This window comes from Spea bombifrons, chromosome 1, assembly GCF_027358695.1.
Source record: "Spea bombifrons isolate aSpeBom1 chromosome 1, aSpeBom1.2.pri, whole genome shotgun sequence".
Taxonomy (NCBI): Eukaryota; Metazoa; Chordata; class Amphibia; order Anura; family Pelobatidae; genus Spea; species Spea bombifrons.
Window position 1 is genome coordinate 159,359,020 of NC_071087.1, and position 72,089 is coordinate 159,431,108.

The 72,089-nt window shown below is 43.2% G+C and overlaps 1 protein-coding gene and 1 long non-coding RNA gene across 2 annotated transcripts; one reads left to right on the forward strand and one right to left on the reverse strand.

Annotated features, from left to right (window-relative positions):
• The first annotated feature begins 27,706 nt into the window (after positions 1–27,706).
• On the forward strand, positions 27,707–47,943 carry SMAD7 (SMAD family member 7). The gene is made up of 4 exons (XM_053448240.1): positions 27,707–28,733; positions 30,532–30,585; positions 34,203–34,277; positions 47,117–47,943. The coding sequence occupies exons 1-4, from the start codon at positions 28,262–28,264 to the stop codon at positions 47,653–47,655; spliced, it is 1,140 nt and encodes a 379-aa protein (XP_053304215.1). The 5' UTR covers positions 27,707–28,261; the 3' UTR covers positions 47,656–47,943.
• A 12,011-nt stretch (positions 47,944–59,954) lies between these two features.
• LOC128466388 (uncharacterized) lies at positions 59,955–60,843 on the reverse strand. Its single transcript, XR_008345421.1, has 2 exons — positions 60,715–60,843; positions 59,955–60,007 (listed from the first exon to the last, which is right to left on the reverse strand). It is a non-coding gene; the product is annotated as an uncharacterized LOC128466388 (long non-coding RNA).
• Between the last annotated feature and the right edge of the window lie 11,246 nt (positions 60,844–72,089).

Sequence of the window (72,089 nt, forward strand, 5' to 3'; positions counted from 1 at the left end):
GTCACCGTGGTAACGGATGGAAAGTTTATATCCATTGATCAACATTCATTCAGAAAACTCATACAGAACAGGAAGTTAGGATGACTGCTCCCATCTCTTACGCAATCATTAGGGTTGGAACCGCTACATGGGTTTACTCAGTGAACTGAACCGTAACATGTAGGAAAGCGTGTCTAGACTGCCAGCTATGTATCTCATACCACGGATGTATTTACATACCTGGAAACACCCACTACCCGGTCCTCCTGAGCTTGTGGGCGGTCCCACCGACCTTGTGGGTGGTCCCCCTGACCTTGTGGGCGGTACCACTGACTTCGGTGGGTGGTCCCCCTGACTTTGTGGGCGGTCCCACTGTCTTTGGTGGGTGGTCCCACTGACCTTGTGGGCGGTCCCAATGACTTCAGTAGGCGGTCACACAGACAGCTGCGGTTTTTGGAGGGGAAGTGGAAGTGGGGCGTGCCACAAACCCGCCTCCATGCAGTTTCTCCATGGTGACTTGGAGAATCGGGGATTCACCCAGAGTCTCTGGGCAAAATCCAAAGAGTTCCCCGGCATGTTCTTGACCCCGTCAGGGCAGTTGGCATCCCAAACACAATAAAAGGCCCTGCACGACATTAGGAAACGAGGCGCCGGGACATGACCTAGAACCAGGAGGGGTATAACTGCCCAATATACACCCCAAGATTAGTGAAAGAACGGGGGAGGATTGGGGTGCGGCTATACACACATCTGCTGTTTTTCTGTTTTTAGTATGTTTATCACCGCTCATATTACATAAATAAAAAAAAAAGAAATATATAATTATTAATGGAACCTATTCATAATATTTTTATTATGATTTATCGTGCTCATCTATTTTATATTTATTTATACATTTTTCCACCTTCTTGTTAAAGTAAAATAGAAGTATTTATTAGCTATTTCAATAAAAAGACGACATTTTGTGCCAGAATTAAATATATATTCTTTTTCTAGAAGGCCAAAGTACTTCTTCTGTGTTTTAAAACCACAGCGACCACTAGCTAGTATATAAATAAAAATGAATTTTGGATCTGGGAGAGATTTTGTCCAAGCAGAGGTATTTTCTGAGATATTAGTTGACATGAGTTCATTTATATATTATTTCAATGATTGCTACTTTTTGCTACTTGTAAAATGTAAATGTTTTAGTCTCGGGTGTTGGTACGCCTCTGCCTCACTTAAACTTCCCAGGAGCAGAAGTAAAAAAAAAAAAAAAGAATAAATAAGTAAAATAATAAATAAATAAAAATTAAAAATAATAAAATGACTAATAAAAATAAATAATAATAAATTATTATTATTAATATTTATTTTATGATTCATTTTATTATTTTTTATTTTTTTAAATTTATTTATTCTTTTTATTTAATTTATTTATTATTATTGTTATTATTTAAAAAAAATTATTTTTTTAGTTTAATTTTTAAAATTAAAATTACAAATTAGGAAAGTTCACCCCCTCACGTCTTTGATATCTGCTAAGAAGGCACACCAGACATTTTGCCAATCACCAATAGAAACTAAATAAACAGACCCAAACACTGTCACTCCATCAGTAATAAGGGATTCCACTTTAAATAGAAGTTTAAGTAAATATAGAAATATCATTTTACATGGACGTAGAATGTGTGCACGCATGAATACTTGTCATTGTCACTTATCCACCCTTTGAATGCCAAGGGGCTTTGCTATAATACCCACCCCCTACCTTGATCTATACCCTTGGTTACCTGAAATAGGTGAGTTGAGTTTTGGGGAGTGTTGGTTCTCTCCCTCTAAGTACTGAAAGGGTTAACGCGGCCACAGAAATTCTGATACATGAAGACGGCTATTTATAACGTTTTTTCCCCTTAGTTAATTTTGGTGCAGAGATATTCTTCCTATCTGGAATACGGATGGCAAGTGATACAGACGGCATTATGACCGGGTTGCAAGGGATTAATGGATGTCCGAGATCACAGATTTATATCTCAGTTCCCTGGTAAACGTTACAAAATGTTAAAATTACACAAAATAATCACTCAGTCAGACACTCCGACTAATGAAAGTCTATGGAGGAAGCATTGCCATAAAGCATCAGCTCAGTGTGGTGTTTGAGCCGGGAAAGTCACCTAAAATATCACATGACTGACAGCAACGGCGCCTCCAGGTCTGCAGATAAACGGAGTTTATTGGAACAAAATTAGATAAAACAAGGTTTTTGTCACCAACCGACATTACTGTATACAGCGCTGGGGGGCTATACAGTGCTGGGGGGTTATATTACTGTATACAGCGCTGGGGTTATATTACTGTATACAGCTCTGGGGGGTTATATTACTGTATACAGCGCTGGGGGTTATATTACTGTATACAGTGCTGGGAGGTTATATTACTGTATACAGCGCTGGGGTTATATTACTGTATACAGCTCTGGGGGGTTATATTACTGTATACAGCGCTGGGGGTTATATTACTGTATACAGTGCTGGGGGGTTATATTACTGTATACAGCGCTGGGGTTATATTACTGTATACAGTGCTGGGGGGTTATATTACTGTATACAGTGCTGGGGGGTTATATTACTGTATACAGCACTGGGGGGTTATATTACTGTATATAGTGCTGGGGGTTATATTACTGTATACAGCGCTGGGGGTTATATTACTGTATACAGTGCTGGGGGGTTATATTACTGTATACAGCGCTGGGGGGTTATATTACTGTATATAGTGCTGGGGGTTATATTACTGTATACAGCGCTGGGGGTTATATTACTGTATACAGCGCTGGGGGTTATATTACTGTATACAGCGCTGGGGGGTTATATTACTGTATACAGCGCTGGGGGGGTTATATTACTGTATACAGTGCTGGGGGGTTATATTACTGTATACAGCGCTGGGGGGGTTATATTACTGTATACAGCGCTGGGGGGTTATATTACTGTATACAGCGCTGTGGGTTATATTACTGTATACAGCGCTGGGGGGTTATATTACTGTATACAGCGCTGGGGGTTATATTACTGGATCCAGCGCTGGGGGTTATATTACTGTATACAGCACTGGGGGGTTATATTACTGTATACAGCGCTGGTCGGTTATATTACTGTATACAGCGCTGGTCGGTTATATTACTGTATACAGTGCTGGGGGTTATATTACTGAATACAGCGCTGGGGGTTATATTACTGTATACAGCGCTGGGGGTTATATTACCGTATACAGCGCTGGGGGTTATATTACTGTATACAGAGCTGGGGGTTATATTACTGTATACAGCGCTGGGGGTTATATTACTGTATACAGCGCTGGGGGGTATATTACTGTATACAGAGCTGGGGGTTATATTACTGTATACAGCGCTGGGGGTTATATTACTGTATACAGAGCTGGGGGTTATATTACTGTATACAGCGCTGGGGGTTATATTACTGTATACAGCGCTGGGGGGTATATTACTGTATACAGCGCTGGGGGGTATATTACTGTATACAGCGCTGGGGGGTTATATTACTGTATACAGCGCTGGGGGGTTATATTACCGTATACAGCGCTGGGGGTTATATTACTGTATACAGCGCTGGGGGTTATATTACTGTATACAGCGCTGGGGGTTATATTACTGTATACAGCGCTGGGGGTTTATATTACTGTATACAGCGCTGGGGGTTATATTACTGTATACAGCGCGGGGGTTATATTACTGTATACAGCGCTGGGGGTTATATTACTGTATACAGCGCTGGGGTTATATTACTGTATACAGCGCTGGGGGTTATATTACTGTATACAGTGCTGGGGGGTTATATTACTGTATACAGCGCTGGGGTTATATTACTGTATACAGCTCTGGGGGGTTATATTACTGTATACAGCGCTGGGGGTTATATTACTGTATACAGTGCTGGGGGGTTATATTACTGTATACAGCGCTGGGGTTATATTACTGTATACAGTGCTGGGGGGTTATATTACTGTATACAGTGCTGGGGGGTTATATTACTGTATATAGTGCTGGGGGTTATATTACTGTATACAGCGCTGGGGGTTATATTACTGTATACAGTGCTGGGGGGTTATATTACTGTATACAGCGCTGGGGGGTTATATTACTGTATATAGTGCTGGGGGTTATATTACTGTATACAGCGCTGGGGGTTATATTACTGTATACAGCGCTGGGGGTTATATTACTGTATACAGCGCTGGGGGGTTATATTACTGTATACAGCGCTGTGGGTTATATTACTGTATACAGCGCTGGGGGGTTATATTACTGTATACAGCGCTGGGGGTTATATTACTGGATCCAGCGCTGGGGGTTATATTACTGTATACAGCACTGGGGGGTTATATTACTGTATACAGCACTGGGGGGTTATATTACTGTATACAGCGCTGGGGGTTATATTACTGTATACAGCGCTGGTCGGTTATATTACTGTATACAGTGCTGGGGGGTTATATTACTGTATACAGCGCTGGGGGTTATATTACTGAATACAGCGCTGGGGGTTATATTACTGTATACAGCGCTGGGGGTTATATTACCGTATACAGCGCTGGGGGTTATATTACTGTATACAGAGCTGGGGGTTATATTACTGTATACAGCGCTGGGGGTTATATTACTGTATACAGCGCTGGGGGGTATATTACTGTATACAGCGCTGGGGGGTATATTACTGTATACAGAGCTGGGGGTTATATTACTGTATACAGCGCTGGGGGTTATATTACTGTATACAGAGCTGGGGGTTATATTACTGTATACAGCGCTGGGGGTTATATTACTGTATACAGCGCTGGGGGGTATATTACTGTATACAGCGCTGGGGGGTATATTACTGTATACAGCGCTGGGGGGTTATATTACTGTATACAGCGCTGGGGGGTTATATTACCGTATACAGCGCTGGGGGTTATATTACCGTATACAGCGCTGGGGGTTATATTACTGTATACAGCGCTGGGGGTTATATTACTGTATACAGCGCTGGGGGTTATATTACTGTATACAGCGCTGGGGGTTATATTACTGTATACAGCGCTGGGGGGTTATATTACTGTATACAGCGCTGGGGGGTTATATTACTGTATACAGCGCTGGGGATTATATTACTGTATACAGTGCTGGGGGTTATATTACTGTATACAGCGCTGGGGGGTTATATTACTGTATACAGCGCTGGGGGTTATATTACTGTATACAGTGCTGGGGGGTTATATTACTATATACAGCGCTGGGGGGTTATATTACTGTATACAGCGCTGGGGGTTATATTACTGTATACAGCGCTGGGGGTTATATTACTGTATACAGCGCTGGGGGATATATTACTGTATACAGCGCTGGGGATTATATTACTGTATACAGTGCTGGGGGTTATATTACTGTATACAGTGCTGGGGGTTATATTACTGTATACAGCGCTGGGGGTTATATTACTGTATACAGCGCTGGGGGTTATATTACTGTATACAGCGCTGGGGGTTATATTACTGTATACAGCGCTGGGGGGTATATTACTGTATACAGCGCTGGGGGGTTATATTACTGTATACAGTGCTGGGGGTTATATTACTGTATACAGCGCTGGGGGTTATATTAATGTATACAGCGCTGGGGTTATATTACTGTATACAGCGCTGGGGTTATATTACTGTATACAGCGCTGGAGGTTATATTACTGTATACAGCGCTGGGGGTTATATTACTGTATACAACGCTGGGGGTTATATTACTGTATACAGCGCTGGGGGGTTATATTACTGTATACAGCGCTGGGGGTTATATTACTGTATACAGTGCTGGGGATTATATTACTGTATACAACGCTGGGGGTTATATTACTGTATACAGCGCTGGGGGTTATATTATTGTATACAGCGCTGGGGGGTTATATTACTGTATACAGCGCTGGGGGTTATATTACTGTATACAACGCTGGGGGTTATATTACTGTATACAGCGCTGGGGGGTTATATTACTGTATACAGCGCTGGGGTTATATTACTTTATACAGCTTTATGCAGTAAGCTCCAGACTGTGGCTGTTTCTAGGGAGATATTAGGCTGGTTATTAGGCAGGTATAGAGAATACTCGTACCCAGTGAAGGGGGCCCTGAACATGGAAATAATGGTCTCCATATTCATTAAACAGCTCGGATACACTGACATTGCCGAGAAGTAACTCTCTGCGCATGCTGTAGCCAAGTTACCAGGCGTGATTTTTAAATTGTAGAATTGAGGATTGATAGACAAGTCTGCTTTAGCTGATTAATGTAGTCGGGGGGGGGGGGGACTGGTGCTTTTGAATTGATTCAGAAACACAGTTTTTATCTGGGAAAAACAAAACTTTTATTACAGATTCCAATGTGTTTGACGTCATCATACCTTATCATACGCATCACGCTGAGCATCATACGCATCGTACTGAGCATCGCACTGCGCATGGAACATTCTCAGATGGCCAGTGTTGGTCGTTATTGGGTAAAGCAGACAATATTCTGAAAAACGAAGGAAACGATGATCCCAGGAGACAGGCGGAGCGTCCTGCCAAACGGCCTTTACTTAACTTTGCGTTCCAATGACCTCAGATATCGGTGATGTCACTTCTGAGCTCCGTCTCACTATGAATGGTATTCTAAAGATAACGTCCTAAAGGAGGCCACGACGGCAACTTCCTGGGATAAAATCTCTAGTTTTTGGGAAGAAGTGGAATTGATTGTCCCCTGGGAAAGCATCGCTTCTTAATCTCTATTTTCGTTGTCCTGTTGAATTATTTGTCCCCCACTTCTTCTTGCTCTTCTTTTATTAAAGCTTTATTAAATGCCCAGGGGCCCTGGTCTGTGCCATGATTGCCCCAACACAACTGGTCTGTGCTTTCTTTACCCCTTGCCCCCCCGTTATACAACATATTTAAACACATTTACACAAATTACACACTAACACACACTCCACCTCACCCCACCTACACATCCATGCTCACACACACACAAGTACACATCCATACATATATATATATACAAACACAAACACATATATCCCACCTCCCGCCCCTGCTTACCTCTCGCCGCTCCTGCAGCGCTCCCCCTCTTATTACGGTTTGAGTCTTAATAATAGGAAAAGCAGGCTGACTGGATGGGCCGAATGGGGCCGATCTACCGGCAAATTCTATGTTTCTCAGTTTAGTAGCAAAAAAAAAATACATATAATGTCTCAACTGCGAGATTGCCACACTCTGCGTCCCGATCAGGAGTAACCCCCGACGTCCCAGCCGAGAATCCCCAAAAATCTCTTACACCCAGCGTCGGATCCCTGGCTAGAAAGGTTCTGGTCCGTTATACACCTGGTATCCGAAGTTCACAGGAGATGTCTCTAAAACGTCCTTCATCATCCACGTTGCTGGGTTCCCTGTCGGGTCCCGAGAGACCTGTTTTGCTCATAGAGTTTAAACGCCCAATGCGCTTGTTTTCCACATGCAGAGAACGTGTAATAATGTAAGAAATTGAATGTTTTAAGCGCCCAGCCCAATATTTGGTTCCCGTCCGGCTCTGGGCCCCACACTTTATCTCGCCGGGGTCGGGTAGCGTTGAGAACAGATTGGAGACATCGGAGTTGGGCAGAACGTTGCCTGTGATTGCACGGCAATCGTCATTTATGGACAGATTTCTGGAGCAAAATGTTTTTTTTTGTGCTGCACTCTCATCACACTCAGCCAGATATGAAATCCAAGATCCAGATCCCTACTGAATCAATTAACGATACCGGTAAAGTGCGTGGGTTGGACCGGAAACACACTTACTATTTATTAATTATTATTATCATTATTATTATTATTATTATATTGTTTTATATATCGCCATCATTTCCGCAGCGCTGTACAACGGCTCTGTTATCTTCCAAATCACGGAGAGAGGCACGCCGCAGTGCGTAGCTCATTGACATGCAAGGGGTTAAACACCCTTGGCCAATAGAGGCGCCTCTCGGAGCCAAAAGATAATAGCGCAAGCAGCAGTATTCTGGGCAAATTCCTCGCCGGATCCAAGCGAATATTTTCGAGAGTCGTTACTACAGAATGATTTGGCCGACAGCCAGCGTGAAATTAACGAAGGAAATTCGACTTCTCTGAGCGGCGCTCGGTTTAGAATGAACACATTTTTTCCGCAATTTGGAAGGTAATAAAAAATGTCTTTCTGTAACGCACAATTCCTGCCCCCTCCCACCAGAGGAATACTCATTTTTCTTTTTTCTTCCTATTTTTCCTATTTTTTTTTTCTCTCTCCATGGATCAGCTGCGTTGTTAACAAGACTTTCTCTGCTCCTTTGAGCTCCACTCAGGCAGCTGGAAGATAGCGATGAGTAAACGTTTCCCAATTCTTACAGAAAAGTTGAAGAAGAAAATGTCTGCTGTCGCCTGTTACGTGCACAGAAGTCTCTAATTCAACCTGTTTCTCTTTTTACCCATCTGCACGACCCTCTTCTGGGGCCTTTGATCAAAAGCGGAGGGGAAATTCTTTGTGACTCTAGAGAAGGCCCGGGCAAAAGCTCGGAATTCATCAACACCTCCCAGCCAAAAAACACGTACCGGTACTTACCAACTGTCCAGTGTCACCTGCGGTAGTCTGGAATACTTCTTACAGCTCTGCCCATAGGCAGTGTCTTGATGTAATCCCATCCCCTTTACCTTATTTAAGCACTGAACCGATTCAACCTGTCTTCCTTCCCAATAAAAGTCCCAATATTTGTCTTGTGGAAGATGGCGCCTATGATGGTGTAGCAGGGCGAAATGACCAGGATATGATGTCATATGGTGCCTGTCTGGGGTATTTGGGAGCAGGATGTGGCGATTTGTCTCGGTAGGGTAAGGATCTCCTCTACTGGCAGTAGCAGCAGGACACACTGCTAACCCTTTGTAGATGCCTCCTGTGATCTAATACTTCGAATATCTTATATCGCCAAACACCCTCACGAAACGTATCTACGGTTCCAACAAACCCCGAGCTCAGGTTAGTGGATTACTGACATTTACAGCCCTCACTGTAAGGAATGCTCTCCCCTGACACCAACCTTCATGAAAGCAGCCGTCCCATGGATATCTGCTGCCTTTGCGTGGTGGAGAGTTTGAGAAGACATTCTGGTGACCTGGAATGGATCTGATCCTATGTGGCCCCTTTTGGCCCCTCATTTCCACAGTAAATATAGTTTGCCTTTGATCCCATATGGCTTGATTCCAGTCCCTTCAGTCTAATTCCATAACCTCTTTCTTATTATGAATTGGTGTCCAGGACCGGGCGGGATATTCTTAGAGGCCCAAGTAATCCTTTGCATAGCAGTAAAATAACTCTAAGCGCGTGCATCAAGCGCCTTATTTATCCGCGATGAGCTTGTAACTGTAACGAAAACGATGTTATCTTCATGAGAACAAGCGGTTCTGGGGCAAAGTTTGAAAAAGTGGTCTTCTCCACAGAGCGACCAACGGATGTCACCTATACATCGCGCAACCGAGCAAGTGTATAGGCAAAACAAGCCGATCGTTATCTACAGAGCTCCATCCAGGGTTGGATCCCCAGCGTTTTAAGGATAAGGGATTGCTTGCCCTCTGCAATAGAAAAATTGCCCCAGCAGGACAACGGGAATTTCCCTGGTATATCCAATGGCTGGTCCATGCTTGGCCACATCCATGGCTTTGATGGTCCTCACATCTTCAAACAAGAAAAGGAAGTCGGTCTGTTTGCTTGCCTCTGGTTGAATGGCTCGAGGATTGTAGTAAGACCAGCCTGGGAACGTTCTATATGAGCGGACCCCGAGACCCTTTGACTATTAACCCTTTAATGTTCCATTACGAAGATTCTATTTAGTGACTCACCCAATGCGTTCACCAAGTGGCTCCAATACTCATTGGCCTCGTTGACACCTTGACTCGCCATTAGTTAAAAGATGCACTTCATTGAGTCATCTGAGAATCAGTCCTTTTACCCTGAGACTGTAAGATTGGGGCAAAAAACGTGAAGCGGGGGGTCAAACCCTGCGAGTTCTCGCACACGCGCAGGAAGAGACTCGCTGATATCTTGTGCTTCTCCTGCATGGATTCCCTCTGGAGGAACAAAGTCCCTATGGCTTCCCACATTATTTTTTTATAGTTTATTTCAAGCCGTTGGGCAGACTGGGCAAATGCCCGGTGGGCTGGCGCCTTATGGAGCCTCTCATGTACCTTATTGCCTTCCACGTGGCAGATCCCGTTATTTAGTGTGCGGCTGCCTATTGGCTACACGCAACCACACGATGCAAAACGCAAACACTAAGGGTCCGGAGGGAGTTCTGCTTTAACAATCTTTATAGTTTCTTTTTCTGAATGCCCTTGATATTTCTCTGAATTGCCACATTTATAAGAAATGATTATTTTCGTTCTTGACACCGGCAGTCGCGCCGCGCACCGGGGACCTCCAACCCGAATAATAAGGAAAAATAGTATATGGCGGGTTGGAGAGGAAATGAGCTGCCGGTCTGTAAGGAGCGCAGATAACATTTATAGCGGAGGGAGGAAAAACACAGAAACGCATTTTTTAGATATATTATCAGTTACCCAGTTGGGGGGAGGGCAGGAGATTCCAGCAGGTTAACCTTTTGGGTACCAGTGGGGAAATAACGCCTTGCTAAAGGTGGCTTAGTGGCATCACCCACCTGATATCCAGGGAAGGCGTATGCAATCCATTAGGAAAGCCAGGCACTGTAAGGGTTAATCGGGACACCGCCGGAGTGCAAAATTCACTTAATTCTGGGAAAACAGGACGAGCAAGAAAATTGTGGCGGAATAACACAGACATCGCGGAGACAGTCGTGCGATTTTAAGGGTGAATATTTGCAGTAGTTTCCTACTGGGCATGCTGGTTATCATCATTAGGTCATGAGAAACGAATGAGCTGCTCCCGGGGTATCTTTTCGAGGAGGGGGGAGGGTCTCCATGATACCCCCACCGCCATGACACCCCAGCCACCCTTGGCTACGGCTCACACGGGACAATGGCCTTAAATTATTTCAGAGAGAGCCTGCAGCAGGACTACCAAATGCGCATGGGTTTATGAAATAACTTTTCATAAAGACACCCCAGCCGCTGAGGACTACACCTCCCATGATGCCCCTCTATGACTTAGTTTAATTAAGAATTTAGACATGCATGGGGTTAGGCCGAGGACTGAAGAAGGTCTGTTCAAATCTGCTGTTCAATTCTATTTTTCTTTTAAACTCCAGCAGCTGTGGACTACAACTCCCATGATGCCCCTGTATAACACTCCAGCAGCTGTGGACTACAACTCCCATGATGTCCCTGTATAACACTCCAGCAGCTGTGGACTACAACTCCCATGATGCCCCTGTATAACACTCCAGCAGCTGTGGACTACAACTCCCATGGACCCACTAGCTGTTGTGGCCCACTACTCCTATAATGCTCCTGTATGGCACCCCAGGTGCTGTGGACTACAGCTCCCATAATGCTCCTCTAAGTACTTTAGTGGAAGTTGATACTTTTTATTGGGCCAACATAAAAAAAAAGTTGTAAAGTTACATAAACAGGACCTCAGGGGTCTCTTCTTCAGATAGAAGTGCCTGCAGATTCCAGACACGGCTTCGTACGCCCAGCTCTTGTGAATAAAATGTTGCTAGCTCGGAATTATGTCATCCCTACAATCCTCTTTATGGGTGCCTGAGGCTGATGGGGATTATAGTTTACCTTCCAGTAAGTAGAGTGCCCTGCGGCTCCAAAAATATATATTTCAACGCTACAAGTTACCCAATAGTTTATTTTATTTTTAAAAAAGCTCAATGTTACACGTATGATTTTGGTCATATGTCCGGCTCCATGTAATACGGACAGGAGCTAGAGAGGTGGTCGGCAGTGAAGGGGTTAATGCCCCGTGACCCTTGTATCTATGAGTATTGAGTGGCGTGTGGAGCGCAGCCGGTGACATCCAGCACAGCAGCGGCACGGAGACAGTCTCTGATAACGCAGACTGGATATCTCCTCCGTCCTGCCGAGCTGTCTCGCCTCAGGCCTCCCAGTCCTCTCAGACGCTCGAGCAGCGAGATTTACAAGTAGAGCGTGACAGCTCGGGGTGGCGCGGACTCGGAGCGGTCACAATCGCAAGCGCTCTCTGTGCAGTCTCTTAATCCTCGCCGACGCTCTTCACGTCGTTCAATAAAAGGGAAACTAATGGAATCTTCTGAAATATTATTTATTGTTTTTTATATATAGCGCCGTCATATTCCGCGGCGCGGTACAATAAACAGCATAACAAGTAGTGCATCACTGACTAAAATGTAATGCATTTCTGCTCAAAGAGCTTACAATCTAGAAGGCAGGGACGGACCAGGACGACGAGGTGGCCCTGGCATTTTAAGTCTGGAGGCATGCCTCCCAACTATCCCGCTTTGTGTGAGACAGTCTCGATTTTGCCACGTCTACCTCCCAGCTCTACCTATGTCCCCTACAAGCAGGATTTGGGCCGCAGAATGGTGCACATGCTCAGTCGCGCTGCCAGTTTGAGTGACACTTTGCCTCCCAATGACCTCTGCATCGATTCGTCGGGGGTAGATGTCTGGACGTATGCGGCAGCCAATCGCATGGATACGCATGTTTTGTTTTTAATGCTCATGCAGCCTGCGCCCAGCCATATCCAGCCGCCGGCGGCAGACCGCAGTCCCTGATCTGCTGCCGGATCGGGGGAGTTTTAGGTGATGTCGGCCAGCGGCCCAATGGGCATTTGCCCGGGGCACCAGATGGCCAATCCTGGGTCTGCTAGTTGGGGGTAAAATTATCGCCCTTTGTGATGGAACAGATTTTACATATAGGTTACATATCGAAGTCCAAAATTCACCTAAGCCACGCCTCTAACCACACCCACTAAAATAAAATTGACCCTTTTTGGCCATTTCTTATGTTAGTAACAAATAAGTTCTGGTGGAAATTGATGATGGTTGGCGGTGCTTATTTTGTGAGATCATCTTAATTAAGCATCAGGACAAGACTAATAAATCAGTGATGTCATATAGCAGAACGCTTGGCGTCTTCAGGATGACTCTCGATGAGGTCGAACATATCGAGCTTCCTGGCAACATGTTGAAATTCCTAATTAGAGGAGCATCTAGGAGCGGATGAGACGGGCCCCAACACTAGGGTGCAGCAGAGAGCCACGGTCCAAGACACATCACAGAGGCTCCAGAGCTGGGGGTGGGAGCACTGGATTGGGCAAATATACACTACTGTTCAAAAGTTTGGGGTCACTTACAAGTGTCTTTGTTTTTGAAAGAAAAGCGCATTTTGTCCATTAAAATAACATGAAATGGATCAGAAATCCAGCGCAGACAGGGTTAATGTTGTAAATGACTATCGTAGCTGGAAACGGCTGTTTTTTTTATGGAATCTCTTCATAGGCGCACAGAGGCCTTTATCACTCCCATCACTCCTGTGTTCCAACGGCCCTTTATCACTCCCATCACTCCTGTGTTCCAATGGCCCTTTATCACTCCCATCACTCCTGTGTTCCAACGGCCCTTTATCACTCCCATCACTCCTGTGTTCCAATGGCCCTTTACCACTCCCATCACTCCTATGCTCCAATGGCCCTTTATCACTCCCATCACTCCTGTCTTCCAATGGCCCTTTATCACTCCCATCACTCCTGTCTTCCAATGGCACGTTGTGTTCCCTGATCCACGTTTAATCTACAAATGTCCCTGCCTTCCATGAAAACAGCCAAGCGACCCCAAAGTCTGTATACGGGGGGGGGGTTCTGGAGAATCCCCTCTATGCATTTGTAAGGGGGACACAATGAACGCATAACGGCTTCTCTCTGCCATCGTATGCATTAAGGTGCTTGTGATGTCTGTCCCTGTAAGACAGGTTATTAATATAAATCAGTATTTTAATAACTCACTAAATGCCATTATTTCTACCTATTTCTCCAGTCGCTGAATACATCGAATTTTCCCCTCTTATGCCGGCTCGGCAGAAACGAACGTTTCCAGGGAAATAAGAAATAAAAACGAACTCTCCTTCAACCATAGGACAAACCTTTTTGTTGCATCATTAAGCGCTAAATGGGAAAAAAAGTAACAGTAGCTTCTTGAGTTTGTCAATATAGCTAATAAACAAAGTATATTAACCCTTCCACTACCAACATCCCACCGTCCGACCTATTCCCAAACATCCCACCGTCCGACCGATTCCCAAACCGCCGAGACCCCCCCCATCTGAGAGGTAGCTCACAATATAGAAACATAGATTCTGCCCACATAGTCGGCACAATTCGGCCCCCGTCTAGTCACCTGTTTCTATTGATGTAAAGACTCAAACCTTAATCAGTCGTTGGTCTCGTCTTTAGATTCAGGAGCCGTATGCCTATCCCATGCATGTTAAAGTTCTCTCGCTTTACCACTTCTGCTGGGAGGCGAAACAATATCAACTACTAATAAGACGCAATTCTTATGGAAATAGAGAAACAATGCAGCTACACAGTGGCATCTGACCCTATGGGGTATATGGTAGCTATTAATAAAATAGAAATAACCCCCTGACATCTCCTATGGATTTTTCATATCTTGTATGATCTTTTCTGACAGCTCTGCCAGTCCCCGACGTTATAAATCACCAGCAATAATAATGCAGAGGAATTTACCAACAATCATTTCTTTTGTTAAGGGGAAGTTACCTAACCCCGCAAAAATGTAACTTGATTTTTTTTTTTTTTTTTAATTTCTGGGTCCAAGCAGAAGGTTCCAAGGAAATTTAACCCCTTAAGTGCCAGCATTCAATGCCGCTATTTTTACTTTCTAAGAGATACATTTAATGACAAATTTATTGTTCAATGAATATAATTTGATGTAGAGGCGCCAGTCGTCATAATAAAGGAGCCCATTAACAGCGGGGGTGGCAGTGCGGGGGTGGCAGTGCGTTCAAATATAGTCCCCCAAAGCCAAATGTTCAATAAAATATATTTTTTCCTCCATTTGGTTGAGAAGCATTCAGTATTAATAATCAGTTTCTATAGCGCCTCCATATTCTGCAGCGTTGGACACTCTAATTAATAATATTTTGTTATTATAATGTATTTATTAATGACTTCTAGATTGTAAGCTCTTTGAGCGAGGCCCTCCTGACCTTCAGTTTCCAGTCCAAATTGTTTTATTATGCAGTAGCTGTTATGTCGTTTTTTTTACCATTGTACAGCGCTGCAGAATATGATGGTGCTATAAAAATCAATAAATAATGAGTTATGCATCGATTTATTCCGCAGAAACAAATGCAATCCTGATTCCTCCATTAATAGCTATTATTACCGTTATCAGACAGATGCCTTTACTCTGAAAAGAATACAATTGCTATTTTTACTGCATATTTTGGAGATGCAGAATAGGTGAACAGAATAGTTAAATATATCTTAACTTATTAATAGTCATTGACCCAGCGGCGTTTCCCAGAATAAAACGAATAACCTCGCTGTACTGCGTAGCTGCTTATTATACGTGTATTATATTAGTATATATATGTGTATATGATTAGCCATAATGTCACTTCCAACATAGACTGTCCATCTGACCAAAGGAAAAAGGTAACTTTGGGGGTCTCTCAGTGAATACCCCCTAATAGAGTTAATGTGCAATAGAGATTGCTGTCCTGATGCTAAATGGTGTTGCCTTAACTCCTTAATTGCCATAGTAATATATATATATATATATATATAGATATATATAATATATGTGTGCACAGAAAGGGTCTTGATTTAGAGCAATCACTGACCAGTTAATCCAGACTCAAACATATATATATATGTTTATTTATGCATATATGTGTGTATATATATATATGTATATATACACATATATACATAATAAACATATATAAAAAACACACACACACACACACACACATATATATATATATTGCCATAGTAATTGAGTATTTGCTCCTTTGGCAATGAACCACTCACTGAGGGTTACATGGCCAGTTAATGTATACTCAAACCATACATATATATATATATTTTATAATATATATATATATATATATATGTGTGTGTGTGTATTTAAATATATATGTTTGTATATATATATATATATAGATTTATTTATTTATAAACATATATAAACACACACATATATTATATATATATATATATATCGTACATGTTTATATATGTTTATATATATGTGTGTGTTAATAGTTAGTAGTTATGCGCTATACACTTGTTTTGTATCTGCTTGTTAATGTGATACTATGTATCAAGCCCCGTGTTCGTTAAAGAGCCCTCCCCCCGAACGGGTTCAGCGAGCTGCCCGTGTGAATGAGGAGGTGTGAGCGTGCCGGGGGTGCGGGGGTTAAGTGCATGGAGTCTGAGAGCTGCCCAGTGCGGCGCCAGCGGGGAATATGGGAACAATGGGAGTGAATGAGGCGCCTGCCTGCCCTCCCCCCCCTCCAGCCAGCCAGCCAGCCAGCCAGCCCAGCCAGCCAGGGGGAGGAGGGAGGGAGGGAGGCAGCCTCATTATCAGCTGGAGCATCTGCCCCAGCCCTGCAGCTACACACTGACACTGCTCACTGAGCAGCACCTGGCCCCAGAGCCTCACAGTCTGGCTGCCCCAGGCAGGGGGCAGAGGACACAGGGAGGAGGGGTATATTAATGCACAGGAGTCCCAGAGCCCCCTGTACATTCTAATGAGTATTAGATTATATGGCAACACCATATTCCGCGGCGCAGTACAAGCCAACGAATAACATATAGTGAAACAAAAGGTGACCCGGGCTCCGATCACATGAGCTTACAATCTAGGAGGTCATAGATCTATATACCCCGCACTAAGCCCTGGCGGCACCGAGCGCTGCTCATGACCCACTTTATGAAAAGTGTAATATTTAACCCTATTCACTAATTGTTTTCTGCACCATAAATCAAGGAAATACGGCATTGGGAATCGCTGTTTCATTTTTATTTTACATTTTTATTCTCTATTTTGGATTCTGGTTCCTTTTAGTAATATTTTGCTTAATGCTCATTATTAAAAAAAAAATAAAAAATTCTATTATTATATCAAATTATGAAATACTGTTATTTCCCATGATTTTACCTAATCCTTTTAAATATATAATTTCTCGGAGAGACGCTCCACTTCTCCTTTCATGTTTTAAATGCCTGCAAGTACCGTGCGCGGTGAGATCAGAACCTGAAGCTAGCTTATAGCGCCATCATATTCCGCAGCGCTGTACAATGGGCAAACAAGGCATAGATAAAGCAACACAAAACAATTTAGACCTAAACAACAAGGCGAGGAGGGCGAAAGAGCTTACAATCCAGGTGCCAAATTGAGTTAATCCGCTCATAGGGTACTGCCCGTGGGGGGGGGTAGGGGCACCATGGAACCACTGCTTGTAACTTAGAAGGAGAAGAAAGCCAGGATTTGCTTCCCTTGCAGTATGTAAGATATTTTGTGTATATATATATATATATAAATTATATTATTATTTTATATAGCGCCATCATTTACAGCAGCGCTGTACAATGGTAATTTTTAATACAAGAAATGGATCATTTCCTATTGTATCAACAACTGTGGGCAAAGCGACCATATTCACTTAAAGCCAGGTATAAATAAGTGTCCTGTATACTGTCCTAAGGACGATCCTTACAGTTAAATGGTCTTTTTGTAGCAGGGGTGGGGTGGGGGGCTCGGGATCAGGAACGTATAGCATCAGATAGCAGAGTCTCTATTAGAAGTCTGGCCTTTGAAAAAGAAAAGGGATGCCAGATTAGTACGGAGATAATCGGAAGGTCTCAAGATTTGCAACATTCCACCCAAAGATCCTTACTGTGTGACGTTAAGAGCTGATGTGTCCTTAAAAACAGGAATGGCCCACATTAACTATGCATCATGCAGGGCCGGTGTAGCCGTCACTGCACTAGAACCTCACTTGGTGAGGTTAAAAGGTGGATTAAAGAGGGTGGTAGATAAATGGAACAGCCTCCCAGCAGAAGCGGTACATATTGATACAGTGAGGGTATTTAAACATGCGTGGCATAGGCATATGGCCCCTGAATCTAAGACGAGACCAAGAAAAATGGGCAGCTAGATGGGGCCGAATGGGTCCCTTGCAGGTTAGTGAATAAACACGACTGTTTGTTAGGACTCCAGATTACAAGGAATTAGAACCCCGACGTACATAATATATAACTTTCCAGCCCCAGCAGGGTCTCGGTATTCACTAAGCGCCCCGTTGGCTGCACTGGACAAGTCCCAGCTTATCACGGAGGGCAGGAGGACAGCGTGGAAGACGTGGAAGACGTGGAAGACGTTCTCATGAACATTCCCAAGTCCTGCGAGCAGAGAATGTGATGGGAGATAACAGCAAATTGGCTCTTTCAGTTCCCCTTCCTTATCTAAAAAGCCCAGCCTTGATTCTTGGACAGGCTCATACCCGGCCAGGACATTTCACTCCTTACATGTCATGTTAGAAGATTAGCCCATGAGCCCAACACCCAGCGTACTATCTTCATTATACAACAGGGATGGATATAGTGTATAAAAGCAGTATTATTATTATTATTATTATTATTATTATTATTTATAATATATATACAGCGCTACGGAATTTTATGGCGCTATATAAATCAATAAATAATAATATATTAGTATATTTTATTATTATTAGTCATAATAATATATATTATTATTAATATATTATTACATTATTATTATTCATTATAATTCATATATATATATTATTTATATAGCACCATCATATTCAGCAGCGCTGTATAATGGGTAAGCAGGACATAACTAGTAGAGCATCACATAGTTGGGACTTTCAGAGGGCCCTGCTCAAAAAGCTTACAATTTATTATTATTATTAATAATTATTATTATTGATAATAATAATAATTATTATTTATCAGCCAAACCTCACTATGTGTCTCCAAAACCCTGCATGCAATTTGTGTGCGTAGAAGAAACCAATGTAACTCCATTCTAGTGGCCATTTTCCTTTTTGATGCCATCGGGGCAATTTTGTCTTATTGGGTGGCATTTAGGGGAGTGACTACGGCCACGGCTTCGATGGCAACTTTTGTATCTAGTAGTTAGAAGAGGAATAACGTATTTTATTCGCACAATTCCTTTTATAAACCCATTTAATGCTCATACTCAGTACTCCAAGCTCCTAGAAAAGATGATGGGACTTACGGGGAGGAAAAAGTACAGAAGCCGGCTGTGTCCAATATTGTTTGTAGACCAATATGAGCAAGTGACTTTTTATAATTCTTAGTGGAAGATATTGTCCCATTTCTTGTGCTGTGACATTGAAACATGTTAAGCGTCACTTTGCTATTTCATAACCACTGGCACCCGAAGAGTGTAAGCCCAACACTTTAAGAAAGACAAGTAAGATTGGGGGGGGGGGGGGACTGTAATCATCCCCTAAGGGGAATGAAAACAGCTATTAGTGCAGAACAAAGGAATTGTGTCTCTTTGTTCCTTGTGTGTTAAATGAACCGACTTGGTTAAAGATTTCCACTCTATTAGCACTAAAAACAGGCACTTTAATGGAATTATTTAAATTCATAAAATCATACAATTCTCCATGAAAAATATATTAAAATATTAATTATTTTCATTTTTTAAAAACCGCTACTGAAAACTAACACCATGTATTTGTGGATTTCTTTATGCATTTAAACATGCATGGGATCGGCATGTGGCCCCTGAATCTAAGACCAGGCCGACGGCTGATTAAAGGGTTAAAGTAGATAAGAATCGTTCAGCTCATCGAGTTTGCCTCCAAAAACCTGAAACCAAAAATTATATGGAATATAATATATACGGAAAAATATAATCTCAACCCAATATAGGGTGATTAGAAATATAATAGTAATGAACAAGAAAATAATAAATAAAAAAATGTGCTAACGTCTGATATGACGATAAATAAATAATAAAAATAAAAAAAATATATTAAAAAATTCTCGAAAAAGTACTTAAAAAATGTAAAAAATTTACAAAAAATGCGATAATTTTTTTGTATATTTTTTGAACATTTTTGGTATATTTTTGTAATTTTTTTTTTGTATATTTTTATTTATGTACCAGACATCGGGGCATAAAATCAGTCCTGTGGTCTGGAATCCCATCGAGCTCTATCTCCGTCCCGCTCATAACGGGGAACTGTCTGGCTCCGGCTACCCGGATTTGCCCCCATTTGCGGGATGCAGGTAAATTGATGGGTGGTCCCGCTGATGCCACGGGTGGTCCTGCTGACGTCCTGGGACACACGCCATTTTTAATGAGGAAGTGGGCAGCGAGTGGGGCTTCCTGCAATGCCATTCAGATGACCCGCAATTTCCCAGTAGTGACCCAGAGACCTGGAGAAGTGGCACTTCAGAGTTCCCAGGTATGTCCAGGAGGGACAGCGGGCCAGAGTGGTAAAAGCGGGACAGTTGGGAGGTATGGAACGGGGATGATGGCAGCCCTGGCACTTTTAGAATCCAAAGCTCTATTACAAAAGGGGAGAAGACCAGATGACTTATAACATGAACATTAATACCAACCCGAAGGAGAAGAGGGCCCTGTTCCCGTGAGCTTACATTCTACGCAACACTCAACCCTTCACCAACCCCCACGCAGGTAACCTTTAATATTTTATAGGTTTTTTTTGTGCTTGTATTAGAATTCTTTTACAACCCCTCGGCTTATGTGCTTAGCGCCATTACCCATCATCCACCTGCGAGATCCCTTTCTGTCAGCGACATTCTCAGCTTTACCTCGGAGATTCGGGCCAAGTCGCTTCTTTTTCATACACCCATTTACTATGAGTTGTGGAATCAGTGATTTCGGTTGCTTTGGGGCTTCTAAAGGGGTTCTGGGGCGGAAAAATTAGCGGAACGCTACTTATGGTTTCCACCTAAGAGGGACCAACCCCAATCTCTCCCCGAGGGCCGTTCTGTATGAGGGAATCAGCTGGTGGCAATAAGTGGCATATGCGGGTCCCTGATGGCTGACTAGCCCGTTGGCCGCTGTCCAGGGAAACGGAGAGGCTCTATTGGTTCTTCTTAATTTAGGTTGCGGAATAGTAAAAAACTATAACTGTGTTACAATGTAACTCCCATTACTGTCAGCCGTTCCTAGCAGGGCTCAGCGCTGGGTTCTGTTGGATGCTGATTGCTACAGCGTGGAAGGAACGCAGCTGAGGGTGATTTTTCTTTTCTATTAATTTATTCCGCCCCTTTGATGGAACACGATATAAGATGGAAGCCTGGATGTATAGATATAGATATAATTAGATTTTTTTGAATGTATTTTTGGTTAGTAAAGTGGGGGTTTTTAAAAATCCCAGCAGCCAGATAGCCACGGCTCCTAGCTTTTTTTTAAAAAAAAATGTAATTTCTTTAAGCCATTTTATATAGACTTGCCTTCCGCGGAAATTTTGTCTAAAGTGAGTGCAAGCTCTTGGGGCAAATCAGTGGAAGATGGCTTAAGGATGCTGGCGCAAGCCCGACCGCGGAATGAAAGACAGGTACTGATGAGTAAAGATGAAAACGTACGTTTCGGTTATTTTCCCACCAGATGAGACGGGGTTTAACTGTTTGAGTGCCAGACGGTGCGGTTATCACCTCTGACACTCCAGGTATTGGGTGTCCCGGGGGGGGGGGGGGGCGTTTATCAGCACAGAGGTGTCAAATTTGCTTAAGGGCATGAAGATTGTAAAAAGAGATTTCCTTGACTTTGATCCCAAGCTGTCCCTCTGCTGTCCCGAGACAGCTTTATGACTTATCGGCAGTTAACTCACTCCTTCCTCCCCCTTTGGTTTACAAGACTCTCAGAAATGAAGGTAACAGGAAGTTTTTTATTTTGTTGTTTTTTTTACCCACTTTTAGGTAAAAATAGCAATTTTCATAACCCCCACCCCCCACCCCGTGTCCTAATCTGACCTTATTGCTGAAGTGAATTTGATGGTAAAAGTGAGCGGATTAATAAAACCTTAAGAAATTCACACTTTCACTTATTTATCAGGACAGATCAAAAATATAACTATTATCGCCAAACATTCAGTTATGCCATTTTTTTCCCATTTACAATGTATTTTTCATCCTCCTGGTATATTAATCACTTTATATGAATATATTTTTAACACCTTCATTTAATTAAAAAAAACGAGTTTTTGCCCCATAATATAATGTTTTCAGGCAGCTGCATATCAGCCGTTTGTTTGGTTCTCGCTCTGTTATCTGAGCCCCAATCTACTAAACCCCCCGACTCCTTATCATACTGCCTGTGGGGAACTATAGAATGGCTCAGTCTTAATCACCCAGCTGGACTCTCTGACTAATGAAAGTCTATGGAGGAACGGACTTCATTAGCATTGCCATAAAGCATCAGCTCAGTGTGGGGTTTGAGCCAGGAAAGTCACCCAAAATATCAGATGACCGACAGCGACGCCGCCTCCAGGTCTGCAGATAAAGGGGGTTTATTGGGACAAAAGGAGATAAAACCAGGTTGGGAATACCGGGCTTCAGGTTGGTATAAAATCCCCAGGGAGGCAGCGCATGTATAACTCATTCTGTCGCATCCTCTGGGGTAATTTATTCTGCGCTGTGCTTTTTTGTACCCTGTAGGGTCGACCAAGGTCAATAAAATACTTTTCTGTGTCAAGAGTCCACGGAGAGACGCGATTTCCCAGCCGTGTAGAACAAGTTAGGACATTAATATCCTTCACGTTATTTTACTGAGGCCATAAATCAGGGGCAAGAGGGCGCCTCTTACTCACAGATGAGACCCAATCATACACCCCATGTAACACGCTTACAGGCGACTTTGCCCCCTATGAGTCACATTTCCGATAACACGGCTATAACGGGAAGTACCGGACGTGTAGCTTCCAGCTCTGCGCTCGCTGGCCCAGGTTACCCATATTTACCAAGCAGTTGCTCGAGGAATAGGAACACCTAAAACGGCAGGAATTGGCAAACACAGAATTTCCTAGCGGATCAGACCCTTAATCAGTCGTTGGTCTCGCCTTAGATTCCGGAGACATATCCCTATCCCATGCATGTTTCAATTCCCCCGCTATATTACCCTCTACCACTTCTACTGGGAGGCTGATCCACGTATGTACCACCTGCCACCAGAAACTGTGATCTATGTGGTTTGTCTTTACAAAATGGTTCATGTAACAAATGTATATTATTTTTATGTATGTGTTAACTGCCCCATTTAAATTGTACAGCGTTGTTTAATTTGTTGGCGCTTAATAAATAAAAGGTAATAATAATAATGTTAATAATCTATTCTCCTTCAGTTCTGAATATGGCCACAGGGGGCGCTGGTGATATTTGTCACATATAAAATGTTATATATATATATATATACCGTATATATATATATATATATTCTACTGCAAAGCGCATGCCATATTACACTACATTTTACTTATAGAGCGCTAGCATATTCCGCGGGGCAATTAGGGCAGTTTGGTTCCATTCCCCTGAAACTTTATATCTAGTTTCTATACATCCCTGTGGAATAATATATATCCGGGAGGGGGGGTGTTGGGGGTTTATATGTCAGTCTCCAATAAATAAAAACTCTATCCTGTTTTACAGCGTGAGGCACAGCTTCCGAAGGCATCAATTAACGAGCCGTTCGCATCACATGACCACCGGTGACATCACAACTCATCTGATCCATCAAGAAAACGCTGTCAGTCGTGACATCAGCGGGCGGGAACTGGCGGATTTCACTCACTTTTGGAGAAATTGTGGGGTTTCAGTGCTGGGGGGGGCAGTAAGAAGACCCGCTGTTTACACAGAGGCAATAACAAGACTCATTGTTTACCCGGGGGGGGCAATAACAAAACACGCTGTTTAACTATAAATAACATTCGATGATTGTTTTCTTTACACATCATCTGAAGTCAAAGGGTTTATTCACTAAAGCAGGAATAGGACGTCGGGCAAGAAGGGCTCAGCCGGCCCCGTACAATGTGTTATAACGTATGCATTGTACGGGGCCAGCTCAGCCTGTCTGTTAGCGGAAAGCCCTTTATGATGCGCAGTGGAATCAGTGAGTTTAAATAAAAAGGAAGAGGAATGTCCCCAAAACGCAGGCCTCTTCAGTGTCTCTGTTTTGGCACAATGTATAGTTTAGTGGTCACTGAGAAGGTGGTAGATAATTGGAACAGCCTCCCAGCAGAAGTGGTAGAGGGGATTTAAACATGCATTGGATAGGCATACGGCTCCTGAATCTAAGACGAGACCAACGACTGATTAAGGTTTGAGTCTTTACATCAGGAGGAACGGGCGGCTAGACGGGGGCCGAATGGGGCCGATCTGCCCTGCTGTACAGCGCAGCAGACGTGAAGCAAAGTGCTGTGTATGAAGGTGGACAGACACGTAATTCCCGGCGGGCTGTGACGCGGGGACGCTGTCTCTCTGTGTAGAACGCCGTCTGGTTTAATGGGTTGTGGAAGGGGGTTTTCTAGGACCCTATTTATCTGCGCTGCAGTCTTTGTGCGGTCTCACACCCCAGCGCTGTTGGTAAAACAATTAGGTTAGCAGTGTCCTGGCTCCAGCTGTCTGCCACGCTCCGAACTGCAATGCAAATGAGCCAACCGGGTATTATCTCATCTCCCGGGCCAGGGCTGGAGCGTGTACAGAGGGCAAATACAGCCTGACACAGAGGGGTAACTACAGCCTGACACAGAGGGGCAAATACAGCCCGGCACAGAGGGGTAACTACAGCCCGGCACAGAGGGGTAACTACAGCCCGACACAGAGGGGTAACTACAGCCTGACACAGAGGGGCAAATACAGCCCGACTCAGAGGGGCAAATACAGCCCGGCACAGAGGGGTAACTACAGCCCGACACAGAGGGGTAACTACAGCCTGACACAGAGGGGCAAATACAGCCCGACTCAGAGGGGCAAATACAGCCCGGCCCAGAGGGGAATTAGGGAGCCACCCGACCTCACCTGCCGTTCCACCTGTCTGTCTGCAAATATATACCGCATCAGCAATATGTGTTATTTTTGTACAGCGCTGTGGAACATGATAGCGCTATATAAATCAATGAATAATACAAATATATTTACATGTATAAACAAACAATAGACATGTCTATGTAATTTTTTTTTAATATATATGATGGCACTATATGTATATATTTATATATACCGAAATATATATAGATATAGATAGATAGACATATATTTATAAATCTGCATTTCAGTTTAAATTGTAATGAAATTATTGATGAATGTATTTTCCATTCCGATGAATGCATTAATCACATGATATCTGCCTGCTGGCACCCAATATATACACATATATATATATACATTTACATATACCTTAGCTACCTCCCATATACCCCTCTCCCCAGGCTACAATATTACTTTTTGGGGGGGGGCTCAGAAACACGCTTGGACTGCAGCTCCCATCACGCTGAACAATGTGCTTTTACATACATCTTCACTTCAGGCCACAGAAGACTTTAGAGGTTTTTTTTTTCCTCCCCCCAGCTATAATATGCAGATGCTGGCCCTTTAACGCGGTTAGTAAAGGGTTAACGCTGCAGGCATCCCCCCCAAAGGCTCTGCATTAACCCCTTCTCGCCTGCAGCCAGCCTGCAAAGCGTGCCCAGGTAAATCAGATGGTCACGTGACGGGATAGGAAAGCTGTGTGTGTGCGCGCGGACAGAGTGCTCGCTCCCGGGATGCGCGTACACCGCATGGCGGAGCTCTCAGTAACCGGAGATGTTTGCGCAACAATCACTTTTTTTTTTAAAGCGACAGGGTGTCTAGACAACCACGTGACCCGGGGCGCGCCACTGAGAGTACAGAGACAGCCTCGGAGAGAGGGGAGGGCAGGGAGACGGCCTCGGAGTGAGAGGGGAGAGCAGGGAGATAGCAGGGAGACAGCCTCGGAGAGAGAGAGAGAGAGAGGGGAGTGCAGAGAGACAGCCTCGGAGAGAGAGGGGAGAGCTATTGAGAGTACAAATGACACCGAGACAGCCTCAGAGAGCGGGAATAGCAGAGAGACAGATGATACAAATGACACTGAGACAGTCCCAAAGAGAGGGGGCAGGGAGACGGTATATCATTACACAGTCACAGCGATGTGTGAAAGGAATGTGGGAATCAGTGAATTTACTGTGTGTGTGGGGGGGGTCAGATTTACCCCTGCCCCTTCTGTCTGTGTGTGGGGGGGTCAGATATACCCCTGCCCCTTCTGTCTGTGGGGGGGGGTCAGATATACCCCTGCCCCTTCTGTCTGTGTGTGGGGGGGGTCAGATTTACCCCTGCCCCTTCTGTCTGTGTGTGGGGGGGTCAGATATACCCCTGCCCCTTCTGTCTGTGGGGGGGGGGGTCAGATATACCCCTGCCCCTTCTGTCTGTGTGGGGGGGGTGTCAGATATACCCCTGCCCCTTCTGTCTGTGTGTGTGTGGGGGGGGGGTCAGATTTACCCCTGCCCCTTCTGTCTGTGTGTGGGGGGGTCAGATATACCCCTGCCCCTTCTGTCTGTGTGTGTGTGGGGGGGTCAGATATACCCCTGCCCCTTCTGTCTGTGTGGGGGGGTCAGATATACCACTGCCCTGTCTCTATGGGAGGGGGGGTAAATAAACTATCCATTTGTACAGAATGAATTTGAACCGTACAGCGCTACAGAATGTGCTGGCGCTATATAAATCTATAATAGTAGCAGTAATATGAATTATATGTAATGATCTCTATTGGGTTATGTAAGTGTGATATGATGTCATACATGCATATATGAACATTGTATGGCAGCGGGTCAGGTGATATTAACGTGTTACTGTGACGTGTTCCGTGCAGCCTGTCCCGTTCCTGTGTGTGTTGTGTATAAATGTAGATCAGGGCCCCCTACAAACCTAAACAGGTACCAGTCGTACCCCCGCTGTCTGTTCCTGTATGTGCTGTCTGTAGAGTACATACATGTTGGTTATCGCGTGCGTGTATCGCGTATACCTGTCTGTCCTGCTGTACAGCGCTGTGGAATATGATAGTGCTATATAAATCAATAAACAAAATAACGCTGATGCATAGCTGTCTGCTCTCTCCCTATGCCTGTCCTGTCTATCCTCGCTCTCCCTCTGCCTGTCCTGTCTGTCTGTCTGTCCCCTCTCTCTGCCTGTCCTGTCTGTCTGTCTGTCCCCTCTCTCTGCCTGTCCTGTCTGTCCTCTCTCTCCATCTTCCTGTCCTGTCTGTCCTCTCTCTCCATCTTCCTGTCCTGTCTGTCCTCTCTCTCCCTCTGCCTGTCCTGTCTGTCTGTCCCCTCTCTCTGCCTGTCCTGTCTGTCCTCTCTCTCCATCTTCTTGTCCTGTCTGTCCTCTCTCTTTGCCTGTCCTGTCTGTCTGTCTGTCTGTCCCCTCTCTCAGTCTGTCCCCTCTCTGCCTGTCCTGTCTGTCTGTTCTCCCTCTGCCTGTCCTGTCTGTCTGTTCTCCCTCTGCCTGTCCTGTCTGTCTGTTCTCCCTCTGCCTGTCCTGTCTGTCTGTTCTCCCTCTGCCTGTCCTGTCTGGCTGCTGCAGGCCCGACCCCTCCCCCTGCTCATTTCCATAACAGAGGCGGGGGCGGGGCCGGGCGCTGAGAGGGCGGCCCCCCGAGCTCCGGGTTCATTCTCTCTCTCTCCTCCAAAGCAACCGGATCAAGGATTCTTGTGGATTAAACCGAGAGACGTCTGGGCTTCATCTCCGCGGGTACCGTCCCTGGATATACCGGTCTATGCAAAGCCTCAACCGCCCCCTCTCTCTGCTGGATTTTGCCCCCCCTTTGGATTTGAACCGGGAACAATTCTTTATTTTTTTTCTCATATTGAGGATCCGTTTCCACCCCCCGTTTTTCTGCCCCCTCTAAGTGCCCCGTTTTGTTTTTTGCCCCTGCCCTGGTTGCGCTGTCCTTTTCGGGGGACGCATCGCGTGTGGATCTGTGGTGTGTGTTGGTCCCCCTGCTCCCGGGATCTTCGCCTCTTGTCGTTAAGGAGGATACTCGGGATTCGGTTCTTGGAACGTTGAGGAGGATCTCCCAATCCAAGAGACTGGCGTATGTTCCAGATCGCTTTGGCTTGTCGGATCCCCAGTCCCCTTCGATCCTCCTGGGCTGCTGCTGCTGGTCTCTGCCCGGCCTCGGCTCCAGGATCCTTCATGATTTGCGGGCGTCATGCACGTTTTTTAGCCGGGAAGCCCTGCTCTCGTCCCGCATGTTCAGGACCAAACGATCGGTGCTCGTCCGGCGACTCTGGCGGAGCCGAGCTCCCGGGGAGACGGGAGAAGGGGAAGGCGAGAGCAGGGTGCATGGAGCCGGGAGCTGCTGCATGGGCAAGTCTGCCAAGGTGTCCAAGGCTCAGCTGGGGTCGGAGGCTGAACTGAAAGCCCTCACCCACTCGGTGCTCAAGCGGCTCAAGGAGAGGCAGCTGGAGGGGCTGCTGCAGGCGGTGGAGACTAAAGGGGGAGCCCGCAGCCCCTGCCTCCTGCTGCCGGCGGCCAAACTGGACTCCAGGCTCGGCCAGCAGCCCTTCTCCCTGCCCCTGCTGCTCTGCAAGGTCTTCAGGTGGCCGGATCTCCGCCATTCGTCCGAGGTCAAGAGGCTGAGCTGCTGCGAGTCCTATGGAAAGAACAACCCGGAGCTGGTCTGCTGCAACCCGCACCACCTGAGCCGGCTCTGCGAGCTAGGTATGGCGCTGCTCCTGGGAATGGTGGGAGGGGGGTTACCCCTGGGCAAGGCTCCGAGACCCGGTTACGGGTGATGTTACCCCTGGGGTGCTGCCAGTGACCCGTGCCACGCACTGACTCATTCCGAATACCCCAACTGTCTTCTTCTTAATATCCAGGCTCTGCCTCTGTCTCCTTCCTAATTCCCTCACTGTATGATTTCCTAATACCCCACCGCTGGCACCGACTCCTTCCTAATGGCCGGCCTGTGCCAACGTCTCCTTCCCAGTGCCCAGATTGTGTCTCATCCTTAATACCCATCTTGTGCCATTGGGTAGTTTCTGTGAAACCAAATGACTCGTCTGACCCCCTAAATGCCCCATGACTATCTCCACTCTCCTCCTTGCTGACTTGGATCTTCCAGTCTAGTCCCTGAATTTCTTTTCTAGCGCCCGGCAGAGGAGGTAATGGCAGTGAATGTCTGTATAGTGTAATTATGAAGCCCAAATACTGGTACCCCCCCCTGATGCCTGGGGGTTGGTAAGATGCACCCCAAATGCAAGAATAGAATGTCTCATGTCCTCTCTGGGGTGGGATATTGCAGAGGACACTTCATGTCTTAAATCGCCCATTTGGTGATGCATATTAACCAGATGTTAAAGGAAAGCCTTGGGGGGGGGGTGAATAGTGTCCTCCTTACAAGCATTTTCTTAGAAAGTCTCGGTTCTTCATACACCTGATTGTGTTGATGTTTGGGTTACATTTAGGGGTCCGACCGAGAACTTCCGAGACTCAAAACTCTATATATTGTGACATATACGGTCAAATACACATCTGTCTGCGGACTCCTTAACCGTGTGCGTCCCAGCGCCCATCAGGCCAGCTCTGCATTACAAAGAAGCATTCCTTTTGTCGCCCTTTCTCTGTATATCTATGCACAGTCTGGCTGGGTCTCGGTACCTTTTGCGTTATGGTAATTCAGGTAGTCTGCACAAAGGTGACAGATTGACTCGTGTGAACAATCAAAGTCATTGTTGATGGCGCAGCACCCCAGGGGTTAAAGACGGCAATCCTACTGCAGTTTCCCATAATATTCTATTTGATTAGATTGCGGCCTGTATTGGAATGATATAATATATCTATTAGCCTTTTTTCTTTTTTTTTGGAAGGGTATGTCCCTTTAAATCCCAGGTATGTTATGATTAATTGCAACAATGTATCAAAGCACAATTGGTTAAATGCAACATTGTAACAAGCGCATGCATAAACTTTGTTTCCATTAAAAATGTTATATTCTTGCGGAATTGGATACATTGTAACTTTTTACAGAAATGTAGACTAATGGGGGGGTTTAAGCATGAATGGATAGGGGGGGTATTTAATAGCTGATGTCAATACACAGACATTGTTTGTAAAGAGGGCAGAAATAAAGGAAGAGAATGTAGGGGAGGGGGTTTAAATGTCACTAGTGTCCCCTCCCCCTTTTCCCTTTCTGTGCAATGTTAAATGTATGTGCAGGCAGCAGAGGATTATCAGGCACTGGGAATCAGTTGGTGATTTGCACTAGGGAGGCTCTGATCAGACAGCCAGAGAGGCAGATAGCTGGGGCCCTGGCGCCAGGCAGCCTCATTTGTTTATCTGACAGCTAAATATCAAGGCAGTCGCCGCCTGCTGTCCTGCCTACAACCCTCTGAGCTTACACAAACAGTTTGGCTTAAAGAATACCAGTGTTATCATAAGTTTCTATCTCTCTCTCTCTCCTAATTTTTTTTTTCTCATGGCTGGCTTTTTATTTTTCCTTTCTACTTTTTTATTTCAGAATCACCCCCACCTCCTTACACAAGATATCCAATGGATTTTCTCAAACCGACTGGTGAGTAATTTTTTTTATTTTTTTTTTTCATTTTTGTCTGGCTTTCCTTTTTTTTTTTTAATTTTTTTTTAATTAAAAAAAGTGGAAAATATTTTGTTTTTCAGTGCTTTTTTAGATGTTTTTTGCTTTTTTTTTTGGTTTTGTCTGTTGTATGATTTTCAGTTTTTTTTTTTGTAATAAAATTTGAAGCACTTTTACAACTTTTTAAAAGATATATTTTTTTTAATGGAATCTTAACGAATGTTGTAGAATATTTGTATTTTTTGGTGTATGTCTGGAAATGTGCAAATATTAAAATGACTATAAAAAAAAAAAAAAAAAATACAATATATTTTTCTTGGATTTTTTTTTTATTAAAATGTTGATGTGGAAACTGTTGCGGGCAATTATGCTGCCAATGAAGTCCGGGAACTACTTATCCGATGGGCAATGAGCACGGCACTCGAGTAGTTAAAAGCAGGTTCTGGCGTGCCTGTTGCTGTAATTAAGGGGCTGTCTGCCAGGGCGAAAGCCCATTTTAAACTGGCACCAGTGCTTTAGAGTCGCCTGTGTAAATCTCTCGCTGGCATCTGTCTCACCTTGTGCTAGATAAATAAGGCTGCTATTGTGGGCAGAGAGGGAAGTCTCCAGATATATCGGATGTGTGTCGAATGTCTAGGAGTGGTCACTGAGTCACCTCGTATCTCGCTCTTGAGATGGAATGTTCCCAAGTATTGATTAGCTCGCGGGCCCTTTTATTTGCGATTATATCTTTTAATGTCACGCAACAATTAAGAGACTCGAGCATCACTTCCAGCTACCATAAAACAGCGACTTACACTTTTTTTTTTTAACCATTTTGGCCAACTGCGTTCCTCTTCCTCCCCATGCAGTAGGGATATCTGCTGAGGGATACCGTTGAATGGTAAGGGGTATCCCGGTTAACTCACTATGGGTTTTTCAGCCCGTTGACGCATGTTTATCCTATTAAAGTCCATTAGCGTGCTATTCTTTGTGTTGCTAACCGGTATCCGGCAGCTAATGGCCAGGGTGTCTTCATGGTGGCCCCCATAATAATCTTTATCCGGAGGTCCCCCCAAAAATCCCTCCTCTATTCCGCTGCTATACAGGTGGAGTCTTTGGCTTTAAGGACCTCTGTTTTCTAAATATGGCCCAAAATTAGGTTTGCTGACCCTGTAAATCCACTTTTTTCTGTGCTCTGCTGGATCAGATAAGTGATTGTGTTGCTTGTATCCTCTCGGTAATAAGACCGGGGGGGGTAATTTCGGAGAGAAGCTTGGCCAATCCAATGGCTCGCGTAGGCCAAGTTCTCTGGTTGATGCATGTGATGATGGTGCGAATGCTAGTCTGCGCTCAGGAAAGGAAAAGTTACTCGGCCAGCTGCGAGGAAGTGATTAAAAGTGCCTGTCGGAAGGCAACAGACAAATACACCGTGGACGGGTCCGGGGGGTTTAATGTAAAATGGGCCGGTGGTGGCGCTGGCCCGGTGTGACAATGTGACAGCTGTTGGTTTCATTCAGTCACTCCATTCGGTGGTCATCGTGAATCGTGGTCAGTGTTCATTCATGGTGCTTTACGTGTGTTGGGTCTTTAATGGACCGGTGCACCTTGGGTGTTTAACTCCTTGGGTGCCGCAGGGAATGGGATAATGCTTGGCATCATATTGACTTGGCCGTCAAGCGGTTAATGCTCCTCATTCCCGCACCTCCGGGCACTTTGTCTCCTGGTGGCTAGGTAGTTATTGCTTGCGTCTGGCGCTTTATTATTAGTTTTACTCCTGGGTTCCTCTCGGCTTTATCTGTTTCTTCTAATCAGTCAGTGTCTCCGCTGGGTACAAGAAAACGCAACCCCAACCCCCCCCCCCCCCGGATTGCTAGAAGCGGAATTGCTTTCCTGGAAAGCGACAGGGATTGCGTTTTGTTTCTCGAGGCCTCGATCGTCCCCGCAGAAAATGTGCATTTCACGTCTCGTGGTGTAGGCAGCACCCCCGACGGGCGTTTTTTTTTTTTAAAGTGCCGTTTTGGGGTCACAGAGGCCAAAGGAAGTCTTAGGATGCTCCTTGAAATGCCTGCTCCTGATGCGTGATTTTATTTTTTGGGCAGGCGAAGCTGTGTGTTCCATCTGTTTGTTTCTGGTTACTAGGTGAGAATGGGGATCATCGTTTTGTAATGGAAAACTATTAAATAATAACCAGTTTAACAAGGAGCGAGACGGCCGCGTTCGCTCTCCTCCGGCGAATGACACGGCGCTTTGATACGTAAAGGGTTAACTAAGACTGACTCCAAGGTTAGGTGGCAATCTTGCCCCAATTACTAATATTAAACAGAGCGGCGATCGGTGGTCCTAGTTAGTCCTGGGTGGAATGAGAGGGTTGATGGGAATCTGGGTCATCCAACTACAACTCCCACAATCCTCAGCTGCCCTTTTCAATTAGAGGGTTGCGCTGTTAATGCTTTTTGTTATTTGGCTGTTTGCTTGCCCAGGCATGGTATGGATGTTGGGTATCTCTGCCGCTACGACTGCAACTCCCATCATACAGAGTGAGAGTTGTAGTCGACTCCGCTTTCAGTACCCGCGATCGGCTTCCCCGTTATATCCCGTGTACCAGGCGCACGGGCGAGAGATTTTTTTTTTGTTGTTTCGTGTTGCTGATACGCGGCCAAGTTCCTGAAATCGTATATCCCGAGGCGTTGCTGCACGTGGGAGCCGAGCTGTTTGCCGCGGGGATGGAAGCGCCCGACGCGTTTCGCGGATTGTTGCCGCGCATGTCCGCATCTATTGCGCTCTAGCGCTTCGGCTCTCGCCGTTTACCCAACCAGCGGCGAAAGGAACGCAAATGCTTCCTTGGGACGTTTCAAACCCCTCCTGGAAGACGTTTAGAAAGCGCACCCCGCGGTATTTCACCAGCGACTCCGCTTCCTGTCTCCTCCATTGTTAAACCTCGATTGACTGTATCCTGTTAAACTGTAAATTCCTGTTCCTCGTTAGTCTTTTGCCCCGATTAACCTCTCGTTGGATGTACTTTAACCATTTTGAGTACCAGAGGAGCTGAACAGGCATAAGCAAAAGGCCTTTGACATCGGCCCCATTCGGCCCCCGTCTAGTCTGCCAGTTTCTCCTGCTGTAAAGACTCAAACCTTTTAATCAGTTGTTGTCTTAGGCTCAGGAGCCGTATGTCTATCCCATGCATGTCCCTGGCTTGCCCTCTACCACTTCTGCTGGGAGGCTGTTCCGCATACCTTACCCTAAGCTAATTAGTAGAGCTTTCAACGAAGTTCCTTTCTAAGTTTTTTGAGTGTTTCTGCTTCTCCCAGAAAGGAAGCCTGCAGACTCCGTGGAGCGAGAGAACACCTAAAAGCATGCGTTTGGCTAATAAATGACAGATGTTGTTCCTTAACCCGTTCGTGGGCCGTTAGATCGGCGCTCGTCTGTTCTGTGCCTAAAGGATGCTCTATAAGAATGGCACTTTTTTAATGTTTTTATTGCATACTTGAATTAAAAAATTCTTTCTTTTTGATGTTTTTTTCTTTTTGGTAAAGTTGTGACTCTATACATTGCATATATCCATTCTATACATTGTATTAATGCATACTATTTTTTTTTTTTTTTCTTCACAGCGGATCAACCAGACTCTGTACCTTCCTCCACTGAAACTGGGGGAACAAATTATGTGGCCCCTGAGGGGCTGTCAGGTAAGATTTTCATTCCATTCATTTCAATATTAAATGTAGCTTTTTTTTTTTGTTTTACCTTTTTTTGAGCATTTTATGCCGATCTCTACATTTCGATTCTTATGTAGCTATTACGATACATTTTTTTTGGAACTTTCGTCATCTTGTTTGTTATCGTCGCCTGTGTGGGAGTCGGGGGCAGAGGGGGCTTTGCTTTTCGTGCAATTAGCTTGCTTGGCTACGGTAACCCCAAAGGCTGGAGCGTTTTTTTTTTACAAGGCATTTAGCGGAATCTGAAGTTGTTAAAGCCGGACGGGGTAAATCTTAATTGGGTTGTTATGAGTTAGCAGGCCCTGCGTCTATAAGAAAGAAAGAAATCAAAAGCAGATATTGCCAGTAAATTCTTCTTACGTCTTCATTAAGGATTTTGCCGAGAGCCTCGACGGTCCATATTCCAGATGTCATATCCGTAAAAGCTCTTGTTAGTGTTGGGTGGAATGGAAGCATTATGAGAACGTAGAGATGACCAAACGTAGTCAACTTCAGTCGCCCCACACTGTAATTCTCATAAGATAAAGATGGCTGCCAGTGTAATAGTTGGGGTGCTAGTGGCTGCCCTTGTCTGGTGCTTATTTTTTTGTTACCTTGACTCATACTTTGGTGAACGGAGAGTTAATGGAATGTTGTGGTTTATTCTCCGTACTATTTCACATTCTCCAAGTCGCTCTTATCAGATCTTTTAAGATGAAGGCTTCAAGGTAGAGCTGATCTACTGAAAGTTCCTATCCCCCATGGAGCAGGTTCAGGGGAGGTGGGGTAGTAGTCCAAAGTTTTGTTATTGATAACATCTTGAGCGTCTGGTCTGATGCTGGAAAAGGCAAATAAAGAAGAGGCTTGTGCTGTAGGAATTAACAACCTGGATAGAAATACCTTCATTTTTTTTTTTTTTTTTGGATACCAGAGGTGGCAGGCAACGCGCGAATTGGAGCTGCACGCCCATGCGCCACTCATAGTTAAGTGGAGCTTTCTTGTGTAATTTAATCTGGCGTCTTTAAACCGGTGAAGTCAAGGTTTCTCTTATTTCGTGACACTCCTTCTTCCCCCTACCCTGCCTTTTTTTGTGTGTGTGTGGAGTCTCTGGAGCCTACAAAGGCTTTAAAAAGGAATTTAAAGTTATGGACGGATTTTATGGGTGTTGCTGCAGAAACTTGTGTAAAAGTCTTAGAAGGAGCTCATGTAACCGGTCAAGAGCGAGGGGGGCGGTGAAATGGCAACTAAGCCTACGCTTCGGCGGACTACAACTCGCATCATGCCGCAATGGCGGGCATCGGAGATAAGGCGAAGGGTTTAGAGTGCATGCGCCAGGGCAAGATGTTACCCGCCGCTCTTTATAACTTGTTAATGTTTGGAACGCTCAGTCCTGAGTCTGCGTTCCGACTTAAATGATCTGTGAGAGTCTTATATTTGAGCGATTTGGCTTATATTGGACTGTGTGCCATCGCTGCTTGAAAGCAGGTGACTTTATTAAAAGTTTTTGGGGATAACTGTTTTAGAACCACTTGGTGTCGGTTTTTTTAAAGTCTTTTTTTTTTGTTAAGGGGGGTATCGGGTTCTGCTGGTTCAGAAAGGTCATGTTTTTGTTGTAGGTAGCTGGGTTTTTTTGGAACAGAACCCAAACTCTTCTTCATCTTTCCTTTCTTGATCTTCCCGAGCACAAAAGTCCAAACAGCGAGTGTTGATTCATGAAGGAATACGGTTAAATATGCAAGTCCTGAAACCCCGCCAAGTTCCTCCACATGAAAGGGCATTTGTTTTATATTAAGTCTTGATTTACTAGCGGCCCTTATTCTGCTTGGTTTGCGTAGTTCTTTAATGTTCAACCCCAAGAGGCAAAAGTACGGGTCTGCAGGAGAGAAGAAAAAATCCCAGAATCCTTTGCGGGCTCCCTCTTTAGCTGTGCTGTAGGATTTTGTGTGTGCAAGATATATATATATATGTGTGTATAATATATATATTACACACTTTAATGTATGGTTCCCATGCCACACAATAGAGCTACCATGTAAACAAGCCATTGTCTTATGTGACTAGACACCTAGAAACCAGACCCAAATATTTTGTGACTCCTATTATTGTCAATACATTTTTTTTTATTTTTTTTTGTATGCGGGATTCTTATAGGATCCGTGTGCAGCATTTGCAAGATTTGCTACAAAATGTATTTATTTTTTATTTATTTATAAAGTATCAAAAAGAGGTCGGCAGCTGTGATGGTTCTGCTGATCTGCCCTGGCAGTCAGATGTAAAAAAAAAAAAAAAAAAAAAATGTACCCAATAAGAGGCAGACTGTGCGAGTGGCATTTTTTTTTTTCTTATTTTATGTGTTTTTTATTTTCTTTTTTTTTTTTATTCTGCCCTCCTCTCCCCGGCTCCTGGCTGGGTCTTGCAGCAGTGAGCTGGCTTAATGAATGGGGGAGGAAGGTCGGGACTCGGGAGGCTGGAGCCAGAGATTTGATTCCTTTGGCAAAGGAAGAAAAAAAAAAAAAAAAAATGTGAATGCTAAAATCCCAATCCCTGGAGGGCCCCCTCACAAAAGAACTGGTTCCTCCTGGAAAGCACAGAAGTGACCTTTAATTCACTGGAGCTGCCCTTTCATGTTCTATATGGAACTGCCCCCCCCCCTTCTTAAAAGAAGCTGATCTTGGTGGAGAAATGACTTGCGTGGGCTTTAACCTTAACTCTTTAAATGCTGACGATGTGTGCGGTGTATCGGCGGCGTTCCGTAACACGCTGGGTAGCCCATTACTGGTGGGTAAAAGCTACCCTTGGAGTAGCAAGAACCTTATGCTTGGAGTTATGTGAGTGGTAGCCCCCCCCAAAAAATCTAAAAATATGTATAGAAGCTGGGTCTAGATGCCTTCAAGAACTTTGGAGACCATATTGACTTTATTGCTGTGTTTTTTACAATTTTTTTTTGTTGTTGTAAGCTTACTCATGTTACAAAAGCCTCAAAGGGTTAAGAAATCTTTTTTTTTTTTTTTTTTTTTTTTTTTTTTTAATGGCAGAGTTAAATTACAGAGTTGAGCCGTGAAAGGGTGTGTTCCTTTTTAGAAAAGGGGACTAAATCGATTCTCATGCTCTTAAAATTCTGTCCAACTCCCTCTAAGTGCGTAAACGAGCTTAGTCAAAGGTCCCGGCCGGGTCTCATGGCAGCACCCACCAAAATGACGCGGCCAGCCCTGAAACATGCCACGCTATCCGGCTCACCCGCCCCGAGAGGTTTCTGCTTCGCATCGTAACTAAATTCTGGCCACCAGAGCAAGTTCTTCTGCACGAAGGGCCACACCGGCCCTGGATAAATCTCTCTGCGATTTACTGTCTAGGGAAAAAAACCTAAACGCCTTCTCCGATGAGAACGTTGCGTATGGTCCTACATGGTCCTACGTGTCTGGCATGGTCTGGTAGGAAGTTCATCCTTGGTCTTCCACCAGCATTTGTTGAGTTCTTCTAGAAGTTTATGCTCCACGAGCAAGGCCTGTATGACGCTTGGGAACGTATACAGCGGATATCTATAGGGAAAGAAAAAAAAAACCGAAAGTTCCATTCTAGAATTGGTGAACCCGCTGTGAATTGGTGATCCTTTCACCCTCGCTACAAAAGCAATGAGGTCTCTCTCGCTTGTGGTTCATTATAACATAGCAGACAAGCCTGGAATGCTTCTGCGCTCCTTTGATCACAAGTGGCATCTCTATCAGTGCTGAGAACCAACGCCCCCCCCCCCCGGGCTGTGCATTCGCGAGACGCGGACGATTGACTTGGATACAGTTTCTTGTTACTAATGAACCGCAGTCCGACGTTATGTGCCGTTTTCATTGAGGTTTGTAAAGGTGTCCTCTATCCCGCCCCCCCCAACGTCCTACATCGCCCGCCATGCCCAGGACGATTGTCCCGGAAGAGGAATCCTTTTGGAAAGCGGTTTTTGCTCACCCAAAGTAGCAAATATACGAATACACTGGTTTGTAAAAGTAAAAACATTCGCGATGTCCGTCGGTCTGGACGCGGAGGAGCTCTGATAACGGCGGCGGTCAAAGGGCGACGCGAGGGTAGAGCGAGTTTTTGTGTGGTCGGGACAAAGGGAGGTTATCGGGGGGTTAATGGCAGGATGACCGAGTAAAGGCTTTGGTTGAGACTAGGCTGCCTGCCAGGCTGGGTGTACGGCTCTAAAGAACGTATCAGCTGACCGTGGCTGGAAGAGACCAGGCTAGTGAAGTGGGATTCGGCTAGCGCTGCGCGTCTCTTTTGGTCTCAGGCGTTCTCTTCTTGGCAAAGAGCTTCTCGGAGCAGCTAGGGTGGGCTTCCAACGAGTGGGATTCGTATCGGATTGTAGCTTTTCGTTTCTAGTCCTTTCGTGAATCTGGATACTTTTTTGTTTTTTTGGGGGGGGTGTCTTCATTTTTTTGCTACATTGTTTCGTTGCCAATGAATTGGTTTTCTGTAGATTCCGCCGCCCCCCCCTTTGCTATCGCTAAAAGGAGATTGCTTTTAAAGCTAACCTTAAATAGCGTTGGCTAAAGCAGTCCGCTTACTTAAGCTCTTATAAGCTCTCCGGGAGCCTGAGTTTAGAATCCTGATCTTCTTGGAAAACTTTTTTTTTTTTTTTTTTCCCTTTATATACATATTTCTTCTCTGCTGTAATCGGTAGGACGTCTGGTTCTTTACTATATGTATACATAGTTCCTGAAAGCCACGGCTCTCCATGGACAGCTCCGCCGGGAACGTTTTCTGTACGTAGCCAAAGCAAAATAAATAAATAAAATTAAGTTGTTCTGGCCCTTTAAGGATGGGGGGGTCTCATTTCTACGCAAACGTTTGGGTCACATTTCGCCACCGCTCGGCGCGCTTGATATTCCCATAATATCAGGCCACCGCCGCCAGCGTTATCAGCTATGTGACCGCGCATGTTTAGAAGGTGAACCCTGAATTCCAGCTGGTGCCGTCTCCCAGTGACCTGTGGGAGCGAGGCGTCTCGGGGAATACAGAAAACGAGGCCATCCAGAGGTCACTGCCAACACTCGCGTCTCATTTAAGCGGGATTGAATAACCCACGCAGTAGTCTGGCTGGCTGCATGGGTGTCGCAGACCCAGCTTCCTTTTCAGTTTATTTTCAGATCCAAAGATATGAGCTTCTGCTCCGTTGGCCTCGATTTAGTTGGGACGCGCGAGTATAAATAAAATTCGCGTTTTGGGGGGGGGGACTCCTAAAACTTCCATATCGCTGCATTCTAATTCTAAAAAAAAAAAAAAAAAAAAAAAAAAAATGATAAAAAACAAAAAAAAAAATTGTCTTCTATGATTCTAATGCGGAATGTTGGGCACACATGACGTCTCTTCAATGTTGGGTTGAGACATTATTCCGTTGATACCTTGTGTTTTTTTTGGTCTGTCATCGCTGTCACCAGTTTGGAAACCTGTCTTCTTTGACTGTGGAGCGGGACCCAAACACATGAAAATACCCATAATCCCTTGTTTTTAATGCATGATCTCATACGCTTTCAATCAGCCTCTTTGTATCCTCTTACTTTGAGGTTCTTGAGCTCCAAAATTTTTGTTCATGTTTTTTTCCCTCTATTGGATCCTGGATCAAGAATTTTTTTTTTTTTTTTTTTTTTTTTTTTTTTTTTACTGATAACTTATCCTGCCGTAAAAACGAATCGATCGATGGAAATTTTTTAAAAAAATTTGTAAAATTTTTTTTTATTTTTTTTTTAAATTTTATTATTATAGTAATAGCTTTCACCTTGTTGGTTAAAAGGAAATAATGAAACGGCATAGGAAATTGCATCATCCCCTCTTTAAAAATGTTGCCAGAATAAGAAAAATAATAATAAAAAAAAAAATGCTCTTGAGGAAAGTATTAAAAGCTCTTATTCACTTGGTGAAAGAGAAAAAGTTCTGGAGTACTTTATTTGTATAATTTTATAAAAAAATATATATATAAATATATCGCAGGTCATCTCTAGTTTAAAAATGTTGAAGGCCGTTTCTTGACGCTATCAATTTACTAAAGAATCTTTCATGCTTTTTTATTTTGCTTCCTTCCCCAAACTTTTGAGGCCAAAGAAGTTTGTTGGCCTAGAGCTAACTTTGGTTTGGCCGCTTTAGGTTCCCCACCCAGGGTCGTTATTTTGGGTCTAACTTTTTAAAAATTACAAATTTTTTTTTTCTTCTTCTTCTTAGTTTGCTCTGGCCTTAGACTTTTCACCTTGTTGCCAAACTATATATATATTAATATAAAAAAAATAATATAAATATAATAAGCCTACAGCGTATATAACTTGAAAGTAATAATAATAATAAATATATATAAGAAATTAGGTGTTAAGCAGTATTGTGGTTAAATGTACAGTTTAGTGTGTTTTTTGTGTGTTCCTTTGTCTTGTATTGCTATTAGGGCTGTCTTGCGGAGTAAAGTTGTATACTTAAGATGTCCCCACCCCCCTTTCTTTCTTTCCTAGGGCGCGTTCGCTTGTGTATACTTGATCTAAATGGTCTGTTTTGTTCCATAAGATTAATCAGACATAAAGGCCAGACTTTACCCAGGCACGGTCTAATCTGTAACAATAGCATACCAGTGGCTGGCTTTTGTTTCACTCCCTTCTAGTTACGGTTTCTTGGAGTTCATTAATTAGAACCAAGAGAAAAATGCGCCGCTGTTGCTCTTGATCTAAGTACAGCGAGTTGGGATGTCGAGATTAACCCTTTCCGCGGCCTTGCGCCAATGGGGGGGGATGCAAACTTTTTTTTTTTTTTTCTTGGGGCATTCATGAAAATATAAGGTCTACCTTCTGTGATCCTCGTTTTGTTGACAGAAAAAAAAAGGAGCTGGCCGGGTTCTGTTAGGAGCTGGCCGGGTTCTGTTAGGAGCTGGCCGGGTTCTACGAGGAGCTGGGCCGGGTTCTACTAGGAGCTGGCCGGGTTCTCCTGCGCTGGAAGCTTTTAAAGCTTTGTAGCCGTACACAAAAAAAAGGAGTTTTCTGACTTAATTGTCGCCGGCAATAAAATCCTCTACACGCCCTTCAGAGCGGGACATTCCTTCAAAGATTTAATCTGTCCAAAGCCACTTCTTTAAGCACACACAAGCCATGGGGGGGGGGGTGTATGGCTGTAACTGTTTCACTTGGGGTTAAATAATCATTACAAGGGCCGCGGCGGAGAGCTGTCTTTCTTCTGTCTTTTGATTGTTAAACTCGCTTCCTTGGTGTAAAAGATTCCTCGCACGTTACCGTTTAGACAGCGCAGAGCTTATTGAGAGCACCGGGGCGGAATACAGATCTTCCTTTATGCGAATCGGCTACAAAGAGCCTCCTATTATCTTAACGTTATGGCGGAGCGGCCATCTTTATCTTTATTAGTCGGGGTTATGAGGCAAATCGGATCAATGATGACTTTTAAAACCTACTATATCCATGGGCCAGGTGTAATGTATTGATGATTCAACATGGCTGCCCCCCCCCTGGCAACTGTATAAATATACTTTAAGGGACAATCAAATCTAACATTATTATTATTATTATTATTATTAAGCTATTTAATATTTGTCATCACGCTACTAATAAACCCCACCAGGTGTGCCGGCGGCCATTTTTAAAAGTCCTCCGGCTGCCATAAGGAAAATAACGTAAGCGTTTCGTGTCTTCTGTACTTTAACCCCCGACGCGAGTATTCAGTGAATTCCGCTGACGTTCACAAAGGTGGTTAGATGCTTATCTGTAGCCACCACGGCTGGGTCGCTGTCTCTGAGCAGACGTTGTTGCCTGACAGGTCTTCAGAATATAAAGCCCCCCCCCCAGTCCTTATAACGTAGAGCATGCGCAGCCGCGGGGTCCGGGATATATCGCTACGCCAATCTTCCCATCGGTAGACTTGGGTTTTAGGGTCACTGGGGTGGCTCTGTTCTTGCAGATGTTCTAAATTAGAATGCTGTGACGTCATCAGTGACGCGATATAATTATACAAAGAATGGTGGCGGTAGGAGAACCGGATGAAGCCTATGGAAAAGCCCGTTCTAAGCAAGCCATTTTTTTTAAATTGTATCCGCTGATCAGAAACAATGTTTCAGGTCGGGGTCTAACCAGAGGGGTGAGAAACGGGGACCCCGGGATAAGAAGTTCTTGAAATTCCAACCCATTTTTAAAAAAATATTTCTTATATTTTTTTTTTCACCGCGGCGTGCGTTCTGAAATGGGTTTTCAGCGTGAGAAGCCGGGAGGAGGATGCGTGTGCGTGTGGCTGTGAGCTTAGCATGTGCTCAGGAGACGTGATTAGATTATCAAGGCAGACAGAAGTAATCATTAACTTTTTCAGTCTGCACACTGTCTCCAACCTGGCTGCGTGTTTTTTTTTTTTTGTTTTTTTTTTCCTTTCCCTCTAAGTAGTGGCGCGATGGCCTAATATTCAACTGCAAAGAGAGACGGGGAACGAAAAAAGATTGGAAGGGAGGAGAGAAGAGGCATGGGGAGGAAAAATAAAAAGAATGCCTTTTAACTCTGCTCCCTATCAGATTGAGTCATTTTTTTTTATTTATTTTTTTTCACGTTAAATACAAAGTTCTTTTTTATATATATGTATGTATGGTTTTTTTTTTTGTTTTTTTGCGGATGGTTTGTCATCTTAGCTCCTTTTTAAATGCTGAGAACGTCTGGGCCGGTAGCTGTAAACACGTGATAATATACATTTACAGTACGGTTGGGTTTGAGGTCAGGGCTTTCAAGGAAAACATTCTAACCACATCTTAACTCAAACAAAAATCTCAAACCTAGAAGCCGGCCTTTTGGTTCCATGGCTTTGCTTCTTTAGGGCGTTTAAAAGAAAAAACATAAAACTGGGGTGGTGCTTTCTGCCAAAAGTCTGCGCCCCCATCCTAAACGGTATTTATGTTTTGATACATTGTTTTATTTCAATCTGCACCACGTCGGCTTTGCTAGAATTATATATACAGCCGTCCCATCCATCATCACCCGGCAGCCATGTTGGATTATACATTCTAAGCGAGCGCAGCACCACAGCACTGCTTTACGGCCGCCTGCCCGGTATTGATGTTTACGCGGTCCGGGGTAACAGAATGAATGGTCTGGGTGACTGATACCTGCTTTATGCGATTCATTATTTGGTTGGAATGTGTATATAGTTATACCTTTTGGATATGGTGCCACGAAACCGTAGTCCAATCGGCTACGAGCCCCTGCTTTAGATTTAACCCCTGTCTGCCAGCAGTTATGTTTGTATTAGATTGAACATATTTTGCCACGGGGCTCTACAAACATAAAAAAAAAAACTGGTTAATGTGACTCTTGAATGCTTTGGTTCCTTTTCAGAAGAAATGTTACTTTCATTGTAGCACAAAACGGCCTGTTCTAGCGGCTCGGAGCTCTCTATTCCGCGAGGTCTTTATGTGCTTGTTTTTCTTCTGTCATCCTGACCCCTTAAGGGGCCTTTTCTGCATTTAGTTGGCAGAATTTCTCTATTTTTTTTTTCTTGTCTTGTAAACCCACTGCTTTATTTTTCCCTAGTGGTCCCCCCCCTCCCCCAGTTTAGAAATCAAGGGTGATCTATGGCGTTTGTGGTATATTTGCATCTTAGAAGGCACATAAGGGGTTAAAAATGCAGGTATATAGTTAAAAATAGGCGGAATCTTTTTTTTTTTTTTTGGGGGGATAAAGTGCTGCAATTCCGTGTAACTCCTGCAAAAGTAAATTGCGCCCCCCCTTTTTTTTTTTTTTTTTAGGCGCTTATGGGGTGTAGATGCACCCGCCATGTCTTTAAAATAGCAAAGAGTTAAAAAAACAAACAAAAAAAAAAAAAAAAAACCCACTCTAGCATCACACATACTGTAAATATATTGTGAATGGGTTTTGGCTTCCTTTTGGAACCCACCCTTCCTCTAAGGCATTTTGCTATTAAGCAGAGTTTAACTTCTTCTTACAAAGAGAGCACTATATAATTTGCATGGCTGATGAGACATTGAATCCCGGGACAGAGGAAGTGAAGAACGTAGCTAGCTCTTTTCTAACCGCTGGAGACAGGCAGACAAGTGGTTTGTTTAGTTACATGGATTTTTTTTTTTTTTTTTTCTGTCTCAGACAGTCACAGAAAAGACCTAATGTAGGCTCGGCTCTTTTTAAGAACATTGGCCTCATTTAGCATCACAAAGGGTTAGAACCATCAGGATTTTTTTTTTTTTTTTTTTTTTTTTGCTTTAAACACGCTTACCTTTATCCACCAAACACTCAGAAGGAATCAGCCTGTTCCCTTTGATCATGGTATTTTTTTAACTCTTTTTTTTTTAATTTTTTTTTTTTTTTTTTATATACATATAAAAAAAATTTAATTTTTTTTTGCTTGTTTTAGGCATGTAATAGTAAACAGGATTAACAGATTAATTAAAAAGTTCTTAAAAAAAAAAAAAAAAAAAAAATTTACTTTGTTTTGGCAGCAACTCGTAAAAATCTAATTATTATTTTTTTAATGTATTTTTGAAGTAATTGAAGGAACTGGTAGGATTCATTCATGAACTGTATCCACTGTTGCTATAAAGGTCTGTTCATAGCCGGCCAGGCTGACATATTTTCTGCTTGCTACCAATTTAATAAGTCTTTGTAAGTGACCGTGAGCGGCTTGTAATGTGGTATTCAGTAATGCGTACACAAACACTCGGAGACTCGTCTACCCACGCCCCCCTTCTTTCCTGGAAGGGTCTCTTTCATGTTGGGGTGTGGGAATAGGAAATGAAAATAAACTAAAAAAGAAGAGAAAAAAAAAATCCAAAAAGGAATTTGTGGCGGGTTCTTAAGAATTTTAATTTTGTTCTGCTAGCTAGAGATTTGCAACTATAAAGCACAATTCAGTGTGCGGGGGGGGGGGGTTCGTCTGAAAGGTTGAATCAATACCTGCTTTTTATCCCCCTTACCTTGACAAGTGCCTTTTTGAAAGCAGATTCACTTTTTTTTTTCTTTAAAACATTTTGAGTGGTCTGAAAAGATCTCTTATGATGCCCTTTCCGTAACCTCCAGCATTCCACTTTCCTTTCTATATTTTTGGGGTTTTTAAGTATCCGCAATAGGAAACCTTTAGCGATCCGGCCTTCGCCGTCACGTTCAGCGATCTGCTAGCCTAGTCTACCACTTCTGCTGGGAGTCCGTTCCACTCATCTACCACGCTCTCTTGTTCTAACATTTCTCCTCCTATGAAATCTTTTTTTTATTTTTTTTTTGTCCTGTGTTGAGTCAACGAAAGGGTTACAGAATAAGCATAGACAGCCTGCAATTTATCTGGGCTCGGCTGCAACCATAATCTGAGAACTTCTCTTTACTGACGTCTGTCTGCAAATTGCTGGGTGTACTGGCGAGGTCTCAAAATGAAGGGGGGGGGCGCAGTCTTTAAGGATTTGCTTTCACGCAACAGGGTGGCTGCAAACCCTTTTGCCTTTTCAGATGTTTTTGAAATTACTTTTTTGTTTGTTTTTTTGCTTTTCTTTAAACGCTTTGTGTCGGTATTTTTGTTTGCATGCATCGTTCCGACCTCTGTATTTGTGGACCTCAGGCGACATAGCTTTTCACTATTTAAACATTCTATTAAAAAAAAATAAAAAAAAATCCTATATATATATATTTTTTTTCTTCGTACCCCGGAAACCAATCATAGAGCGGTACAGAGCCACGTAGCTTAATAATTTGTTAGTTACTTTGTAACTTTTTTTTTTCTCTCTCTAAATTCTTCTCCCTCTGATTGTTTGAAACTTAGTGTAGTTTCAAAGGGTTAGGTTAAAGGTAATTTGATCCTATAGCTAGCTTTCCTCCCGTCCTCTCCCCCCTCCCCACGCTTTAAACATTTTTTATTTTTTTTTCCCCTGCCCGGTGCCAGGTTTCAGTAAAGATATTTGAAACAAAGTATTGTGAGGCCCTAAAAAGGGGGACTGTTGAGGCACACCTAAGCTTGCCTAAATTCCTCTAGCTTACTTGATATGGATTTTTTTTTCCTTCCCAGTTTTCCCTCCCCATTCCTTCTGAACATCCTTGGTGTATTGTCCCGAATTTTTTTTTTTATTTTTTTGTTATATTAATCATTAAAAAAAAAAAACTTTTTCTTTTAAACTCTCTGTCGTCGAGTTCCATCACCCCCATTTTTATGGTTTGTTTGTCTCCGATCATCTTGTAGATGGCGCCACCAAAAAAAAAAAATATATAAAAATGATACATTTCCTTTACAGTTGGATAAGAACAATACATTCATTTTTGTTTCCCCCCCTTCTTGTAAATACAAGATTTCCGGTCTCCTCCTTGTCCACCACAGACTAATAAGCTTGGCGAGATCTATAACCTCAGCTGACGTACTGAGTTATATCTCGTTATATCTTTTTTTATTACCGTGGCTCCAGCAAGAAATGTTGTAGACTTTTTTTTATTTTTTTTTTTATTTTTTTTTTTACGTAACTCTCCATAATAAACAAACCATAGAATATCGCGTTATCCGTATTAAACCTTCACATTTAATGCGTTTGGAACATCAGCCGGAAATGAGTTGGGTTTCGGATCAGCTTTCGTTAATGATGTATTCATTTGAATTTGAATCCTTTTTATTTACATGTTTGATGGTTTTTTTTTGTTTTTTTTTTTGCTTCTTTAGCTTGGGATTAATAAAAAAAAATGCAAAAAAAAAAAAACCCAAAAAAAATAACTCTTAGCTGACTTAATGGTTAATTTAGAATTTAAGTTGGTAGTGAATTTAATGGCTAAAAAAAATAAAATAAAAATAAAAAAAATTCAAAAAAAAATCTAAAAATGTCTTGTTTTGTCTCTTAACAGATACCCAACTTCTTCAGGAGTCTGGGGACCCATCCCATTGGTGCGTGGTGGCATACTGGGAAGAGAAAATAAGAGTGGGTCGATTATACTCTGTCCAAGAGCCCTCCCTGGATATATTCTACGATCTACCTCAGGGGAACGGCTTTTGCCTCGGACAACTAAACTCGGACAACAAAAGTCAGCTGGTCCAGAAGGTCCGCAGTAAAATCGGCTACGGGATCCAGTTGACCAAGGAAGTGGACGGTGTCTGGGTTTATAATCGCAGCAGTTATCCAATCTTCATTAAGTCGGCCACACTGGACAACCCCGACTCTAGGACGTTATTGGTCCATAAAGTTTTCCCAGGATTCTCCATCAAAGTGTTTGACTATGAGAAAGCTTACAGTTTGCAGAGACCTAATGACCATGAGTTCATGCAACAGCCGTGGACTGGGTTCACTGTACAGATAAGCTTCGTGAAAGGCTGGGGTCAGTGCTACACGAGACAGTTCATCAGCAGCTGCCCGTGTTGGTTGGAGGTGATCTTTAATAACCGATGACTCGGGCACGAGTGGACATGTGGACTTTCGACTACTTTGCTGCTAATATTTCCTTCTGAGTGCTTGCTTCTTCATGCAAACGTTTTGTTTTCATGTTTTATTTGTCTGTTTGTTTTGAGAAATAGCTTATGTCAAAGGTATTTTTTTTTGGGGTGGGGGGGTTCTCCGAAAACTCTTCTTTCAGGTGTTTAATGACCTCTTATGTGACCAAGCTGGCAGGGGGCGGCAGAACGTCTGGAAGTGAATCCGTGTTGCCAGGGGTAGAGAGAACATCAGTATTTTGGGTTTTTATTAAGGGTGGCCACCACTAGGACCCGTCTCTGCTTGTGTTGGAGTTAAAAGTTGCCTTTCCAAGCTTTAGAAGATGCCTCCACCACTGGGCAGAGTCCATTGAACGGGGATGACCTTGAAACGTACTCAAGACCTTTTTTATCTTGGTTTTCAACCCTCTAGACAAATGGCAGCCAACCTGTAGCCCAGTAGAAGGTGTCAAAACTATAGTTCTCGTGGTCCTAAGCCAAGGTCGTGGCAATTGTAGTTGCCCTTCAACTGTGGTTGTGATTGGTACGCTAAGGATTTTTCTTCTTCTTCAGCATGTAGACTGAAAAAACATTGCACTAGACCAATGTCTTATGCATGACTGGTAACTTTGCTTTAGAAGTTGCTTATTTGATGTATGGATCAAGCCTCCCCACTTCCAGTAGACGATGTCGTGTTTGAGGTATAGGAAAAACCTAATTTTTGGAGTCTCGGTTTGCAGTGATCTGTCCGTTTTTATGGCGATAAAAGACCAAATTTTAAAAGAAAAAAACAAAAAAGCTGCAAACTTCTTCTCACCTACCCATCCCTTCTGGCCGATGCCCCTAACATGCTGTGTGTCACATGAAAGGGGGCCGTTCACGTGGTTTGTTGTTTTAAATAAACCAATACAGGACTGCTGCCCTTTTTAAAGTTTTGCATATTCAAAAATATCAATCTAACTTTTTTTAAAAAAAGTTAATTTTTTTCCCACCAGATTTAACCCCTTTCAGCTTCCCTTTGTAAGCTGCAAGGGGTTAAATCCTTTAGCGTTGTGACGTATAGGTTTGCGGAAGCATGTATACTGTGCAGAAAATACTCGACTTGCAAATAACTTTCCGTAGCCTTTGTTGTTCTAGAAGCAAATTTAACGGGACGGTAAATATTTTTTTTGTATTTTTTTTTTTAATGAAATAAGACATTTCTGCAATTTTTTTTATTTTTTTATTGCGCAGTATACAGGCACTATAGGAGGTAAAGACAATTTGGAGAGATTTCCTCCGTTATCCTTTGAGAGTCCCCTATTAACCTTATAATTATTTCTAAATGGGACTTCTAAGGATGCGGGAGTAAAATTTTTCCGACTTTTTTGGGGGGTTTTAAAGAAAACTCTTGAAAATTCTTATGTCTGGGGAAGAGATTTAATGAAACATACAGTATTTGCTCAATAATTTCTTACTTAAAAGGTACACGTTATGCACAGGGAAGGGATTATTTCTGTTTCTGAAGATCATACGTTGGGTATGATACTTTTTTACATTGTTCCAAGCTCAATGAGCATGATCAACATAAGCTATTTTTCTGAATATCGAAGTTTAAAATGGACAAGATGGGGGCACTCTTTGGAACTTTTAAGCATTGTAGTGCTTTTGGAGAAAAAAAAAAAATAATGGACTCCGTAAAAAAAAAAACAAACAAAAAAAACAAAACAAAAAACTGAGATTTATTAAAAGAAATGTATTTTATGTTATATATAAATATATTATTACTTGTAAATATCAAAGACGTTTTTATAAGCATCATTATTTATGTATTGTGCAATGTGTATAAACGAGAAAAATAAAAAAGATGCACTTTGCTTAATATAAATGCAGATAACAAAATGCCAAATTAAAAAAAAACAAAAAACTTAATACGCGACTTGTGTTGTTTTTTATTGGTTTTCTCAATAAGTTGCTGTTGGGGGTTACGCAATTTTAGAAACGCTATGTTTTATAGTCCAATATAATAAATTTAATGTGAATATATAAATATGTATTAAAAGCTTGTATTGTGTATATACCATGGGAGCAGCCATCTTTGGCATTTAGCCACTCCCCTTCCACTTCCCCTTATACTTCCTGTCTACTCAAGACTGTCTTGAGCTAGCTTGTACTCCTATGCGAGGCTAGCCCTGCCTCCACTGGCAACTCTACCCCCACAAAACCTCTTCTCTAGTATTGGGGAGCTCTTGGTAACCTTCCCTGAGAGGTTCCTAGGTATGATAATTATTCCTCCCCCGTTAGGTTCTCTCTCCTATTGTTAGGGTCTCATTTTGCGGCAGATATGGAGACTCATGAAGTGAGCGAGCAGGAAAAATATATGCAACGACGGCAGCGAAGACTGGAATATTCTGGGCTTCAATCAGTGGACGTTAGGGCAAATTATAACCGAACCAAAATGTTGGGGATGATGGCCTCCAGCTGCCTCCAATGTCACAAACACGGAAACGATCGAAATCGGCGCATTTCAAGGTGCTCATGAAAAGGCCTAAAAATCTTCCGGCACTCGGCATTACAAGCCGGCACCGAGACCCAACAGGGAGACTCGCCGCAGAGGAGAGGGAGAGGGGCGCCGAGCGGGTACTGGCGGCTTGGTAAGCGAAAACCACTCTGCCGCCCCTTTCTCTCTCTTTCACTTAAAGGGCTTGCCCCACTCGGCTCCATTGACGGGCCGGGCCTGAAAATAAGCTACCACTTCAATAACCGGTTCTATAAACTAAACCAACGGGGAGACAACTAGCTAGAGCTGCTATATCAACGGGCGTCTAAGGATTCCAGAGTTGAGTATTATGTTGACCACATCTGTAATTTATTTGTATTTTTTATTTTTTTTTTGCAGGATTTATATATAATTTTTATGATGGGAGAAGAGCTGCTGGTCGGTCACCGACCGATCAGCAGGATTCTCTCTTCCCTGGAAGGAGGCTCTCTATTTCTGCCTCCCTACACTAGAGGCTCCCCCACGATTGGAAATTCTGGATTCACGTCGTCCTCTATGTTCCATCCTTGGTATTTTAATGGTTAATGGAATGTCGAAAACATAGGGTTGGAAATGAGATAAAATATCTTAAAGGTTGCAGAACCATTTAGAGAAACGTCAACAAAACGCCGAGTTTCTCTGTCGGTTGTGAAATGAATTTTTATGGCTTCCTGCGGAGTGCGCGCGGCTCGAGGGCCTTGCTCGCTACATTTTGTTTTGTTAAAATAAATACAAATACTATCGCTCGATTTCCGTATCCTCCCTTTTTTGCGACTAAAATAAGAGACCTAGAAATTATAGTTATTTGACCCAAGCCGTATTTTTTGTGTGTGTGTAAAGCGTGGGCTTGTTAGCGAGCAAGTCTGCACTAGAAGCGGAGCTAAATCTTTTAATGATACACAACTATGTAGCAAATTACACCATATTTAAAAAAAATAATAATCTCGCACAGCGGTAATTGTGTAGTCAGCGTCGTACGGCTACGGCGCTCGGGTGAATAATCTACTTGGCAAAATTGACTCACGATTATTAAGCGAAATACTTAATTATTTTTAATATTAAATATTGAGGTATTCATCGTCGGGCCTCGACTGGCAGACCGTGTGCTGCAGCGTGCGACCAATGGCATAAAATCCTAACGTGGCCCCTTATATCCAGCCATTGGCCCAATTTAGGTCACTTGGCCGCCGGCCTTAAAGTGATGGGGCTTCCTTGTTATCCCCGTTAATATATTTTATAAAGCTCCGGTAACATCAGTACATGCGCAACCACACCCTGCGACTAATTGATAATTTTGGTGTGGCGGCTGGGGTGGGTTATGGCAAAAATGGGCAGGCTATCGGAGGGTTAATTTGTGCTAATGCCTGACCTTCTACTGTACTCGTAAAAAGGGAAACAGGTCCCAAGTCACCCCGAAATGCAGTTGTCTCCCACCTCCCCGGCGCATGCAAGAATACGTCTGACGAGGGAGTGGGAGCGAGCGTGAATGAGAGTGAGTGAGTGAGTGGGAGCGAGCGTGAATGAGTGCATTTTGTTGCTTTCTCTCACTCACTCAAACAAAAATTCTGAGCTCCCCGCTTTGTTTTCGTTTGTTTCGTTGATGTTCCTCCTCGTTTTTCAGACATTGGGAAGAATAAACGAAATTGGTAATTTCTGTTAAAATAGATTTTGACACCGCTTTGTTTTCAGCGATTTTTGACAGCGTTAAATTTATGAAGCTTTTCCGGCACACTTTCCAAACGTGGGACCCCTGGGCTAATAGGTAATCCTGTATGGTTTCCTCTTGGGCCTTTTACCCCCCCCTCGGGCCTTCATCGCTAAATGGGATATCCTTCCTACGAAAACAATGCTAAAAATTAGAATAAAAATAATAAGTAAAAGATTAAGAAAAAATACTTTGAGAGAAGTTTTTTAAACATACAGTCACAATCTCCGCGTAAGCCAATGATGTCACTGAGTTATCGTGTAACGAGACCGTCGTCCCGGCAACAGAATTCAGAGACATAACACTCGCACGGGACGGCGCTTCTTAGAATTCTGAGCAGGAATCTGTGAAAAGAGATTAAAATCTCAGATAAAACACAGACGGGGCCCCAGAAAATTTCAAAGAACCTCAAATAATAATAATAATAATAAAAAAGCCTAATGTCAACGAGTATCTCACCCCCCCTTCCTCTTAATCCATGCTAGACGTCCAAAGTTCAGGACGGCTCGTTGGCACCGTGGATGTTTGTCCCCAAGCTTTGGAGTCAATCAATAGGATCAGTGATGTCATCGTCGTCCCGTTGACACAAATACCCGTAGACGGCCGGTCTTCCAGGGGGTCGAGCAAAGCTTGTTTTTTTTTTCCATCCGGCAGTTAATGGGTTAAAACTAACGACATAGGACCGACCTGTTCAACTGCTTTACGCTTCGATCCGTCTGCCGAGAATTATTCAATGAGGTCACGATCAAGAGTAGTCATGGGTGTAGTAGATAAGTGGAACAGCCTCCCAGCAGAAGTGGTAGAGGGTGATACAGTGAGGGGATTTAAACACGCATGGGATAGGCATACGGCTCCTGAATCTAAGACGAGACCGGCGACTGATTAAGGTTTGAGTCTTGGCCGGATGGGGCCGATCTGCCGGTGAATTCTATGGGGGGTTTTTTTTGCGTAAATGGGGCCACGCGGATAAACATTATAAATCAATAAATGAGTGCGGATTCTAGAAGCACCTTCAGTGTCTTTGCAGCCCAAAGTCCCAAACCGCGATGTGGAAGGCGCCTCTGGAGTCCCCGATCCGCGCTTCCACCAAGAATGCTTGAAATCTCTTTGTTTCCGATGGCTGGAGCTCCTGGCCTCCGCCACTTTTTTTTCAGCCTATTGTTCTTGATACGCCGTTTGTACGAAGGAGGTGGAAAAGATCCAATTTCCATGTTACTTTCTCAAAAGTATCTTATTTCAGAGAATAGTTTCAGGCTCAAAGGTTGTTCGGAGCAGATTTTTCTGTCCAAAACACACAACGCCTTCCATTTAATAATATAAAAAAACAAATAAAATACATAGAAACATTTCGGGTTCTTTTTTTCCGCTCAGAGACACAATGGATGCATGTTTGCGATTTCAGTTTTGATTCGCACCACATAGCATTTTACATAAACAAAATGTATTATTCCGGTATTAATTATTGACGTATATATCACCGGCATATTCCGCAGCGCTGTACAGTGAAAAATGCATGTTTTGTGAGAAAGGAGCATTAACTCATCTATTGATTTTAGAATAATCAAAGGTATATTTTGGGTGACTTTCCCGGCTCAAACACCACACTGAGCTGATGCTTTATGGCAATGCTAATGAAGTCCGTTCTCCATAGACTTTCATTAGTCAGAGAGTCCAGCTGGGTGATTAAGACTGAGCCATCCTATTGTTCCCCACAGGCAGTATGATAAGGAGTCGGGGGGTTTAGTAGATCGGGGGTCAGATAACAGAGCGAGAATCATACAAATGGCTGATATGCGGCTGCCTACATTATATTATGTACTGTACTTATTTACTATAACGCTTGATATAACTGCAATTAGTCCAAAAGGAACGGAGTCTTTAGTTGGGTTTGTCCAAACTCCACAACGTGTCCTTTAAGGAACAGGACTGCTGTTACACAATTCCCATAAAATATGAATTTGTGCGCTTTACGGTAATTAAGAGATTAATTTAAAAGAAAATGCGCAAGGAGAAGAAAACAGATAGCGCGGGTAATTACAGGGGATTTTCCTTTTTTCAATCTGAGAGGACTTTCCTTCTTCAAACGCCCAAGCCTTCAGAGGAGCGTTTACACGGAACCGATAATGAAGCCTTTGTCTAGCGAAGACGTGGGCGTCTGCAGGGCAAGACATGAGAGGGCAAGAGAGGGGGATTTGCCCCCCACCTCGTCTGTGTGGTTGACCATTGCTCCTCAGGCAGTGCTCTCACCCCAGGTGATATCTTCATACCTCCCTAGCGTCCCAGTTTTCGCGAGACAGTTCCAATTTTTGGGGTTATGTAGTTGCTTCGGAGGCATCGGGACAGAGCGTTCACCTGAGGATAATATGGATTCAAGGAAACAGAATGTGAAACAAGATTTCCGCATACGGAAATCTTCTAGAAGAAGGTCGGGGTATTTTACACAAGAGGTCTGATAGTCCTCCTCACTAAGGCCATAATTGCTAGACCTATGTACCTCCTGACTGGGGAGTAAGAAGGTATGATGGGGGACACCCAACGGCAAGAGCGATGCTCGGGATGGTGAGGCAGAAGTAGGTGGGAGGAAGGGAGATAACTTGTTGGTTGTTAAGGGATTGTTTGGAGGACTGGAGACAAGGCGAGGGTCTGGTAAGCTCAGGTAGGGCTAGGTGAAGATTATCAGATAAGGAGAGAGGCTGGGTGGGAGCGTATTCTCAGATAAGTGAGGGGATGTGGGTAGCGGAACTGTGGAGGGACAAGACGGGTATGAGGGAGATCAGCTAAGAGTTACAGTAGTGAAGGCGGGAGATAATGAGGGCATGGACAAGAGTTTTGGGTTACAAAAGCTGAGAGGGGAAGTGAAGAGGTAGAGTCACTGGAAAAGGAGACACTGAATGTGTGATAAAGACTAGCGGAAGGGGCGGTTGTGACTGGGCATGGTAGAAAATTGAAATTATCGCGGAAAAGGTCACCAGGGAAAAAAGAGAAAAGTTAGCGTGAATTAGAAGGTGTAGGCGTTCATTCGCACATGTGGGCCGAGTATAGGAGCAGTTGGTCGAGTATTGTTTTTTATGGGTTCCTCCAAGTTCCTTCCTTGTTCATCCGTGTCGAGCCCCTTCTCCATCTCCTTGATGGTGGCACTTGACAGATGAGAATGGGATGGAACGCGGCTTGTTCCTCCCCAGCTTTAGTCCCGATAAAAAGGGGTGTCTGCTATGAGCCACAGCTGAGAGGCGCAGGAACGCCGTACGTTCCCCGGAAGACACACAAGCCTTCTCCGGGATGACGAGGAACGGTTTATAAGTCTGGTCGGAGACAGGGCAGGACCGGCTTTCACGTTACACGGTTGGGTGATTTACAGACCCAGATCTGAGATTTTTTAGCAGCTAGATTAACGGAATGATTCATATTGTAATTAACGATGCGGCGGCACAGAGGTGTCTTGTTCAAGGAAGGATGCATGACACATAAGAATAGATGCAAGAGATGAAATAGTTGTCTGTTGTGTCATTCGTAGTAAGGAGATCGGCGCAGCTCCCCATACAAATTGGTTGTGGCTGCTCATTAGCAGGAATTATTAGCAGGAATGACATGTCTAGGTGTGTTTTATTTATGCATCACAATACATATGATGACAGTGTCAGCGTAACGCATGCACTTTGATGTCCCCCGCCCTGTCTGCTGCTTAAACCTTGACCTTGTTGGCTCATACTGGCATTGAGAAAGCGCTCGTGGGTAAAGACGGAGTGTGGTGCAAGCAGACGATCTGCCGACGTGTCGTAAAGCGTAAAACTTCCCAAAGGAACGGTTCCTGAAGGCACTTCCTTAACACGATAGCCAAAACGTTTAAGGTTTTAGGGGGTCCAAGTCTAATAGAAGGAATGAAATTCATGGGACAAGTATTGAACATTTTGATTGGTCTACTGAACGTGTGAATCATGGAGAAGTCATCCCTCAGAAACCAGACATTCATTCTCTTCTTCTTCATTCTCCATTGCGTAGGAATGCGCTTTTCATTCATTAGCACTCCACGCTCCCTTAAGATCGTAGACCACTTCTGAGAGACCCCGGCCGGAGGTGCTTCCAAAAGCCACCGAGTGACCATCAAAATGTTCCTGCGAGGCGGGTTATACCAAACCGAGATGAAATGGGTGGCTAATCCAGTATTTTATATGCAACCTAAACGTCTGCCTTGTACGGATATTATCACAATTTAATAATTCCGCTTGGCGGGTCTGCATGAATTCATTTTCTGATAAAAGGGGTTCTTCTAGCCGAACGCTTTAATTACAACGTAAACCAATTTAGTGTAAAAACAAGAATAATAATTCAATTTATTTCTAAGACGCGTGAGCGCCGCCTAAGCTGTCACAATTTTAGTCTAAAAAAAGCCGCCTTTCCTTTACATCCTTGTATTATATTATATATTTTTCTGGTTTATGAATGAGTTTTATGGATATATAGCTGTAGACGGCAGACAGACACTGAACATTCTATAAAGATAATTATCCCAGGGTTTTACTCGGGTGTAATTTAACTTTAAAAGGCACACAAAAAAAAAATATTCAAGCCCTTAACATGCGTATAAAATGACATTAACCCGTTTGAGATGCTTTAATTAACAGGAGACAGACTTATTATCTCTGCTCCTTCCAGAAATAATCTGCGCTTTCATGATTCTTGCACACTCCCTGTGTTTTATAGATAGCATTTCATTAGATTTTTTTAAACACATCTCCCATCGCTATTAAACTTCACAGGATTGCCTCTTTTTTTTTTTTTTTTTATTTATTTATTTTTTTAGTGTGTTTGCGTCTTTTTTTTGTTATTGTGCTGATTTAAAAGACAGTCGGCCGACAGTTTCAATGGCTCGTTCTCAAGGGCACGTTAGGGGCGATAAGCGAAAGTTAAAAGGGAACGTGCATATTTTTTTTACACGACATACAGGAGGAAGAAATTATTCTCTTTTAAAAAAAAACCAATTATGATGCAATATTAATTTCTAAACACAGATGCGGTTCTTCTAAGATTGGAACTAAATATAGAAAGTTTAATGATAGCTATTTGCTATATTGGCTACAAGAGACACATGGAATAAAATGCTTGTGCCATGGCTGGATCCTTTATGAGTTCCATCCCAGCCCATCCATGAGCATTGGAGCCCCAGCAGGTGCTGGAGTGGAGAGCGTGGCTGATGTGTGCTGAACCTGTGAGCTTTTGGGCCACTGTTGTAATGGTTATTTTGACTTCATTTTTCTGAACTCTTACTAGCTGAAAGCGCCTGCCAAATAACACAAAGAATTGTGTGTTCTGGAATCGGCGCTTCTGCCCCAGAGTACGATCGACTCGCTGGAAACAGGCCAGATAAATATTGATTTTTATTTGGCCGAGGCAAGGGTTGTTATCAACATAATTGTGGCTGGTTCCTCGCAGTTTTTATCTCTTGAATCACAGAGCTATTCCGCACGTCTGTTTTGAGGTTTTTCCTGGAAACACCAGGTCAATTTATACAGCCCCACTAACAATGTCATCGATACCTGTGCTACAAAATAAATCAGGGAAAAAGACAAACATAATAATAATATTAACAATACTACTACTAATTATCATTAATCATATTTTTATAATAATTATTATATTTTTTATAACATTTATACAATAATATTTTTATAATAATAAATAAATAATTATTTTTTATAATATTTAATAATAATAAAATAATTAATTAATTATATTTTATAATAATAAATAATTATATTTTTTATAACATTTATACAATAATATTTTTATAATAATTTTTTTTATAATATTTAATACTAATAATAATATTATTATTACCATTGTTATTATTATTACTACTACTACTACTACTACTACTAATAATAATAATAATATTTTATAACAATAAACAAGGTAAAAATCGAGTGGATTTTTTTTTTTTACTAAATTTAATTTTAGGGGATTCCTTTCTGTTTTGTTTCAAAATTTTAAATTTGTATTATTCACAGCTTTATTTTTTGTTTATTCAGCTTCTTTTTTTGTTTCCCGGATTCAAATTTACATTTTTGTTTCATGGAGCTCATATTTTGAAAATAAATAAATAAACAAACAAGAGTTGAAGCCTTTTATTGAGGCGGCATTCTTATTCTGTGGCCACCCACATTTACAAAGCAAACACACTCGTCCCGTTCCATTGTCACGGTGTGTGTGTGGATTTGTAAGCGGCTGGGTGGCCCGGGGGGCTGGAACAGAGGGTCGGTCAGTAAAGCCTGGGACGTGGGCAGTTTTCCCGTTGCCCTTGCGGTAAACATGGACATGTTTATGGCTGACGCTGCTGACTGTGGGAGTTTAATGTGATGCCCAAAATGTCTTTTCTGGATGTCTCCCAGTGGAAATAAAATTCACACCAGATCAGGACTAGCCGTTTGGCTGAGTTTCATGCTGTCATCTCTGTATTTAATTAAATTGCTTATTCGGAAATAGAGACGATGGACTGGCTACCACGTCCAGCCACTTACCATATCCATGTGTCTTATTGACACAAATAAACAGGAGAGGTCGGCCACCAATAGGAACGTAAAGGTATTCCAGGTAATATGCAATACTCTGGTAGAAACTTTCCTATCCAATCACAAATCCCGTCAATGTTATATTATTCTTGTCATGTGACCGTGATGATGTCATTCATCGGCTCCCCCCACTTACACATCCATGCTATCACACACATATTCATTTATTTACTCATTCATATACTCATTTACAGATACTCATTCATTCCCTCATTCACAGATACTCATTAATTCACTCATTCACAAATACTCATTCATTCACAGATATCCATTCCCTCAATCACGCATACTCGTTCATGAGGCCAAGTCAGTCACTCAAACTGATCGCTTTTGTTAACTTTACTATTTAGTTTGGAATTTATTGGAGAAATAACAGCAGGACTTCCACAGTCAAAAAAATTGTCCAGCATTCAACGTGTTAATGTATAGGACAGCTGAGTGCCAGCTTATATTTAACCTTAATTTCCCTTTGCATACAGAAGGGCGCAGTGATTGGGCTTTTAATGGATAACAATCTTGGTTATTTCTACTTCTCACTCACCGTCTCTCATTATTTGCAGCCGGTTTCCTGGGCGATGTGTCCTCACGTGAACAAAGATGGTCCTGAGACCACCCAGCATATTAAGCCAGACCCCAGGTAATAAGATATTGTGCGGAAGAAGAAAATAAAGGCTCTGACAGTTTCATCCAACCTCGGTATTCATCCAGGAGTCGGCTTTGCTCCACATACAATATGGGGTCTGTTCCGCAGAGAGGCCCTGGGAACGTCTCAGGGATCTCAGGAGGGTTTGATGGATGGAGATATGTAGTCTTTGTTGTCTTTTTATTGTGGTGGTCCGGCTACTATGGAGTATGATTTCCATGAAGCTCAATGAGAGAGAAGCCTAGAACTCTCAGAAGTCGCCATTTCTCCTGCTGTAAAGACTCGAACCTTAATCAGTCGTTGGTCTCGTCTTAGATTCAGGAGCCGTGGAAACGTTCTTGGATCCAAACGCTCTGTAATAATAGTCTGTCTCTGAGGGACACACGTTCAGGTACAGAATTTGTTGGCGCTCTATTACTAAAATGTAATCTAATAGCTCCCTGTTCATCGACTGTGTGGAACGTTTCCAAATATACATATTTTAGAAAATAATGTAATGTGATGACTTTTGGAGAACAATTTCATCCTCAGCTACAACACATTCATCAGGTTAAAGGGGGAGTCCCTTCATAAAACAATATAACCCCCGCTGCTATATACATTAATTTAACCCTCAGCATTGTGTACAGTAATATAACCCCCCCAGCGCTGTATTCAGTAATATAACCCCCCCAGCGCTGTATACAGTAATATAACCCCCAGCGCTGTATACAGTAATATAACCCCCCCAGCGCTGTATACAGTAATATAACCCCCCAGCGCTGTATACAGTATGACAGATGTAGCTTCGACTCACGGGCCAGGCTTGGCTCATTTGCTCAATTAAATAAAACACCAACACACAAGATGGGTTTGAAAAGGCCACAGCCGTTTTATTTAACAGTCATTGTCCTGTAAAACCTGAAATAATAAACATAGATGCGTTAACAGAGACAATGACGTAACCAAAACCAATCTAGCTTGCCAAGTTATCCAGGTACCATACCACACACCAATTTGGGAGGGGACATACCAGGATGCCCCAACCCGGACCTGAGGTTCCGAGCACCACTCCTTGCAAGGAACCTCCCACCGGTTATGACCACCAATGATCATACCACCACATTAACCCCTTGGATACCTGGCAAGCTACCGCCCACGACTGTGACTAATGCAGCAACACCATACCACACACCAATTTGGGAGGGGACATACCAGGATGCCCCAACCCGGACCCGAGGTTCCGAGCACCACTCCTTGCAAGGAACCTCCCACCAGTTATGACCACCAAGGATCATACCACCACATTAACCCCTTGGATACCTGGCAAGCTACCGCCCACGACTGTGACTAATGCAGCAACACCATACCACACACCAATTTGGGAGGGGACATACCAGGATGCCCCAACCCGAACCCGAGGTTCCGATCACCACTTCTTGCAAGGAACCTCCCACCGGTTATGACCACCAAGGATCATACCACCACATAAACCCCTTAGATACCTGGCAAGCTACCGCCCACAACTGTGACTAATGCAGCAACACCACTCCACAAACTCAACCACATAAGGGGAGGGAGGGTGGGACAAACACCACCAGGTAAGGTTAAACAAAATGGATCCTTACCCCTGTGATCACCAAACTTAAATATCCTCCGACCAAAACTCCTCCCCTAAAATCCACAATTCCTGCCTTAGCCTAGCCCTGCTCAGCACTCTGTCAGGGCCCACTCTAGTCCATTCTGGCCCCCGTGGGCTTCAATATAACCCCCAGCGCTGTATACAGTAATATAACCCCCAGTGCTGTATACAGTAATATAACCCCCCAGCGCTGTATTCAGTAATATAACCCCCCCAGCGCTGTATACAGTAATATAACCTCCAGCGCTGTATACAGTAATATAACCCCCAGCGCTGTATATAGTAATATAACCCCCAGCGCTGTATACAGTAATATAACCCCCAGCGCTGTATACAGTAATATAACCCCCAGCGCTGTATACAGTAATATAACCCCCCAGCGCTGTATACAGTAATATAACCCCCAGCGCTGTATACAGTAATATAACCCCCAGTGCTGTATACAGTAATATAACCCCCCAGCGCTGTATTCAGTAATATAACCCCCCGCACTGTATACAATAATAACCCCCAGCACTGTATACAGAAATGTCAGTGGGCCTGAGAAAAAATTCATTTTTCATTTAGTTAAAATAAACTCCGTTTATCTGCAGACCTGGAGGCGGCCGTTGCTGTCAGTCATCTGATATTTTGGGTGATTTTCCCGGCTCAAACACCACACTGAACTGATGCTTTATGGCATTGCTAATAAAGTCTGTTCCTCCATAGACTTTCATTAGTCAGAGTGTCTGACTGAGTGACTGAGACAGAGTCGTTCTATTGTTCCCCATAAGGAGTCGGGGGGTTTAGTAGATTGGGGGTCAGATAACAGAGCAAGAATCATACAAATGGCTGATATGCAGCTGCCTGAAAACATTATATTATGGGGCAAAAACTAGAATTGTTTGAATAAGGAAAGCGCAGTCTTTTTGAAAACTTATTTTAATCTGATACTAGGAATAAAAAATGGTGGGTATTTCCCTTTAATGTAAGATTAAGAACTTTGAAATGGTGCTATTGGTGTTATGTATTTATTGCGTATTTGTGGATAATTTACCCAAATTATTGTCATTTTATATCGGTGCAGGCAGTATGCAGAATATAAAAGGTATTTACTTGGAAACTTTATTAGAGCTCTAGAAGCATTCGGGATTCCCTATTGTCTCCGTATTACACTTTTTGAAGGACACGCGAGCTGTCCCAGCGCCCCGGTAACGTTCTCTCCGCTTACTGTATGTATCTGTGATGGAAAATATATTAAAAAGAGAATCCATTTCAGCTGTTGGGAGAGTTCAGGGACGTTGACATTTGATACATAGCTGTTTTTAGGCAGTAAGACTCTTTTACGAGGGGAAAGAACGGTATAAATAAAACCTATTGTCCGTCACTCTGATGTAGAGGACAGGTCTCGCACCGGGACGTCCTCACAGACCATGCGCCACTTCGGGGTTTACAGGAAGCCAATCCCGAAATACCCGTGGCTGGCGGCGAGGACTTGGTGAGGTCAATAAGGTTTATTCAGTGGAAACATCAGATGGTGAGACGCCTTGGAAGGTCTTTCGTCCTGGACATCGTATTCTAACACATGTTTGTCTGTCTGTCTGTTTTGACCACCCCATTTAAATTGTAAAGCGCTGCGTATTTTGTTTCAGTTTTTGGTCCATCTGTTTTCGAACAATGAATTTCGAATCCTGGTCCGGAGGAAATTTACCCTCATTCTCCCTCACGCTCTCTCTGACTCTCCCGCTCTCTCACACTCTATCTCACTCTCTCCCTTTCTCAATGTCTCCCTACCTTCTCCGCCAACCACTTCCGCGGCCCTGTCTCCTTTTCCGCAACTCGGTTAATCTGGCCTCGTGGAGTGCTGATGCCCGGGAGAAGCTGCTCAAGAAAGAAGACAGAAGAAAGAAGACAGAAGAAAGAAAGAACAAGAAAAAGGCAAAACAAGAAGCAGAGCTGCAGAAAAGGAGACGGACACAGAAGCGGATGGTGGAGAAGGTAGTATGAAAGTGAGTGAGAGCGTGCGAGGGTGAGTGAGTATGTGAGACAGCATTAGTAAGAGTGAGTGAGAATGAGTGATCTCATTTTTAGTTTTTTGTTGTTTCGTTCGATGCCTCCCCGCTTTTGTATATTTGGCATATTTAGTTAAAATTACAATTTGTACAAATCTGAATGCACAAAACTAATAGAATTTAACAAGAGATAAGATGCATTCAGCTCATTTTTTGTTGCATAAACTCAGATCTTAATCAGTCGTTGGTCTCGTCTTACATTCAGGAGCCGTATGTCTATCCCATGCATGTGTAATACCCTCACTGTATTACCCTCTACCACTTCTGCTGGGAAGCAGTTCCTCTTATCTTCCACTCTCTCAGCAAAGTTAAACTTCCTTACATTACACCTCAGCCTCCCACCCTCTAGTGTTGGATTACAGTCTCTTGTTTTAAAATTTCTCCTCCTTTGAGATAAACTCCCCTCCTGCACTTTGTTAAATCCCCCCCCCCCCCAAGTATTTAAACGTCTCTCTCCCATCCCCTCCCTCTCTTCTCTCCTCGGGTGCTGAGGTCTGCACTATCTCCTTTGCCGGTTCCTGGCTGGTATCAGACTGTCTGGTTCCTCTCTTCCATGCCCACCCTCCCCACTCCTCGCCTTATCTGCTTTTAATCTCCCAGCTGGCCTCCCCTCTCTTTCTTATTCATTTATCTCCTGACCCCGGTTCATGCTTTTGTCCTACACCCCTAATAATCCACACAGACGGTTCTTCCAGACATGCCTCATCCTTATCTCCACTCCTACAGGTTCCCAGTCTGACCCTAATTCCACGCAATCCACAGACACTGAGAGAAAGCAGCCCATCAATCAAGGCTGGTGGAAAGGACAAGCAATTTGTGGCCATTTGCACCCCGGACTGATGCAGTCAAGAACTAAATTTTATTTTTTCTTAGTTCTATTGTGTAGATATATAAGTAACGTGAGCATTCCGAGTCACCCAATGCTGGAAATCCACCTCAAATACCCTTCGCTTTTCTTTTTTACCCCATTAAGATTCTTCTTCTTCTACACGTGAAGACTGTCGGAATTTCATCCGAAACGATCTAAATATTATTTAGCATTTCCCCCTCTTTAGTGTTGTGCTTCATGACACCAGACACTACTTATCAGCGGGCCTTTGAAAAGGACTAGGGAGAATGGTGGACCATACCATTCTAGTCTCTGTCCAAAACCTCTGATTTATTCAGTAGACAGAGGCGCTGGTTTAGAAATATATCTGGAGCAGTTCAGGGAATATATGATAAATTATGGCGATCACCAGAAACATTGTAACCAAAATTAATTTTGGAATTCCACGCCTGGAATGTTCTCACGGGATCTACTTGGGCTTTGGACATACCAGCCATTGTGATGGACGTCAAGGCCTTGTAGAAACTATTTGTTATTTTACTAGGAGGGTAATTTTGATAGTGGTATGAACTAAAGCCCCTTTTTGCCCAACTTCAATGAGGGTCTGCTGGACTTTCAGCTTTGGTTAGTCAACGGGAAGCAACACCGACCAACAGTCTCAACTTTCACAGAAGTCACTAGGTAGGATCCGTAGACCCAGCTCGACAAAGAACATTAAAAAAATATATATCGAAACTGACAGTAGCCAAAAATTCACAAAGTGAAGCGGAAAAAATGTGTTTTGAAGAGATAAACTCTTAACCATATCACCGTTTCTGAGAAGCTTGTGATTTCGAGACACGATGACTGTGCGAGACAGGAAGTTCTAACATACATCAGCTTCTCCAAAGTAACCACAAACTCTGCAGAGGGTCCCGGCTCGTTGAGTCAGACTGGAGAATTTGCCAGTAGAAAAAGAAAATGTGATACACAAAAGAGAAAAAAAGGAAACTACATGAAAAAGAGCGGAATGTTGAGCCAAGACAATCAAATACATTGACGGGTTCAGCCAGAGCCCATTAAAATCCACCCGAGCCCCCCCGATGCTGAAGTCAGCAAGTCCAAGAAAGAAAAGCTATAAGCCCAGTAACACGACAATAACTCATGTCTTCGAATGTAAAGCAACGGGACAGTGTGTGTCAGGCTGAGATAAATAACCCGGACTCCACATTTCTGAATAAACAACTGGGTTTAATGCGAAGCAGAGACACACAATCCGCTGGCCTTGTCATCGCTTCACGGATCTGGCAAGGAACAAGAATACGCGAGCGATTGAAACGCGATTGTTAGGATTCGATTCCAACGTCTACGAAGTCGAGTTAGGATTAAAGCCTTCTCGGCTTTTCACATTAATAGCTGAATTTATCAAAATGTATAAAATTAAAGACTTTTTTTTCTTTTTGCAATCAGGGCAATTCATTTGGAGACTCACCTTTTTACCGCCGAAAAGCCGAGATTTGTGGCAAAACATTAAATAATCAAGCTACCATCCTGAAGTTCTCTCCCTTCTCGCTTACAAGGGCAGCCTGAACCAATCAACAACAATCAGCGACTTAACAATACGCGAGAGATAGCTTAATGTTGTGGAACAGTCATGCGAAATGGGGGATTTTGTAGTTATTTTTCTACACTGTGGGGAAAAACTCGATGTCTGAATCTTCGGCTGAGGAGGACAATTTCACCAATTATTGTCTATGTGGATAGGAGCCTACAGCTTCATCCATTAGAGATCTGCATAGTGTGGTTGGCGAGCCTGGGGAGGTATCTGGACGTCGTACATAAATTATAATGGCGTCATGTAACAAGAAAAAGCAGGACTGGCGATGGCACGGTGGCCCTAACGCTTGAAGATATGGATATGCACGGCGCTTTTATGCCGTCGGTCTGTAGCCAACCTGAGCTATACACCTACAACACTTCTCAACACTACACAATACTGCATCTAACGATTAAAGACATGTTTTTATTGCTAGGTTTATTTTTAAGGGACTTAAGCATCTAAAACTCATCTGAAGAAGACCTCCAAGTCTTCTGTGTTGGCCCAACAAAACTTATCATCTAAGATTCTATTTACTCTTGAAAAAAATGCAGCATTATATATGTTTGGGGTTTTTTTCAAAAAAATGAGTTACCTGTACTGGAAAGTAAAGGGTTACTTGGTGTTTATTGCGATATCAGCCTCTGCTTCTGTAATACAACTCAGGACATACAATAAAAACAGCCATCCAGACCTTTTCTGGTAAAATGCTTAGAATGATAAGATCACCAAGGTGTTGGGTTATAGTCTGCCGATTCACGCCTGTTGCTTGGTTGTAGAGACAGACAGGAGACAGCAGACACCTGAGAAAGACCTAAACCTGAGAAAGTTTAACCCTTGGGGGATAACCTACTACCCGTCACCTTCACGTTCAATGTGGAACAAGGTCAATGCAACCAGATCTATTTTCCAAAAGGATCCATGACTTTCCCTTTTTATTTTATCAGCGTCAACCAATCAGCAACCTTAATGCCAGAGAAGAGATAACTCAATGGGGAGAAATAATCATAAGATCCAGAGAGGTTTAGATGGCTGCTCGCAGGTTATACACATAAGGTTTGCCCCCGAATTCTTGCTTATTTTAATCTGTGAAAAGAAAAAATGTCGGTGCGCTAAGCTAGTCTCAGGCTCAAATAATACAAATGTATAATACGAGGCCTACCAAACAGGTGTAAGCATGCTGCAAAAACAGTGTATTGGCTGTACAATGTATACAAAAAACAAAAACTGTCTGCGCTTCTCACCCTAATAAAGTTGGCAACAAATATATAAACATAATATAAATGAGAGGTTTTGGTTATATGAATTGGCCAAAGCATAATTAAGCTCACCCGCCACGTCAAGGCACACTCTCAATAGGGTGAGAACCGACTCTCACCTCCTACATAGTGGACACACAAAGCAGTTTATACGGCTACCAAAACCTTATTAATGTGTTGGGGGAGGTGCAATTACACTGTTTTTGCAGCATGCTTACACCTGTATTATACATTTGTATTATTTGAGCCTGTGACTAGCTTAGCGCACCGACATTTTTCTTTTCCCTGTTTGCACATATTTGAGGTTGTTGGCTCCTCATCAGTCTGGTTGCAGCTTGCTGTCCAGGGGTTAATAGGGAGGAGGTTTAATTGCACCTCCCCCAACACATTAATAAGGTTTTGGTAGCAGTATAAACAGCTTTGTGTGTCCACTACGTAGGAGGTGAAAGTCGGTTCTCACCCTATTGAGAGTGTGCCTTGACGTGGCGGGTGAGCTTAATTATGCTTTGGCCAATTCATATAACCAAAACCTCTTATTTTAATCTGTAACCACCATATGTTGAGAGTGCCCTTTAGGAGGGCAAAGAAACCAAGAGGAAAAATAAATACATAGATACTTCCCGATAAAATTATTATTGATTGTTTTGTATAGCGCCATCATATTCCACAGCGCTGTACAATCACGAGACAAGTTGCGCAATGACTTAAACCCGATAAAAGCACAGGATGGAGGGAATGAGGAAATCCAAAGACTCTTTGAGGAGCTCCACATCTAAAGATTCTATAAAGGAGCTTCTGCCTAAATTATTGTAACCGATCTCTTCATTTTTTATTATTATTATTACTATTATTATTATTATTTACTGAATTATATAGAACTATTATTTTCCTCAGTGCTGGACAACGAATGTATATTGAGTCTTTTAGCTCAGGATTGGGCAGGAGGACCAATAGTCTGGAGCAAAGAAGTGGATTGAGTTGGATAAAGTCCGTAATGAATTTATCTCCATACCAGGATCCGAGAGACAAATGCTGTCCTGTTGAGCTCTGTCCGTGAGTTCCTCACCTGGAGAATACCAGACATGGCAGCAGACAAAATAATATTTCATCGAGCTCACAGTCTCCTCAGGCCAAAGGGGTCAACATCGGAGAAACCAGAATATAATAACATGCATTACTTATATTATGGGCCGCGTGCTGGAGAAATCAATGCTCCTATTCAGGTCTACGCAGAGCGATCTCCATGGAGGGTACTAAAGCATAGAGAGTTTTTTTACCTCTTACAGCAATAATGCTCAGGGACTCCTAAAAAGACGTAAAATTACGGATATCTCAGAAACGGAATACATTCATGGATGGTGGTTCTAAGAGCTTGCATCAGTAGAACATCATTCCTCCTTGAAGGGTCTGGAAGAAACAATCTTCCAGGGTCGAAACGTTCTGGACAGCAGTCCCAGAATGCAAGATATCACCCCAATCCTACCAAGTAAAACCCAATTCCCGAGGTCGATGTTGGTTCATGCATACTTAGCATTGACTATGGCCAAGGGGCTCGGTTCCCGGTGAGGAGCAGCTAGCCTGGTGGCAGTTATTTCAGTGTTTGGGGATATCTTATCATTGCAGACTGTAAATAAGATTCCATTGAACTGTGGATGGTTTCCTTTAGGTTGTTAATTGAGTCTACTTGTGTTTACATACCATAAGCAACTTGGCCTGCTAAACAGGCTATACAATTGCATGATCCTGTCTCGCCAAGTGACACTTTTGTTCTGCGGTGACTTGGGTTTCTTTCGTGTTAGAGGTAAAGCAACAGGCTGGAGTTTTTATAGAATAAATGGCTAATGATTTAAGTAAATTGATCTAAGTAAATAAGAAGAATGGTCAAGAGTTTCATGTTTCTCAATGCAAAATAATGCACTCGGGATGCAAAATTCTCAGGGCGGAAAGAAACCCTGGAGTCATAGGCGTAAGGGGAACATGACCCTGCCAGCACTACAGGACGGTGCACATGGTATTAGGGCAGGAAAGGGTTAACTCAGCAAGGGTTAGCACGAGGTGAGAATGCACAGGGAACGAGGGGGAAGTCACAAGGAACGTGACTGTAGGGGGAAGGGGACAGGGCTATAAAGCCCCTCTAAGCACACGTGCAAGGGGCAATTACTGAACACCACAGGAGCAGTTTCCCGCCCGCCCTCCCTCTTTTTGTCTTTTGCTTTGTGTTTTTGTTTTGGCTTTGTGTGTTTTTTCTTTCCCCCTTTCCCTCTTTCTTTTTGCAGGATCCGTTTTCTTTGCTGTGGCGGAGGAGTTCCCTGGAGAAGTTTGAATGATAATGGGAGTGGCAAGTTGATGGTTTTGGTTAGAGGTTAGAGTTAATGCCCTCCCTGTACAGGATTAACCAAAGCGTTAAGGTGGAGCTCCCCTATCCGACCCGCGGTCGCTTGGGCGATTGTGGTATCCGGCGGAAGGGGTAGTGTGAAGCCATTGTTTTGTGTTTAGGTTGGGAACCCTCAGCTGTTTGTACACAGGTGTACAGAAGACTGTATAGTATTTATACAGAAGTTATTATTAAAGTGTTTTTACAATAATTTATAAGATGTTAAATAAAGTTATGTCGAGACATTTGTTAAATAAATGTCTCGGCCTTTTCTAAATCCAATCCTGCTGGTGTCTGTCTCTTATTTCGGGTTTGAGAAATGGGGAACCGCCTGGGTATGGGCAGTGCAAGGGTCATGCAGCGTTGGCGGCACTGTTCTGCCAGCGACAACAGAAGAGAGCGACTTGGGAGCAATTATCTCCGAGGACCTAAAAGTCATTAGTAGGAGGAGGAGGGAGGTTGTTCCACATTACCTTACCTAGAGTATTGGGGGCCGTTCTGGAGACCCCCATCCTCAGGAGGATATTGACACATTGGAGAGCGTTCAGAGGAGGGCGACTAAAATGGGGTTTGCAGGATAAAAATTATCAGGCAGACTAGATGGGGCCGAATGGGTCTTATTTGTTGGCAAATTCCATGTTTTATTACACATTAAGACATCGACCTTAATATCTACCAATCCACAGATGTTGATATATTAGACACCTTGGCAATAACAAAATTGAGGTCTGAAGTTCAAGAACAGCTGTGCGAGCCGATACCGGAGAAAGAAATAGTGGATATAACTAATGGCCTGAAGCATCACCCACAGGGCAAGAGGGCTTCTGAAATACCGAAAGTCGTTGCCATCTTTGCCTTCAAAAAGCTTATCAGGGCCCTCTCTGTCCCCAAACAGCTTGTCAGTGCCATTTATCCCTTCAAACAGCTTATCAGCACCATCTTTGTGCTCAAACAGCTTGTTAGTGCCATTTATGCATTCAAACAGCTTATCAGCACGATCTTTGTGCCCAAACAGCTTGTTAGTGCCATTTATGCCTTCAAACAGCTTATCAGCACCATCTTTGTGCCCAAACAGCTTGTTAGTACCATTTTCGTGCTCAAACAGGTTGTCAGTGACATATTTGCCCCCAAACAGAATTAAACAGAGGACGATGTGTGCGAGGGGGCAGAGCATGAAGGCAGCCCTTGCTCTGTGCTCCCTGCCCGCGGCTCCCCTGCTTTTCAGGGCACCCGTCTAGGCTCTGTTTCGATCTCCATTTAAAGCATGCTAGCGATTTTATCGCTACCGACCGCTACTGTGATGTCATCAAACAGCGGAAATTCTTCTTTAAAATATGATATTACCTACATATTCTCCAAATTGTTACGTTACACACTACTTGTCATGTGCTGTTTACCCATTGTACAGCGCTGCGGAATTTGATGGCGCTATATTAAACAATAAATAATAACGCATTGTACAGAGCTGCGGAATATGATGGCGCTATATTAAACAATACGTAATAATAAAATAAAACATACATTTTTAGTTTTTCATCCACATGCGATGCGTGTTTCCAATTTCATTCCAGCTCCACGTGGAACGCGCTCTGAATTTCTTCGCAGCGAGGGGCTTCTCTGAAACGTATATGTTTTCGTGCGGAAATGAGAAGGGGGTTTAGTCCTGGTTTCAATGTAGAACCCGTTTCCTCTGATCTGTCCTGCGACGGAATCCTGTGTAATATTTTCTCGTATCACGCTGTGGGGAGGAAGATATCCACATACCTTTCCACCAGGCCCCTGACAGCTTCATATTTTCCTATCTTAGCTCGGGCCGTCTGCTGAGTTTAATAACGTTGCCTTTTTTTTTTAATATATTTTATCTGTTTAGGAGTATTTTCTTTGGCCATTTAGGGCTGAGGCAGGCTTAACGTTCGATGTAAGGTTAACCGAAGTCCTCGAATAAAAGATAATACGCAATAAACAGACGAGAGCCGGCTGACCTTCCAGGGAATCCAGCATTTAAAATATTATTAACTTTATCTTTTGCCTTAAGCAGGAGAATGAAATGTTCTGTTATGTCGCATATCGTTTGCTTTAAAGTTTGTTTTTAGATCTTAAATTCTCCCAAATGGGGTATCTACTATTTTGTTTAGCTGTGGGGGTTTTTTTTTCATTATAAATTTGTAAAATGTTAGGTTTTCCAATGTTAATAATAAACATCTAATTTTGCCCCAATAAACTCTCTTTATCTGCAGACCTGGAAGCGCCCACCACACTGAGCTGATGCTTTATGGCAATGCTAATGAAGTCCGTCCCTCCATAGACTTTCATTAGTCAGAGAGTCCAGCTGTGTGATTAAGACTGAGCCATTCTTTTGCTTCCCGTGATAAGGAGTCAGGGTGTTTGTTTAGTAGATTGGGCTCAGATTTTATGGGTTTTTTTTTTATGCAAACACCCTATTTTGATGATGGGGTCATGTTCTTCTATTTAACCCAGTCCTTTCCATGATAATCAAAGATTTTGGAGCACAAACGCACATGCCCGACACCCATCAGTGCTGCCTGGCAGAAAGTGGGCAACAGCGGGTAACAAAGTGAATAAGAAGTGTTTCTAAGAGGAATTAGTGATGTCTTAAAAAAGTAAAATTCTGGGCATTAGTGCCCCCTTAATACTTTTATTTGCAATTTGGAGGTGGGTCATCGTCCTAAAGACTTCTAGGTGCAAAGCAGCCTGTATAGAAACCGTTCAATATTAAAGATTTTTTGGATGCATGACCTCCCACGGGTGTCCTCGTCCACCGAGTAGAGACAGAGAGCGGAAACAAAACCTGATTGAGAAATTATAAAAAAGTAGAATTTTACAGCAGATCGGCCCCATTCGGCCCCTGTCTAGTCGCCCGTTCCTCCTGCTGTAAAGACTCAAACCAGTCGTTGGTCTCGTCTTAGATTCAGGAGCCGTATGTCTATCCCATGCATGTTTAAATTCCCTCACTGTATTACCCTTTACCACTTCTGCTGGGAGGCTGTTCCACTTATCTACCTCTCAGTAACATTTAAAAACAAAGACAAAGCAAAGCATGATAACGATTAGTCTGTTTTTCAGGCGCATCACTTGGCACACAGAGCGTTTTTTTTTTTTTTTAAATAGAGAGATAATTAAGAAGGTTGGTGGGACGGGTGTGATGGGGATAGGGGGGAGAGCGGCTCAACTTCTGCCGAGTGGAGCATAAAAGGACGTGGCTGAGCTATTATTGAACCCTTGTCCATTGTCTCTCTTGGCACACTTAAGAC

Bases quoted from the DNA above. Each gene is read 5' to 3' on its own strand.
- SMAD7 (XM_053448240.1), top strand. From the start codon at position 28,262: ATGTTCAGGACCAAACGATCGGTGCTCGTCCGGCGACTCTGGCGGAGC. The intron at 28,734-30,531 runs GTATGGCGCTGC...TTTTTATTTCAG, and splicing joins GAGCCGGCTCTGCGAGCTAG to AATCACCCCCACCTCCTTAC. The intron at 30,586-34,202 runs GTGAGTAATTTT...TTTTCTTCACAG, and splicing joins GGATTTTCTCAAACCGACTG to CGGATCAACCAGACTCTGTA.